Source organism: Trachemys scripta, chromosome 10, assembly GCF_013100865.1.
Source record: "Trachemys scripta elegans isolate TJP31775 chromosome 10, CAS_Tse_1.0, whole genome shotgun sequence".
Classification (NCBI taxonomy): Eukaryota; Metazoa; Chordata; order Testudines; family Emydidae; genus Trachemys; species Trachemys scripta.
Window position 1 is genome coordinate 73772051 of NC_048307.1, and position 72089 is coordinate 73844139.

General features: G+C 46.9%; 1 protein-coding gene across 1 annotated transcript; it reads right to left on the bottom strand.

The window, feature by feature from the left end:
- Window positions 1-13103: 13103 nt before the first annotated feature.
- FAM174B (family with sequence similarity 174 member B) lies at window positions 13104-36655 on the bottom strand. Its single transcript, XM_034783364.1, has 3 exons — window positions 36326-36655; window positions 23190-23321; window positions 13104-13762 (listed from the first exon to the last, which is right to left on the bottom strand). The coding sequence occupies exons 1-3, from the start codon at window positions 36619-36621 to the stop codon at window positions 13759-13761; spliced, it is 432 nt and encodes a 143-aa protein (XP_034639255.1). The 5' UTR covers window positions 36622-36655; the 3' UTR covers window positions 13104-13758.
- Window positions 36656-72089: the final 35434 nt, after the last annotated feature.

The window sequence follows — 72089 nt, forward strand, 5'->3', positions numbered from 1 at the left end:
CTAGAAATGAGAGGTAGAAGAGACCTCTTGTATCAGGTCATTCAGTCCATCCCCCTGCCAAGTCACTGTTATACTTTTAACTTTACTAATCCGGCTGAGCTACCAGTGTTCTAAGCAAATTAGGGTTTCCACTATTTTCCTTGGAAACAGTTTCACACTAATAGATCTCACGGTCAGGAATGAGTCAGATCTTCAATAGTCAACCCTTTTTAAGAAGGGCATCACAAACACTGCCATCCAAGTGTTGTACCTATTGCTGTTCCAAGGAATCGCTACCATCACCAGCACTGTACGAGAGAAACATTGTTGGTTTTTTTCAGTTTGTTCACTTTGCAGCTAAGTCAGCTTCGACCATGCAAGCCCTGTCCCAGGCACCGCACGAGTGTGGTGACAGCTCCTGCAGCAGAGCTGAAACGGACAGAGAGACATGCACACTGAGAACGGGAGAGGGGCCTAAGTGTGTTTGACTTTACCCTCAGCACCACACAAAAGCCTTCTAAACATCAGAGGAGAAAAGTTATTTTTAAAACATCTAAACAAAAAGGCAGGACAAGCTCCGTCAGAAAACTTAGTTTTTAATCATCAATCAAACAAATTGGTAATACCCGTTCGCATTTATCCCATTACTCCTACTTATACACCCTAAATAAGTCGAGCTGACTCCATGGTATTTGTAGAGTTCAGATATTTGTGGTGTTATGCCTGCCTTCCCTTCCCACCTACAGCCACAGCCTTGAGAGTCTCTTTGCCCAGCTATAGGTTTTAAGCTCTTAGTCTTTCCTCCCACACCACTTTCTCCAGGTCCATGATCATTTTAGCTTCTCTTCTCCAAGCTCCTTCCCATTTGTCCTCATCTTTCTAATGAGAAGTTGCCTGGAAATGAATTCAATATTCACAAGTCTATCCCGAACCAGTTATTAGCTGCCTGCTCTCATTACATGGTCCCTTCATGTCTGCAGCCCAAAACTAGGAGAGATCCTCCCAGCTCTGCACTGTGCTCTCCGAAAAGCTACAAACTGCATGAAAATATTCAAACAATTCTGTGTCTTGCTGCTTCTGGCACAAACCTCTAAGCTTCATGCCCTGCTCCACCAGAAGGAAGTTAAATACCTTAGGAAAAGTAAAACAAGATGGCCGTCACTTTGCTGGGGCTTCAAGTCCCCACAAAGAGCTGCACAACAGCTGATCTTTTGCAGTCGGTGCTGAAGCCTGATCCTATTTTAATAGGTTTATTATGAATCAGGATGTTTAAATTCACTTTGCAGGCAGCAGGACATGATTTAAGAGACACCAACTGGACAGCAGCTGCCCTTTGTCTGCAGCACAGAATTACCTTTAGACTATGACAGCAATTGTTATCAAGTGAGAAATGAAGATGTCAAGACTAAGACAATCCGGTGCAACAGGAAGAGGCAGCGAATTGGCTCATACAAGGGATGATGTATACAATAATTCTTTGGTTGGCAGGCTCTCTTCACCCTGCTCCAGGGTCTAGAAAGGTAAGACTGTACCTGAAATAGGAGTCGTATGAGAAGAGTATTGGCCCATGAAGAGCCTAGACAGACTATCGCCTCCATGATAGTAGCATTGATAGAAAACATATATCTGACATAAAACCCTTAAGCGGTCTTGAACCACAGCTTTGTTATCCAGCATAACAAGGATACTTTGCACTGCCAGTAGGGTGACCAGATAGTATGAAAAATGGGGATGGGGGGTAATAGGCACCTATATAAGACAAAGCCCCAAATAGCGGGACTGTCCCTATAAAACCGGGACATCTGGTCACCCTAACTGCCAGAGTGACTTGCACCTAAACGCCTGAGCACTTCACGAACACCCAACCCAGTCGTGTTACGTAGGCCAGATCCTGGCTTTTCATATGGGAAACCTGTGGCACAGACTTAAGAGACTACCCTGAAAGCTGCTGGTAATTAGGTTGGGCGGCCTCCCTCTCAGGGAAACCACAGGCTGCTGTGCTCCCAGTGGGTGCGGGGTAAAGGCCCAGCTCAAAGGCTTGGAAGCGTGGGGTAGCCAGGTATGCAGGTTCCATGGTTGCGAATGTGGGTTTAGTGAGCTGGAAAATGTTCATTGTATTGACTAGGAGCTGAAGAAAACTCAATGACTTTTGTCTGCATGATCCCAGGCTGTTGAGCTGAGTCGTGGTGAGGATCGAGCTGGATTGTGTTGATTCATTTTCCCCCCTGAGACAGCCGGTCACTGCACCATGATGCCTGCGTTGCCCTCCCTGGATCTCAGTCTATTTTGGACCCCCGGGACAAAGGGGCTTGCACATTAGATTCTGGCAGTCATTATTGGGGGACAAAGCAAGATTCCCCTTTATATTGACTGAACTTCACCAGTGACACCTTCTCTCTCAAGAACATAATAGTGGCCACACTGGGTCAGACCAAAGGTCCATGTAGCCCAGTATCATGTCTTCTGACACTGACCAATGTCAAGTGCCCCAGAGGGAATGAACAGAACAGGTAATCATCAAGTGATCCATTCTGTCACCCATTCCCAACTTCTGGCAAACAGAGGCTAGGGACACCATCCCTGCCCATCCTGGCTAAAAGCCATTGATGGACATATCCTCCATGAACTTATCTAGTTCTTTTTTGAACCCTGTTATAGTGTTGGCCTTCACATCCTCTGGCAAGGAGTTCCACAGGTTGACTGAGAGTTGTGTGAAAAAAAATATTCCTTTTGTTTATTTTAAACCTGCTGCCTATTAATTTCATTTGATGGCCCCTAGTTCTTGTGTTATGAGGAGTAAATAACACTTCCTTATTTACGTTCTCCACACCACTCATGATTTTATAGACCTCTATCATATCCCCCCTTAGTCATCTCTTTTTCAAGCTGAAAAGTCCCAGTCTTATTATTCTCTCCTCATACGGCAGCTGTTTCATACCCCTAATCATTTTTGTTGCCCTTTTCTGAACCTTTTCCAATTCCAATATATCTTTTTTGAGATGGGGCAACCACATCTGCATGCAGTATTCAAGATGTGGGTGAACCATGGATTTATACAGAGGCAATATATTTTCTGTTTTTTTATCTATCCCTTTCTCAATGATTCCCACCATTCTGTTCACTTTTTTGACTGCCGCTGCACATTGAGTGGATGTTTTCAGAGAAATATCCACAATGACTCCAAGATCTCTCTCTTGAGTGGTAACAGCTAATTTAGACCATCTTTTTACATGTATAGTTGGGATTATGTTTTCCAATGCACATTACTTTGCATTTATCAACGTTGAATTTCATCTGCTATTTTGTTACCCAGTTTTGAGAGAGCCTTTTGTAGCTCTTCAGTCTGCCTGGGACTTCTCTATCTTGAGTAGTTTTGTATCATCTGCAAATGTTGCCACCTCACTATTTACCCTTTTCCGCCAGATAATTTAAGAATGTTAAATAGGACTGGGCCCAGTACAGACTCTTGGGGGACACCACTATTTACCTCTCCTTTCTGAAAACCAACCTACCAATTCCTACCCTTTATTTCCTATCTTTTAACCAGTTACCAATCCATGAGAGGACCTTCCCTCTTATCCCATGACATCTTACTTTGTTTAAGAGCCTTTGATGAGGGACCTTGTCCAAGTCTTTCTAAAAATCTAGGTACACTATATCCACTGGATGCCCCTTATTCACATACTTGTTGACGCCCCTCAAAGAATTCTAGTAGATGGGAGAGACATGATTTCCCTTTACAAAAAACACATTGACTATTCCCCAACAAATTATGTTCATCTATGTGTCTGACAATTTTGTTCTTTACTATCATTTCAACCAGTCTGCCCGGTACTGAAGTCAGGCTTGCCTGTAATTGCCAGGATCACCTCTGGAGCCCTTTTTAAAAATTGTCGTCACATTAGCTATCCTCCAGTCATTTGGTACAGAAGCTGATAGGTTACAGACTACAGTTAGTAGTCCAGCAATTTCACATTTGAGTTCCTTCAGAACTCTTAGGTGAAAACCATCTGGTCCTGGTGACTTATTACTGTTTAGTTTATCAAGAAAGGCCTATCACCCCTTCCCCCTTCCCAAACAGAACTCTCGGGGGTAGATTTACAAGAACATGTTTAATGGCGACAGTTCCTATTGTAACATGAGATGTCCATCCAAACTTGCATTACCATTTTTTTTTTTAATGGACGCTTTTAGTCACAAGGGCAAATTCTAAATCAACATTTTCATCAATGGCCTGGTGACTGCACAAACAGGAATGCGTGGTTCTTACAAAATCACAAATGAAAACAGCAGAAGCAGAAACTGAAAAGAAAAATCTTAATTAAGTTCACAATGAAATTACATCATCAACAGTAATTTAGAGGGTACTTACAAAAGTGGCTATCCAAATACACCCCAGCTTGTGTGCTCATTTACTGACATTAAGTCAGTTTGTGCTTGGAATAAAGTCTGATGTATGCAACTTTGTTATAAACTAGAAAGGATTATAAAAAGGGTTTGCAATCATTTCAGCCGTTTGCTGAAAAAGTCACATCCAGTTCCAACTTACTCCTCCTGGTGAGACGGACCTCGTCCCCTGATCCGCTTGCTGAGAGGGCCATATAGGCATGTAATTCTACACAAGTGATTCCTCTCTCTCAGAAGAGCAGACATGGTAGACCCAGAGGGAGAAAAGAGCTGGGGATAGCCTTTGATCAGCTGAGCATTGTGGGTCCTCAAATGGAACCTCCCCAAAAAGAATTATGGTCAGCAGAGTAGAGAGACTGTACCTTGTCACAAGTAGGGTATTTCTCTGTGTTGTGGCATGTTCCAGTAAAAATGACTTTAAGTACCAGTTTAATCAAACCAATAGAGAGCAAGTAATCTAAAGTATTTTGCTGAGTAGTAAGTTAAATTTAACATGCATGTTATACTTTAGTGTTTCTCCATTTTCTATAAAATAAAAATGGGTCTTTAAAAACATTCTCTGCCAAAGCAAGTTTAAGATTATGCAACACAAAGAGCAGCAAACACTGAAACAGGTTACAATCGCAACCAGACTGGAACTCTACAGTGTAAGACACACAGAACATGTATTACTTCAATACAGTGGTTAATGGCTAGCCATTCTTCAACAGAAACCTAAAATTAGATATTCCAAAATCATTTAAGCTATGTTGTAACTAATTACCACCTATAAAAAAATACTCATATATACACTATAGAGATGAGTTACATCAAGTGCTCTTAAAGTCTTAACTGAAATAAACCTATAGAAATATTTAGCTAGACAAACATCTGAAATCACATATAGTGACCTTTAGAGAAGAGGTAAATATCGTCCCATGTTTACAATAGCAATTTAACATCAGGCAAGCATTTAGGTTCATTGATGACCTTGAATGACACTAGTAAAGGTGCCCTGATTTCCTTCATCAGGCACCCCATTTCTCCCCCCGGCCTCCAATACCATTTGTGTGCGCGCGCGCACACACACACACACACACACACACAGGTTTTACCAAAGGAGCCCAAGGGAGTTAGTTGCCCTAATTCCAAAGACAGTTGGGCATCTACATCCTTGGTGCCTTTTGGGGGGGGGGGGGGGGGGAGTAGGGGGAGAGAAAAATCACTCTGTTCCCCACCAAAAGGTTCACTGGAGGACTACAGAAACAATCTTGGTTGTTAGCAATAGGCACGTCAGGCAGACTGCCTCTGACCTACTTAAACTCAGCAGTGCTCATAGGGCCTGACAAATCCCAGAGACAGACTCCCACTGACTTCAGCAAGAGTTAGCTCAGACCCTCTGAAAGACCAGGTAAACTGAAACTGGCCTTTTATTTCCTCCTCTCTCTACATCTGCAGAACCTTGATCTGGTCTTCAGCAGTAAAAAGTGCCCTCGGTCCCAGAAAAGGTTCAGGATACTCCAGACAAGCCATGTCAGACCAAGGACATGTCCTCTGGAGCTCCAGCTGCTCTCCATAAATTCTCCTCTGAAAGGGATGTACAAACACAATGCCATGATGGCTCTTTCACTGAGACAGTAGCCATGCCACCCTCTTTCCCCCTTCAGCAACAAGGTAATCGATGCTTTAACCCATCCTTCTACCCAGTATTGCCATTTTTCACTGCAGGACTCAACCTGTCCAAGAACTTCCCATAACTCAGCTCTTCTTCGTAGTGCTTCACCAACTCCAAAGGGACATCACATTGCCTACTGAGAGCCAGCTAGTCCACTTCTGTAATATGCTGTCTTGAAAGTGTTCCCAAGCCATAGTGTGTCATCCTAGCCTATGGGCCTCTTGCAGTTCCTGCAATCCAGAACTCAGTGTGCTTGGACCTACCCTAATCAATTTCTCCACCTTTTACCTCTTAGCTGACACATTAAACATTGCTCAATAACCGCACCATGGCGTGACTTGAATTTACTCCATGATAAAAGGATAAAAACAGTATATTGATATTGCCTGGATGTCTAATATTAGTTCTGCCGTGGGAACTTTCCAACATGGGTCAGCTGTAAAGCCTTTGCTGAACACTCTCTTGGTAGAGTTCAGATGAAAGCACAATTGCACCAAAGAATTTTCCACCACCACCTTTTATTGACTTCCAATTGCCTTGGCTCCCTCTTTTAATGCACGATACTATTCGCCACATTGCTCCGTACAGCATGGGATTCTCTCCCAAAGTGCATTAACAGTCTGAAAAGTGACAGCAGAAATCCCATCAGGAGGTTCCTTTGCATTCTGGGTGTCTCCCAGAGCAAATTTGATCCAAGTCAACAGAGGCCAGTTTTGCTAACTGCCAGTGCTGGAAACTCCACCTGGGATCTGAAAACACAGCTGGGTTCTGCCCATCATGTTGTCACTAGCAATAACAATTCCACCCTTGGAACTCAAAAGTTTAGCCAAGGATTCATAAAGCAGAATGGAATCCAGTTCCCTCCTCCAGAGCTGTGTAAGCTCTGCATAGTCAATATGAATACAAATGCACAGCCAATAAAGCAAGCAGATATGAAATCAGACACACAGGAAGTAGATCTGTTGAGTATGAAGGTGAACATTTTACTCTGTCACTTTTCTGACCATTGCTACACTTTAAAGAGGAAACATGGAGTGGCAAAACACTCTGATTTAGCAGATGGTGAGGGGGAAGGAATTTAGAATGCTGGGGCTACATCAGTCAAGGACTCAGAGGGACACCACCAAACTGCACTGTATACTCGTCAGAAGACAGCAACAATTTTGCTTGTGTCAATGCAAGTGGCTATTGCAGAACACAGAGTCCTTCTTGTGAAGAGCCAAAGTGGAGTGAAGAGTGCAGCATCTATGCCAGGCTGTTTCAGGGTGCAAGCCGTGGGAGTGCTCCGAACAAGTGAGAGTAGTATAACCTACTGTCATGATAACAAATCGAGAACTTCAGAATGCATTATCATGGGCAGCCTTTGAGCAGTCATTACAGAGAGGCAGCTTTGCAACAGACTCTTAGCAGTCGCAACCCACCAAGCAAATGTTGGTACATTCCCAAAACAGGAGGTAATTTTAACATCATAAAGGCAAGAGAGGCTCCAGATGGGTTAAAATCCCAAAGTAAAAGGGTATTTGACATACATATTGGTAGAACGCACAATAAGAGAGTCAATATGTCAAGCAAAGCTCATCAGAACTGCAGCTGCTTTTCAGAAACACCATAAAACAGAGCAACTATGCTAATAACTTTGAACTCAACAGAGCTTTCAAAGAATGGCACCGAATTTATGCACAGAACTCATAGGCTATGGATCTTAATCAGCCTAGATTACAGATATTCTAGTTTTTTATAAATAGCCATCCCACAGCTCTACCCTCCACCATGTAAAGCACTGCAGATAGCAAGGGGAAAAACATATCTTAGGCCTTGTCTACACTACGAGAGTAGTTCGAATTTACTTGCATCGAATTTTTGGAATCGATATTGCAAAGTCGAACGTCTGTGTCCACACTAAGGACAGTAATTCGACTTTGTGAGTCCACACTAACGGTGAAAGCGTCGACATTCGAAGCAGTGCACTGTGGTCAGCTATCCCACAGTTCCCGCAGTCCCCTCTGCCCATTGGAATTCTGGGTGTAGCCGGCAATGCCTTCTGGGTAACAAAATGTGTCGAGGGTGCTTTTGGGTAACTGTCGTCATCCGTCCATCACTCCCGCCCTCCCTCCCTGAAAGCGCCGGCGGGAAATCAGTTCGCGCACTTTTCCAGTCATTGACAGCGCGGATGCCACAGCACTGCGAGCATGGAGCACGCTGCGACCATCGCTGCAGTTGTGGCCGCTCTCAACGCCTCGCAGCTTATCATACACCTTTCCCTGAGGCAGATGCAGAAAAGTCAGGCGAGGAGGCTACGGCACCGCGGTGATGTCCTGAAGTCTGAGAGTAGCACAGACCTCTCAGAAAGCAGGGGACCCAGCGCCGAGGACATCACGATGGCAATGGGTCATGTTGATGCCGTGGAACGGCGATTCTGGGCACGGGAAACAAGCACTGAGTGGTGGGACCGCATAGTGCTGCAGGTCTGGGATGAATCCCAGTGGCTGCGAAACTTTCGCATGCGGAAGGGAACTTTCCTGGAACTTTGTGAGTTGCTGTCCCCTGCCCTGAAGCGCAATGACACCCGGTTGCGAGCTGCACTGAGTGTACAGAAGCGAGTGGCCATAGCCCTCTGGAAGCTTGCAACGCCAGACAGCTACCGGTCAGTCGCGAACCAGTTCGGGGTGGGCAAATCTACCGTGGGGGTTGTTGTGATGCAAGTAGCCAAGGCAATCGTTGATGTACTGCTGCCAAAGGTAGTGACCCTGGGAAACGTGGAGGCGATCATAGATGGCTTCGCAGCGATGGGATTCCCAAACTGCGGTGGGGCCATAGATGGAACTCACATCCCTATTCTGGCACCGGACCACCAAGCCACCCAGTACATTAACCGAAAGGGCTATTTTTCCATGGTGCTGCAAGCACTGGTGGACCACAGGGGACGTTTTACCAACATCTACGTGGGATGGCCGGGCAAGGTTCATGACGCTCGTGTTTTCAGGAACTCTGGTCTGTTTAGACGGCTGCAACAAGGTATTTACTTCCCGGACCACAAAATAACTGTTGGGGATGTGGAGATGCCTATAGTCATCCTCGGGGACCCAGCCTACCCGCTAATGCCCTGGCTCATGAAGCCCTATACTGGCGCCCTGGACACTGAAAAAGAACTCTTCAACTACCGGCTGAGCAAGTGCAGAATGGTGGTGGAGTGTGCTTTTGGCCGTCTCAAGGGGAGATGGAGAAGCTTACTGACTCGCTGTGATCTCAGCGAAACCAATATCCCCATTGTTATAGCAGCTTGCTGTGTGCTCCACAATCTCTGTGAGAGCAAGGGGGAGACCTTTATGGCGGGGTGGGAGGTTGATGAAAATAGCCTGGCTGCTGATTACGCTCAGCCAGACAGCCGGGCGATTAGAAGAGACCTGCGGGAAGCGCTGTGCATCCGGGAGGCTTTGAAAGCAAAGTTCCTGAGTGAGCAGGGTAACCTGTGACTTTTAAGTTTGTGTACAGAGAAGCTGAACCTGCCCCCGTTTCTTTACCCAGTTAATGTTGACTATCCTACCCAGTTACATACCCCCTTCACCCCCTTCCAACACACGTTTCGAAATAAAAATAGTTCTACTTTGTTAATGCACACCGTTTTTTTTAATACTGTTTTCGCGGGAATTTTTTAAAACTGGGACGCAGACTGTGGTGCGGAGCGGGTGTAGTGTAGTGACGCGAATGAAGCTTCTAAACTCAAGGATTGACGGGCTCCGCTGCGGTGGGATGGTTGTTTCAACGGAGCCTGTCACCCCTCCTGATCGGGACTGTGTGTATGGGGGGGCTATGTGACTTTGTGGCAGGGGGAGGACGATTACAGATCCCCTGCTGCATGGCTCTGTGATCCTGCATAAGGACTGCCGCTTAAGATCTGTAACTGCCCTCCCCCGCCACAAAGTCACAGAGCAACCCACCCCCCACCACATAACATGAAAACAACCTCCCAGACTAACCAGGGTAACTAGTCACTGCATCACTGCACTGTGTATGTGCCCTGCTGCTGTGCCTGCCCCCGCCTATGTACCCTGCCAAAGGTGACTGTCCTGTCCAATTACCAACCCCCTTTCCCCTCCTCCTCCAAAAGAACATGATTGAAACAGTAGTTAACATGAACGTATTTTTTATTATCAACTACACATGGAACTGGGAGGTGAAACTTGGACGGGGGCTTGTGTCAGGCGGGAAGGAAAGAACTTTTCAAGTTTTGGGGAATGAGAGCCTTCTGCTACTAGAGCTCTCTGCAGGGGTGGAGTGAGAGTTAGCAGGGACTCTGCCGCCTCTCCTTCTTTGCACTTTGGGTGAGGTGGGTATGGGACTTGGTGGCGGGGGAGGGCGGTTAGAGATGGACTGCAGCGGGGCTCTGTCCTCCTGCCTCCGTTCCTGCAGAACATCCACAAGGCGCCGGAGCGTGTCTGTTTGCTCCCTCAGTAGTCCAAGCAGCGTTTGAGTCGCCTGCTGGTCTTCCTGCCGCCACCTCTCCTCCCGATCCATGTTTGCTTGCTGCATTTGGGTCAATTTCTCCCGCCACTGGGTCTGCTGTGCTGCCTGGGCTTGGGAACAGGCCATAAGTTCAGAGAACATGTCCTCCCGTGTCCTCTTCTTCCTATGCCTAATCTTCGCTAGCCTCTGGGAGTGTGATGCCAGGCTAGGTTGTGAGACAGTCGCAGATGGGGCTGTGGGAATGGGAAAAAGGGAGTGAATTCCTCAGAAAGATAAATGTAGTTGTGAACCAAGAACATAGTCTTTCTCTGTGAACAAGACCATGCACAGCACCTATCACATGCGCACTCAGCACAAGGTCGAATTCTCGGCCTTCGCATTCAGTGCCTGGGGTCTTCCACAGCACATTTGAGAAGCGGGGCAGCACAACGGAATTTCTGTTGCAGGCAGACATGGTAAGCCGTAGACTTGTGGCAGTTTAAAACTTTTATATTACCACTGGCCTCATTTCACATTTAAAGCAATGTCAGTACCTGCTGCCAGCAATCCGGCAAGCGGGAACTCTGCCCCTGTCCCACCCCCTCGCGGCTGTCCCCAGGAACGATCCCTTTCGGCAGCCCCTCTCCCGCCTCCACCGCGTGGCTGCAAACCAGCGGTTACAGTTCTGTAAAGGAACGAGCAAGCAGTCCCAACACTAACATTCCCCTACCTAATTCAAAGCAGGTCACCATGGGCGACATCACCCTGATGAGGATCTCTGACAGCGAGAGAGAGAGAATGCTCCGGGAAAGCCTCCAAAGACCAGGGCCGTATGCCGCCCTGCTGTGCAGAGCAATGATTCCCGAGTACTTGATAGTCTCGTGGCGCGGCAACGTGTCGTACTTCGGAGGACCCAATAAGGCCGCTCTCCCCAGGAACCTCATGCAACGGCTTTCCAATTACCTCCAGGAGAGCTTCATCGAGATGTCCCGGGAGGATTACTGCTCTATCCCTGCACATATAGACCGCATTTTACTCTAGCTGCAGTAGCAGGGACTAAACAGTAGAGCGGCTTGGGCAGGACAATCACGGAAAACCGGACATTGCTAGATTTTTTTTCAAAACTTGCACTGCCCATGACTGAACCGTTAAGTGCCTAGGGCAAAGTAATCATGAACAACCCATTCTTTTAATTGTTAATATTCCTGTTCTGTTAAAAATAAATGTTTAGATGTTTACAACACTTACTGGATGATCCTTCACCAGATTCTGTGTCCGGGGTAACGGCTGGGGAGGGTTGGTAGGGGATCTCTGTAAGGGTGATGAAGAGATCCTGGCTGTCGGGGAAATCAGCGTTGTGAGCGCTGCCGACTGCCTCGTCCTCCTTATCTCCTTCCTCATCTTCCCCGTCCGCTAACATGTCCGAGGAACCGGCCGTGGACAATATCCCATCCTCAGAGTCCACGGTCAGTGGTGGGGTAGTGGTGGCGGCCGCACCGAGGATGGAATGCAGTGCCTCATAGAAACGGGATGTCTGGGGATGGGATCCGGAGCGTCCGTTTGCCTCTTTGGTCTTCTGGTAGCCTTGTCTCAGCTCCTTGATTTTCACGCGGCACTGCGTTGCATCCCGGCTGTATCCTCTCTCTGACATGTCTTTTGAGATCTTCTCATAGATCTTTGCATTCCGTTTCTTGGAGCGCAGCTCAGAAAGCACGGACTCATCGCCCCACACAGCGATGAGATCCAATACTTCCCGATCAGTCCATGCTGGGGCCCTCTTTCTATTCACAGACTGCACGGCCATCACTGCTGGAGAGCTCTGCATCGTTGCCAGTGCTGCTGTGATCGCCACGATGTCCAGACAGGAAATGAGATTCAAACTGGCCAGACAGGAAAAGGAATTCAAATTCAAATTTTCCCGGGGCTTTTCCTGTGTGGCTGGTCAGAGCATCCGAGCTCGTACTGCTGTCCAGAGCGTCAACAGAGTGGTGCACTGTGGGATAGCTCCCGGAGCTATTAGCGTCGATTTCCATCCACACCTAGCCTAATTCGACATGGCCATGTCGAATTTAGCACTACTCCCCTCGTCGGGGAGGAGTACAGAAGTCGAATTAAAGAGACCTCTATGTCGAACTAAATAGCATCGCAGTGTGGACGGGTGCAGGGTTAATTCGATGTAATGGCGCTAACTTCGACATAAACGCCTAGTGTAGACCAGGCCTTAGTGTAATATAGGATTTGGCAGCCAGCCAGGGGTGGCGAGGGGGATTTCCAGTTTGGTGCAAATAGGATTCTTTGCATGAGTGCTTCCAAGCGGGGGCAGGGAGAACCAGTGTTCTCTTCCTGCAATATAACAATTGCATATCAGATCTTTTGTAAAAAGATTGATTAAAAATGTGATTAGCAGAAGAGTTACAGCAAGGAGAGGACACAAGATAGCAAAAAATGTAGTGTCTTACTTCCTATGAAGGGCGGGGAATTACAAAAATAGATATCTATTTCCTCTAATCTAAGATTCCTGTAGTACAGTATTTGCCTAGTTTTTCTGCTTCCCTATGGTCTCATGTTACTTAAGTAAGTCTGACCTGCGCTCTATTGGAAAAGGAGTACATCATTATACGAGGGTTTAGTGCAATTGTTAAAAATCAGTAGCAAGTCATTACAATTTTTTACAACAGTCACAAAATAAAAAAAAAAAAATAATAAAAAACCCACCACCACACACACTGTAACATTTCAGCACAGTTTCAGCCACCAGCCTTCATAGAGATGGGCAAGTATTTCTCTAGGCCCAGGATCATACAATTCCAAGTTTTTAAAACACGAGATCTGTTTAACAGAGACCAAAAGTATCGGATTCAGCTTTTAGAGAAGAAAGTCTTTTGGGGTCTGATTTGGGGGGGAGGGGGGTTCCCTCCTTTTACAAAATGTATTTGGACCAGTGAGTGCTGAAAGTCTATACACAGTGCTGTATTCACCCCATATGCTTTAGCAACCCCACAGCCTCTTCAAGCAACAGAGCAGAGTCTACGAGGAAGATCTCAGGTCATTCTACTGTGGAAGTGTGGAAACTAGGAGTTTAATAGTGATATTTTGGGCAGAGAATCAAACACCCCGCTGCTGTGTGCTGTATAAATCACATCACGGCGGAGGCAATGTTTGTTTTGGTTTCAATATTGCAGAGATGAAAGCTTCTCCTTCACAGTTAAGGCTTCAGCAGGGCTCTCGACAGCTGACTGACTTCTCACAGGGAACCAGCGATCCATGGAACAGCTTTACCTGGCAAGGAAGAGAGCCAGGGAAAAGAATCAGTACTGTCAGAGAAACTTTGTTATTAAATAGATCATATGCAACTATGGGGAATTTACATACAAGGGGGAAAACGAAAACCAACAATACTATCCACCACTGGGTTCCTCAAGCAGGGCTTGATTTCTGTGGTGATTTTGGTCACGGACTTGATTTTCTACATGTGGAAATTAGCCAGAGCAGTCTGAGCAACAGGCAAAGCTCAGGGATAAGAATTAAGTCAATCACAGCCACAGTCCAAAACAGAAAGGGCTGCTGTCCTGGAATGAGCACCCCTCCGAGAAAGGAAGTTTTCCCCAAGCAACCGGTTCACCTGGGGTCCTTCTGCATGCTACCCAGACCGTTTTCTTCTTGGAGCCCTCATTGCCCCTCCCTCCAGCACGCACTCATAAGGTAAAAAAAGGGAAGAGATGCAGCTGCCTCAGCAGGGTTGTTACAGCAGACAAGAGTCAGGAGAACTTTTAGGTACAACTGCAGCACTTATGCATATTGAGCCAAGGAGCCTCTGTGCTCAGCACTGATTTTTACAGCATATCTAGCCCAATGGGGAAAGAACACCGGCTTCAAAAATGCCTTTTGGCCCCTTGGCGCCGGCAATCCACAGCAGCACCTGGCCAGGAAACCCTTAAGAGCGGCACCAATGCTCCAGGCAATTTGTTGTATTTATAGTAAGCGACTGAAGGAGTTACTGTGATTTTCACCCCTTCCCATGAGAATAAATGATACCCTCCGTTTATACAGAACCTTTACCCACTTTGCCTCCTGGAAAAAAAAAACCCAACGACATTTAAACAGCCTAGCATTCACCTAGCATCATTCAAAAAAGGCCTCCGGCTTTCACTTGCAAGAAATCTGTTATGGCCACTCTCCGGAGACCAAACACCTTGCTGTAACAAGCACACAGTACAGCGCTCCAGTCTAGGCTGAACATGCAATTTAAGCTCTGGCAGGGATATATTCTGTGGAGAGCGATTAATAGCATATATTCTGCATTACTTACTAATAAGGCGGCCCCATACCTCTCAGCCACAGCAAGGCCTCTGGGCCCTAGAATTTTGATGATGTTTTAAATTGCCTCATGAAAGGAACATTTTGCAGAGGGTGGTAAGTCCAGGCTTCCTAATGTGGCACCAACCTTTTTAGCACCAAGTCCTACACGCTCCCCGAGACCAAGGTGCAGGTTGTACTAGACACCTTAACCTATGCTTCACCTATCCAGTAAAGCAGCCTGTGCTTACACTATTGCGCTCTGGTTGAAGCTAGTTATACTGACAGTTGAACAAAAGCCCCACTCGCTCACTGTAGCACCCCAGATATGTAACTGCAACATTATTACTAGGCAACACTTTGGAAGATACCACATTTCTAAAACGCCTCTCATTTTCACTGCTGCTGTTAAAAGGAAAAATGAGCATCTATACTGAAAAACTGAAGAATATCAGCTAATTTTAGGAGAGGGGTGGAGGGTTTGATCAGACCCAGGAAATGTTTGTAGTTTTAAGTATTTATTTTGGGGATCTCAGACACCTGGCTTCAAAATTCCATCTCTGGCTTTTGCATTCTGCCTCTTCAAGTCCCCTTCCATCCCTCCCATTATTCTACCCTGGGTTCTTATATGGCGCCCATCACTGTGGGATCCAAGCACCTTGCAGAGATGATAGTTCCAGCTGGACAAGTTTCACCAATGGAAGTAATGTATGGCTACAATGCTCTACCCTAGAAGCAGCTGCATTTCAACATGGACCGAAGAATTCACCAAACATCCCAGCTCTGAGGTGCTTTGGGATCCTTCAGAACATGAGGTGCAGTATTTGTTCAGTAATTTTTTAAGTGTTCTGGTGAAGCTGACATGAAACTTCCCCACTGGATTAGAGGACAATTAATGATTTTAATAACCCAACATTTTTAATTCCCTTTGCAGAAACAATTCTTTTTGTTAGTGTTTTAATTGACTTTTTCTCTAGTTACGCTGCTAGACAAGGAAAGGGAGCTCTGCGCTAGAGTCTGGAAGTGTTTGTACGTTGCCTATCATCTCTACTTCACTGCTCTACTCTTGGCTACGAGGAGTGCACAAAAGTTACTGAACAAAGGGTTTCACAAATGGGGGCCAAATCCTAGTGGAAGACTATGAAAGTATGAAAGTTTCCACTCCCTGTGTTGGTGGGAAGTGCTAAATTCGCAAACAAGAGTGGGAGGTTTAAATGAGAGTATAACTTTTTTTAAAAGGCAGAAAATAGATGGGTCCAGAAATGGTGGGAACCCAGTCTTCCACTCCCACCACTGCAAAGGTACACCTTAATGCAACCCCAACAATGCCACGGCCCGAGTTTCACTGGTATTACCTGTCCTGGTCACTTAATAGGTTTATCCATTAGTTTTATCATGGTGGCTTACGCACGCGCGCGCACACAAACACACACACACACACACACACACGACACCTGTCCACCAGGAAGCAAACCAACAAATTAATTCCACACAGGCCACAGAGCTATTAAATGGTGATAACTTGTGGTCATTAGCAGCATGGGCTGGATTTGAATCAGTGATCATGAAACAAAAGGCTCCATATTCATTATCCATCCTCTCAGACCTTCCAGCCAATTCTTGAATTTTTAGCGTAATTTTTTTTATTAAAAAAAATATACAAAAACACAATTTCAGAGTAGTAATTGTTTCCATGAGGCTTTCGAGCATGTGTTATTTCCCAAGTGGTTTTGCATCTCTGCTTTATGGCAGCCTGTGTGTTACACTTTTCAGACTATTGTCACACGGAAGCTGCGCTCTCTGGATTAGAGAAGATGTTTACAGAACCACTTCCCCGCTCCTGAGACTGCAGGAGAATCTAATCCAATAAATGTACGCTTCTGTCTTTGTCACAGGCAGCCAGTAGCTTTAGCAGCCACAGACAAGACAGCCACAGACCGGATTCGGTTTGGTTAAGGTTTTTAGTGGTCTAATTAGCCAGCTATGCAGCTGAAAGGTGGTTATTGTTCACTGTTGCATAGCCAGAGGGGGTGGATTTTACCAACACATCCGTTGTGGCAAGATGTTAAAGATGCAGGGGAATCCTAAAGTAACTTTCAGACAGCAACCCAATTTACACCATCTGCCACTTCTCAATGGCATGTGCAGGGCTAGAAACCACTGCACATGGGGACAAAGCATCAAACGAAGAAAATGAACCGCATGAAAACAATCCGACTTGTGTGCCACTTCTCCCCTGCTGCCATGCAGCAATTAGTTAGAATGCTGTTTGCATGGGGGGAGGGGAGAACAATCTCAATTATGCTCCAAAATATGGAAGCAAGTGAAGAAGAGATGTAAAAACAGATCTTGCCTACATGTTAAATACAGATTTAGTCTATGAACCCAAAATATGCGGCTAGTTATTTAGGGCTTCCGAACATCAAGTAAATCAGAAGAGTAATTTCATATTAACACAGCACGAATGCCATTATGATTGAAGAAGAGTGCCAGGACTCACTCAAAGATATTCCAAGCCAGTTGGAGAGATCTGCCCAGTTGCCATCTTAATGAGACCACCAGATATTTGAAAGTTATGGTCTTGCTTTGGCACATCCCAGTAACATGTAGGGATACCAGCAGTATACCTTGCTGGTACATACAAGCCAATATGCCATTCTGTATTACTGCCTGTTAAACAAGTTCTCTCTCTCCTTTTGCATTCCAACCCTTTGTGCAGGGATTTCTGTCTATGCGAAGTGCTTTGGACTCCTCCTCAATCAGGGGCGGCTCCAGGCACCAGCACACCAAGCGCGTGCCTGGGGGTGGGGAGCTGCAGGGGGCAACCTGCTGGTTGCCATGAGGGCGGCAGTCAGGCTGCCTTCGGCAGCATGCCTGCAGGAGGTCCGCTGGTCCCGTGGTTTCGGCGGCGGGTACGCTGAAGGCGCGGGACCGGCGAACCTGCCACAGGCATGTCGCCGAAGGCTGCCTGACTGCCGTGCTTGGGGCAGCAAAATACATAGAGCTGGCCCTGTCCTCAATGGACGTACTAAAGAAAAGCAAGGTCAAATGAATCAGACATTCCTCTCTCCTTTTCCAATGTACACTGTCAGGCCTCTGCAGTTCAACATCCTGGATGTAAGTGTGAATCGAGGAAGCTAAATAAATAAATAAATTCATGGAGATATCCTATCTCCTAGAACTGGAAGGGACCTTGAAAGGTCATCGAGTCCAGCCCCCTGCCTTCACTAGCAGGATCAAGTACTGATTTTGCCCCAGATCCCTAGGTGGCCCCCTCAAGGACTGAATTTACAACCCTGGGTTTAGCAGGCCAATGCTCAAGCCACTGAGCTATCCCTCCCCCCAGACAGATAATCTCATATGCTGCTTTGAAGCCAGAAGGGATTTTTGGAGGTTGTAGGTTTGTGGGCTACCTTTAGCTCAGTGGTTTGAGCATTGGCCTGCTAAACCCAGGGTTGTGAGTTCAATCCTTCGTGAGAAGGTTACTGGTGACCAGAGAACCTAGTTTTCCATGATAAAAAACCAAAATTCTCCAATGAAAAAACAAAAACAAAATTTCGTGTTTTTCCGCAATTAAAATGAAACGTTGAACTTTAGTTTCCCGAGGCACAATATATATAGGTATCAGGTGAACACAATGTTTTACTGATATACAGCAGAACTCCATTTATCCAAGCCTCCATTATCCAGTTCTCCGTATTAACCAAACCACCAGCTGCCCACCCAAGTCCCAGCCGCTGTCAGCCCCAGGCGGTGGTGGTTCGGTTAATATGGAGATCTGGATAATGGAGGCTCCTTGGATAAACAGGGGTCTACTGTATATGTTTATTTTTTTCACAAAATGTAAAAACTAAAGATTCTCTGTAAAAACACAAATTCTGTGTTTTTCCGTGGCAAATAGATTTCTAGGCTCCCTGGTGATGACAGAACATTACCGGGTTTCTCCTTCCCGCGTGGGATTTCACTATAGCAGAGGGTGACAATATGCCAAGGCCTGCATTAGAGAACCGAACCACTGGCAGTTCAACCAGTAGACCGGCATCAGTATAAATATCATCGTGCAGCAGGCACACATTAGCCACCTCTGTGCGCTAGAGACCAGTGCACGGCAGAGCAGTAAATAGCGTACCCTTTGCACCACTGAGGCAATTACAGCAGCGATTCCCATCAAGAATGGCACTGCCGCAGTTGAAGACCATATGGTGGCTAGTCTTGCTTGAAGCCATTCTAATCCAAATGGTGGCATGCTCGCCCATGCACTGTTGGGAGTGCTTGCGTCTGGATAGGTGGTGTGTCATAGGATGCAAGGGGAAGCCAACCAGTGATCAGTAGGCCAAGAGTCTTTACTGCAGACAAGGCCAACATATCCCCAGGTGCTAAAGACTGTTTGAGGAGGGAGGAAGCTGTCCAGAAAAAGAAATGCTTCATGATAAGACAATCAGAGACTAGTGGAGTAAAGCTGGAGCACTGCCATGGCTGATGCTAAAGGCACTCTCCCGTTAGCACTCAATTTATTTAAAAATATTAGAATAATAAAAAGGAGAGGAGCACGTATCTTCCTGCCCATGGAACGCACTTGTCATGTGACATTATCTGCCAGTCCTCAACCCCGCTCATGGTGGCTCATTATTTCTTGATTCCATTAGCTAATGAGCTGAAACAGCAGTCTCATCCCTTCCCTAGTTCATCAGCCCTGAAGACAAGGCTGCAACTTCACTTAACATGTCAGTGTTATAGCGTCGGCAAGATTTTTTTTGGAGGTGGGGAGAAAAATAAAGCCTTGCTAAAGCAGCAGTTAATGAAGCCTCGTTACACACCATACATTCTGGCTAAATATTCAGAACAGCCTCTTTATTTGTGTAACAATAGAAATACACAGGAAGCATCAAAGTATAGTTGTCCAATTTGTGCAAGATAAGTAAGTGTCAGATCTCCATTTCAGTCTGTTCCTGGCATGCACGTCAGTTATAGTCTGCACTTTAGGTAGCAAACAGCACAAGGCAACCGTTCACTGACGGAACAAGATGCTGGACATGGCACTTGGAATTCCAAGAGTAGCTGCAGTAGTGACATCTTCTAACTGGAATCACTGAGGTAGGGCACCCAGCCAGCTCTTTCTGGAGATCCATCCCCATTTCTCCTTCCTTTGCTAGTGAAGCATGGTTAACTGGGGAAAGGTTCTTTTCAGACAACGGATCCTGTTGAGGAATCCTTTCCCTTCACGGTGGGACAGGTGCTGAAACACCCAAGATAAACCCAGAGCTTCAAAAAGAAACCTCTTTGTGACTTTAGTGCTGGTGAAAAAGTAGAAACTGTTTTGAGAGGAGATACAATCTTTGATGAGGGTCTAACACAGATCAGAGCAGTCTGCTAGGCAGAGCACGATCTAAACACGTACAATTCCGAGACCTTGTTACTTTTTATAGTATTCAAATCCTCAGAGAGCCTCTCCCCATCTCAATTCTGCTAGGAGATTGATGTTAACTCCCCATAAGGTAGGGCTGTACTGCTGGAGAACAGGACCCACATCCCTGAAGTAGCAAAGCATTTTGAAAATGCAGAATTTGATATCTGTTGTACTAGGATTTCCACAAGACCAAAGAAAAAGAATGCTGAGGTACAGGATGGTGAACAAAATCTATGGTCGCTGTATCACGTAGGTGGTATTACCTTAAGTACCACACAAAGTGGAGGGGTGTGTGTATGTGTATATGTATTTGACTAGTGAAGGCCCATTTGCACTTGTAAGGGATCCCAAGAAGATTGAGTTCATTTCTGCGAAAGCAGCAGTACAACACGCTCTGGAGAAGAAAAATAATAGTAGAAAACATGGCTACGATTCGCAAGTCAGATTGTTTCCAATGGGCTTGCCTAATGTTTTATTACTGGATGCATTTTCCCACAGCACTACCATTTCCTGAGATTTTTCTCTTCACTGTACTAGGAAAAAATGTCTCTAACCTTGCCCCAAAATGCCTGCAAAGGAAGTTCTCCGGAACTCATCAAGGAGGGTGGAGAAGCAGTAGAAGCGGTCAGAGCAGAAGTAGGTCAAGTTCAGACAGTTCCACTTCCAATTCAGGCTCAGGCAATTCCAATGCATAATCCAACACTCAAGGCTGCCCAAGAGGCAGAGCAACATGCCGTCTATATTATTTATTAAGCACCAACGGCATGCTCAGTACTGCAGAATTCACTGGAAAGCTGCAAAAACAGCGCATCTCAGGGGAGATTTGAAGGGTGATGAGGTGGTTTGGCAGAATTACACCCAGGTGTAAAGCCTACCTGCTTACTGGAACAATGCCCTGCACTTCTAAGGCACCCTTTGGCTGATCATTTGAAGCCACTTTTCCAAGCAGTTTGCCTACCCTTCAAGGACATGTAGTGCTATCACCCCCATTTTACATGAAGGTAAATTGAGGCAGAGAGGCGCCCAGGATCACGCAGCAAGTTAGCAGCAGAGCCAGAAACAGAAGTCAAAATTTTCCCCGTGCAAAACTTCACCTAATTCTCTTATATACTAACATTACCCAGATGTCAATCTAAGGCCTGGATGGTACAAGAGGGGAAAAAAGGCATATCTTCCAGCCTTGAGTAACTCAAACTTGTACACTTATATTAAAGAAGTCCTGAATGCTGCTTTTTTACTTTAATCATCATGGCCTTGCTGTTACCTTGTGATTCCCTGTCTGTCTGTTGTATCCACCTATTGTCTTTCCTCAGATGGTTAGACTGTAGATTCTGGGGGAGGGACCATCTTTGAGGGATGTGCATTCGCACAGTACCTAGTACAACAGGACTTGATCTCCAACTGGGGTCTTCAGGCACAACTGCAATACAAACATTGTAACAGAGCTCTAACTCTAAGGCACTGGTTTTACCTCCAACAATACTGTATTTCTCATTTTAAGTATCCAAAAACCATTCTACTTCACTGACCCTGCATGCCCCTCAAAGGTTGTGTTAACAGCAAGCAGGTCATTGTTGTCCTGATCTAGTGTCTGTCTGTGCTACACCGCTTACAACTGCGTTGGTGAAAGCCCGGTAGGAGTAGCAACAGCAGCTCTCTCCAAGAGACCAGCCAATGATTAATCAGGGATGAGCACCAGTACAGATAGTCTGTATGGAGCTCCGACAGCTGGCCAAGAAAAGAGTCAGGGGAAGAAGAAACTATTCTGGTTTGGGGGCTATTTATTTACAAATCTCAAAACGACTGACTCACCATCATTCTTCGCCAGTTCCCTATCCCCAGCTAACTCTTAGGGAGAGATGTATTTCGTTATTTTGAAAATTACCAAAGCAAAACACAGCACCATATGCTTAAGTGCCCACTAAGTGCCCCTTGGAATGAACGCGCTGCTTCCCCCATCTCCAGAACTAGGAGTGTGTGGGTGGGCATTTGTGCACGGGGAGGACATGAGCAAGTCTTTGACAAGCTCCTAATTATGTGTTGCCTGGATTCAGATGCAGCCTTATCATTAGCAGAGCTTTTCCTAGCCGAAGCACCACGGATCTTGGGCTGTCTCTGTTTGGATAAGAAACATGACTCTTGTGCTGTCACCACTCTGAGGCAAATAAAAATAAGAGATTCAAATACACTGACGTCATAAATCAGAGAGCCCGCCTGCACTGAGAGGCTGCTATAAATTCTGCAACAGGACAGGCATTGAAAACTTTGGGCTGTCAAACACTTTAAAAAAAAAAATTGGTAATGATTTTATGCTACCGAGTGGGGCCTGATTGACAGTGCTGGCGACTGAAGCCCTCTGTTTATCACAGAACAGATACAGCAAAGGCATCTGCAAAGCAAGCTTCCCCAACACCAAGTCCCGCCAGCGTGCCTCAGACCCAGAGATGCCCAAATCAAGAGACCATTAGTGAAAGCTTGTCAACTTTCCACAGCCACGTGGGGGAAGAGAAGCAGCTCTAGATTGATAGGGCCTGACCCTACCCAGATAGTTTATGAAGAGCACCAGATGTGAGCTAAGCGCTTGTACACACAAATACGAGTACAGGAAGAATGCAACTTCCCCAATCAGCTACAACATACAGAGGAAGGATGAGGGATGGGATGCAACAAGCAGCAAAGGATTGAGCAGGGAAGTTCAGCCCATTAACCTTTGTCAGTTCTAGACAGTTTTTTGTTTGGACACATCTCTTCTGTTGGCACTTCACTGCAGGGAGGACTAGGGCTTTTAGGCTTGTTGGAAATTGCATGCTTTAAGGAGGAGCAGACTGGGTTTCAGGTGCAGGGACCATGGATAGAAGAGTGGTGGAGCTTTTGTGGATTGAAGGGAAGAACAGAAAAGGAGCTTAGCCTTGACAAGGCATTGTGAGCATGCAGGAAGAGCCGTCCACCCAGCTAACAGAACCCAGGAAGCAGCCTTTAACCAAGACCCACCCATGTCAGTACCTGTATTTCACATCAAACACTGTCGAGTCTTCATCATCATCCTCATCTTCGTTCAGAGGGGCCATTTCTACTCGCTCAGCCGGGGTTGTGATTATGTCGTACTTCCGTGTCTTCTTAATCCTCTTGCCAGACCTGAAACAAAGAAAAGGGGGGGTTCACTCTGAAAGTGTTCCCTAGAGGAACGGCTAGGTTGTTACACACCTGTTCTATATACAGCCCGGACTGCTGAGACCTACCCTGACGCAAAGTCTGTGGAGCCAGTCCCTCCTCCTCTCCACCACTTGTACCCATCACTGAAGAGCTCAATTTCCTGTCAGCTGTAATCCAGATCAGTGTCAGTCTTTTAGTTTCTGAGGCACAGCCACTGATCCTTGGGTGTGCAGGGCAAATCGCTGGCACAGCAGCTCAGAGCCCCCTCCTGCCATGCTCAATGAGTCAGACAGAGGCTTAATCAGAGGAGGCAGCCGACAAGTTAACTAACATCTTTAGATGAGAAAAATCACGGCAATCCGGTTGACTCAATGTCTACCAAGCTGACAGGGGTTCAGAGAAGAGTTACAAGAGGACTGGGCATCTGAGGTAATATTTACGAGTGGACAACCTCTTCTACCTTTTTTGGACACCAGAGTGAAGTTTCCAGACACTCCCCAATACAGCCAGTAGTTTCACTCGAGCAATTTTATACTCACTACTGTGCAAGCGTCATGAAAAATCACTGGCCATGGTTTAACATTTAGCTGTAGCCAATGTCCTTCCACTTAGCATAATACTCAATTTCTTTTGTAGCAAGGATGCTTATATACCTGTGCACCCTTTACTCTTGTTAGACTCATTTTCCAGAATCTACTTACATTAAAATAATTTTGACATAAAAAAACAAAATGATACAGAATATGGTACTTAACTTGACACTGTCTCTTTAACTCAAAGCACTTGTATTATACAGGCTCTTTTTATTCCACAGTTTAATATCCATTAACCCAAGGTCTCACATTGCTCAGACATAAGCCTGGGTTTGTGTTGGTTACACTGGTTTGTGCTTCACTTATATTGCATTTAAATAAAGAAGCTGCTTTTGGGGGATATGGGGAAGAAACGAAGAGCTTAGCATAATTGCTCGCACTCTGGAAATGGTTTATCCAACATAATGCAGACTATTTCCCCTGTAACCCTTTGTTTAAAAAAAAATAGACTGAAAATCTGCAAGATGATAAAGGACAGCCAAATGTCTGCAGAATTTCCAACTATCAGTCCAGGAACATTAACAGGTCATGAAAACATTCCTGCTGTCCAGAAGTCTCACCCTGACAAATCACACAAGATGAGTTGGGGTTGCCATCACTTGAAATCTTTAATCCAAGGCTGGGTATCTTTCTAAAAGATATGCTATAGCTCAAACAAGAGATATAGGCTTGGTGCAGGAATCATTGGGGAATATCCTTTGCCCTGTGTTATGCAGGTCAGATAAGATCATCATAGGGTCCCTTCTGGCCTTGAACTCTATACACGATCAAGAAATATCTGATGTAAAAGGCCTCTGAGGATAGCATCATTTTTGGGCATTGGTCCAGGACTAAGTAAAGCAAGCCCCAGACCTTGGGGTAATGCAATTTTCATTTCCTGAGCATTTTAAGGACTAATTTGCATCAAAAATGTCAAGAAACTCTCATGGTCCAAGCTACACTGTAACCATCTGTGCTGTATCACATCAAGCAGAGCACAGAGTGTTTTGTTCTATTATCCCATCTGTTAAAACAAGTCATTTCAGACCCCACCCAGTAGGGCCTTCCTAACCAAACACCTGATAATCCTCACAAAAACACCTGGCAGTCTCACTCCACTTTTCAGCTAATACCTAACAGCAAAGTGATGCAGTGAGAAAAGAGATGTGTTGAGATCTCATCTTACAAGGAAAGCTTTGCTTGTACAAGAGAACATTTACTCAGACAATATGAAGTGTCATCACCATTAAAACTAAACTGCACATTCCTCAAGGTGAATGAGGCACTTTCTACAATTGAATTAGTAAGTGAACAGCCATGACAAAACAATCTCCCATGTGTGCACATGAATTAGCAAGGCTACACTGGATTGCATGTTAAAGGAACAGGTCGTTTTTCTGTCTGCAATCAGACCTACTTTTGCTGCAAGACATCAATTCTCATCTCCTACAGAGGCAGATACCGCTTATTTCGGGCAACTACTGAAAGAACATTGTATTATTTAAAGACCGTTATTTGCCAGTAGCTGAGTCGTCCTACTTTTCTATTTCTCTATTTAGTTAGCATTTAAAGAGAACTTGCAAAGTCATCGTAACTAACGTGACAATAGTCACTTAACGGTAAAGCTGGATGGAAAATGGAAAACAAGTTTTGTAGAAATGTTCTGATTTAGCGGAGATGTAGGTGCAAATATCTTGTCATGGAGCAGGCAAAGGCTCTTTCATTCTCTCTTCTTTCAATTAATTCCTATTTATTTGGTTAACATCATTATTGTTAACCTGCAGTCCCAACAGCCAGTACACACACACTTGTTTATGAAACCTAGAGGATTTTTTTGTCTGGACAACAAAAAACATTGAGACAAACCATCTTTAAATGGAAACCTTTCAAGTTTCCCACCCACATACTAAATGATTTCTTCAGATGGATTTTTGCCCAATCTGTTTCCTATAGCACTGGACATACTTATCCCTGATAGTATCTCGTTAATCATCAGCAATAACGAGACAAAAGAAAAAACACAAACACTACACACTGGGTGGGACAAGATACCACATATCAACTGTATGTTGAAGCACAGTAGCACAAGACAGGAACTAGGGAATGTTAACATTTCACAACCTTTGGAGACCTGTTCCAAAGGGTCAGAACTTGTTAAAGGCTCATGGGTGAGAACAGGCCATGGCTTAGTTTAATAAAACAAATGTGTTTGGGGGACTAACAAGAAAGAATATTAGGGGCAGCAATTAGAGCAGTGGTTCTTAACCTGGGGTGCACGCATCCCCTGGGGGTACGAGATGCCCTTTCTGAGGGTGCGAGACATGCTAGATTTTTTTAGAAGGTAAATCATTGAAAACACAAATTAAGCACAGGCACGTAAGTACAACTACTTTGTTTCATCAAACCTATGTATTTTTTAACAAAAAAATGTATCTAGGTTTAAAGAACTGACCTACAACGATTTTTGATAAGGGGTGCAAGAATTTTTTTTTTTTTTTTTTTTTTTTTTTTTAATATGGAGATATACCAATCTCAGAGCTGGAAGGGACCTTGAAAGGTCATTGAGTCCAGTCCCCTGCCTTCACAGCAGGACCAAGTACTGTCCCTGACAGATTTTTGCCCCAGACTCCTAAATGGCCCCCTCAAGGATTGAGCTCACAACCCTGGGTTTAGCAGGCCAATGCTCAAACCACTGAGCTATCCCTCCCCTTTGAGAACCAAAGAGGTACAGGCTGCAGTAGAGGTTAAGAACCACTGAATTAGAGCATACTCCTTGCATACTGATAAAATCAAATACCCCTTGCATGAAAGACCCCATGGTAAAAGGTATTCATGCACAAGGCTTTCAGCACAGGAGATCTGACTTCCAATGAAAAGTTAAAAGTGACTAATGCTTTCATGCTTAGTCCCTACACCTCAAACTGCTACCCCTAAAGTTAGCAGGCCGGATCAGAAGATGCTCTGTTCGGGATGGAGATGCACTCACTACAGAGCTGAGCAGGTGCTGGGGGGCATACCCAGAGACAGCAGGTGTTCACCAGCAGAGCCAGGGGGATGTCCAAGGACTACAACAACAGAAGGTGCCACCGCAGATCTAGACTGAAATGCATTGACAGAGCTGTGGACGGGTGGGCAAAATTCATTGTCCTATGTTAGGAAGGAGGTCAGACTAGATGACCATAATGATCCTTTCTGGTCTTAACATTTACCAATCTATGAAGCTTGTGTAGCATCTTCACAAGCTTCAAACAGCTGTAGCCAGTGCCAGTACCCCCTCATTTTGGGCCCACTACTGATCCTGTTAAAGCCAACAAGAAACTCATTAGCTTTAACAAGAGCAGGATTAGGGGGCATGAAATGTATTTAAAACAAGGAGAATAATGGTGAGAGCAACTGGACCAACTCAGGAAGATCCAACTCCTAGAGCTCATAAGTTATTGAACCATATCAGTCCTATCCCCGTGCAATCATATTTCTTTACAAGTTAAACTCACAAGACATCACCCTCCATGACAGTGCTCTCGACTCCACAAGAACAAGGATGCACTGCCTGCACGTTTCAGTACAGCTCAGGGAAGGGGTGTTCAATATTGAAACATAGCAAATGAAAATTTGGCTGGGAGAGAGGGAGAAAGTTTATGACTCATGTCAGTCTTTTGACCAGGGGCTGTTTTGGTCAAACACTAGTCATGTGTAGCACTTCATGCTCCTTACTGAAGCATCATGTGGTGGGAGAAATGCATTAGTCAACTCACTAGTTCATTATATACTTTAAGCCTCCAATTTATTTTAGTCAACAACCCTGATGCTCAGAAATAACACTTCTCTTGACCCCACAGAGAACTGTCTCAGAGCTTTCAATCCAGCATTAACACTTCCTGAAGACAGACATGAGAAGGTAGGAGGGGGGATTAAATTATCCTTTCCTATACGCGTGTTTCTCATTTGTAATCCCACCAAAAACAATAGACTAAATCCATTCCTGTTGAAGCTCCAATTAAGTTTTACCAGGAATGAATTGGGCCCAACATAGTTAGCAATAATTGGCTCCCGCAACATTTACAAGATTCCAGATAATAAACCTAAAAGAACTCCAGACTCTTAACAAGTCACTGAATGAGAGCTTCATTAATACCGCTGACATTTTACCATTTTCTATCGAACCAGGCTTCTTTGCTCACATGATCATTTTAAACCCTGAAATTAAACCAGAAGCCATTAAGATGAATCCTCATGCATGCTTTCAGGCAGGCATTCATTTTCCTGTAATGAACTGACACGCCACATTTTTCTAACAACTAGCTTCTTGCGATGGAACATACTCATCCACAGAGAACAGAAGCTCTTGTTCAACTTAAATCTTGTTCAACTGCACTAACGATTAATAAGAGGTTTGGAGGCTGGGAAGAAGGTTCTGAAAAATTTCAGGAACATCTGAATGAGATCTTGCCATGATTCAATTAAAAGGTAGTACCTGAAAGTAATTAAAATAAGACTGAATTTGCATACTGTATATACTACTGGGACCAACATGCACTTCCAAATATAGTTGGTCTTATTTCTATTATTCCCATTTTACAGGCACTGAGGCTTGGAGAATTTAAGTGACTTACCTAAATTCATAAAGCAAGAGAGCAGGGAAGCCAGAAATAGGGCTCTCAGACTCCTGCTTTGACCAATAAAACACACACATCTGAAGAGGGGTTTCCGGTAGGGGTCATACTTGGCTTTTTTTTTTTTTTTTTTTTTCATATAATAGTCTATCAAACAGGGTGGACTGATTTTAAATCAAAGCTATTTAAGTCACCGATTTTCATCATGATTTAAACCAGCAAGCAGGAAGCCTTGATTTAAATTACTGATTTGAATTGTTTTTTGCATTTGTACATTATAGCTGTTTTCTTAAAGATAGGTTCATTCTCTCTGATTGCTAACCAGTAAAACATGTTGATCTGCAACTAAATATAGCCTTTACTCTAAGTTTGGGACTACTTCTTGCTAACCAAGAGGATACACCATATCTGTACACATTTAAACTTACATTTATTTAGATTTTTAATGTTTACATTTTTATTATGTTAGAAAATGGTACATTTCTTATTTGATTTTTTTTAAAAAACTTGTGATGTGCCAAGCTCTATTTGGATGGAAATTCAAATTCAGTTAAAAATGCACAAAAATGGCATTTTTAATCAGATTTTAAAAAGCCTTAAATGTGCTGCCTATGTAAGAAAAAGAGATCAAGATCAAAACATGTTTTGTATTTAGAACTAACTTATTTATTAAACAAAGGCAATATTCTCCATAGATAGTGAACTGAACTGATTGTTTCTGGTCACTATTCCCTTTACTGTTTTAGAACTAGTAGATCTCACCCTTTCACACCCAGTTTATATTTAGATTGGCAGAGGAAAAGAAGCTTTCCTGTTTTTTCAATTCCCAACTGGTTTCTTAACTTTGAACTAGTCATTAAACTGAACTGAAGTTGAATAAACTGAAATGAAGAACATATTTTCTCTGCAGAGGAGGCAACTGCTGTCAAAAGTTGGTCTAGCACTTTAAACTCTGGTACCAGGTGTTTAACCAGTGACTTTCACCATTTCAGTGGTCTGACTTTCTTCGAAGTTCAGCAGCAAATGTGTATGAATTTTACTTACTTAATTGAAATTATTTTAATAGATTATAATAAGTTTAGGCCTTAACATAGGTTGTCAATTTCAAATTGGGGGTTGGTTATTTTTGTGAAAGAATAAACATGTATTTAAATAAAAAAAATTTTTTTTTTAAATCCTTGATTTTTATCCGACCTGCTTTCAAAATGATCTATTTCCCTCCAGTAGCTGGCAGCTAGCTGCCCGTGGATTGAAGAAAGGGTTTTTTGGTATTGTACAGTAACCAGTTATAAAACAATTTACACTTAGTCAACTCAGCCTTCTAGTGTAGGTGAGCCTTAGGTGTACAGAGCACCACCCAACAAGGTAGGATAACCAGGTCCTGTAACCTATGACTAGATGATGAGTCAATGTACTTAAATCTCTCTCCTAAAGCACAGCAACGTAGCCAGTTTTGTAGCTATTAAAGAGGTAGGCCCGAGGGAAAGCTATCTAAAAAGAATGAGATTTGGTAGAGAAATCTGAGGCTCAGACAGCAGTGATGTGACCAGAGGTAATTTTGGTCAAAATATTATTGTTCTCTAAGTGGGTCGCGTGTCTCTCAACAGGCAGACCTGCACCTTGTAAACAGTGCTCACATCCAGCTTGAGTCTTACTCATTTCCACACTTTACAGAAGTTCACTGCAAACACTACTGACCGTGGCTGATAACGCCTATTGCCCCATGGTGACACTGCAGTTGCCGTTTGCTAATTAAAAAAAATAATACTTGATAGATTTATCTAATGTCCCAGTGGCTTCCGCATCAAGCAACATAGATAACCGAGTTTCTGACCCCTCATTTCCTTTTTGAGTGTGGTTAACTCTGACAGTTTGCTTAGTAAGCGAGGGGCCTAATTCACCTCTGGAGTAACTGCACTGACATCAATGGAGAGGAGGGAGAGAGTTTTAAAATATGGATTCAAAAAGGCAGAATCAAAACATGGACAGAAGCACTCGCTGAAGTAGCAAGTTGTGGAGGATATTTTGGCTTAAGGGTGGGAGAGAAGGAGGTACTCAGCACACACGTGATGCAGAGAAAATACTCCATTCCCCCTGCCATTGGAATTGGTTGAGTATCCTTTCCAGGCGCATCTCTGAGTCAGCCAGAAAAGGCTGCTATTGCAAACTAGGTGTTGCCTCCTGCTACCGTGGACCATGCTACTTTCACAGCCTGCACAGTCTTGAGCAGTTCAGGGGAGAGGGAGCTGGAATTCAGATCCCTTATGGCAGTGCCAAGCTCTACTCCACTGGGCCCCGCCAAGTTCACTCAGATCAGAACACTTGTAAGGAGGAAGAAAAACAGGTCATCTTTGAAAGCACCCATAAAAGAAAACAGTGTGTTGGAAAGAAAGCAAGGATGTATCACAAGCCAGTGCCTGTGATAAAATATCTGCCCGCTAACTCACGTCATCGCAACAATCTGTATCTAAAGGGATAATTTACTTGCAGCAAACCAGTGTAATTTCATAGTGACAGTTTAATAAAATATTGGATTTCAACAAATTCTGCTTAACAGCAATCTACAATACTGGTCTCTGCAAGGTTCTTTGTTTTGGGGTTTTTTTTAGAAAATAGACATGAACAAAGCTCTTATTTTGATCAAGAAAGGCTTTTCATTTGAGTAAATGTGATCTCTCTTCTGCAACAGAAATGAGAACTCCTCTCCAAACTATTTTGCCAGCTGCAAGCTGGAAATGGTACAAACATGCTTGTTGATTTGCTTGTCTTATTTTGTAACTCAGATCAATCTTTGCTTACACACTAGAGGCTGTGTCAGATAAACAACTGCATGGAGAAGTTGAAAGCTCCATTTTCGACGGGAGCCACTGTGTTTATTAAAAGAACAGCAGGAATCTCTCACATACATGAAACGTGCTTTAACTATAAGCAGTCGTGTACAGATGAAATGAGTTTGGCATGGAAGATCTCAGCAGTGCTTGCCAGTAAAGGTGACTGCAAAGAATTTTCTAAAATAACTGGGCTTGTGTCCCCTTTGGCTTCTGTAGGATGTAGAGCAGGGGTGGGCAAACTGCAGCCCTCCAGACATTTTAATATGGCCCTCGAGCTCCCGCCAGGGAACGGGATCGGGGGCTTGCCCCGCTCAGCTCCCAGAAGCAGTGGCATGTCCCCACTCTGGCTCCTACGCGTAGGGGCAGCCAAGGGGCTCCACACGCTGCCCCGCCCCAAGTGCCACCCCCACAACTCCCATTGTCTGGGAACCGCGGCCAATGGGAGCTGCAGGGGCGGCACCTGCAGACAGAGCAGTGCAGAATCACCTGGCTGTGCCTCTGCGTAGGAGCTGGAGCGGGGACATGCGGCTACTTCTGGGAGCTGCTTGAGGTCTGCACCGCCCAGAGCCTGCACCCCAACCCCCTTCCCCAGCTCTGATCCCCCCAATCTCAGCCCAGAGCACCCTCCTGCACCCCCAACCCCTCATCCCCAGTTCCACCCCAGAACCAGAACCCAGCAGCCAGAGCCCTCACCCCCTCCCTGCACCAGCCCGGAGACCCCTCCTGCATCCTGAACTCATTTCTAGCCCCACCCCAGAGCCTGCACTTCCAGCTGGAGCCCTCACCCCTTCCCTCACGCCAACCCCCAATTTCATGAGCATTCATGGCCCACCATACAATTTCCATACCCAGCTGTGGCCCTTGGGCCAAAAAGTTTGCCCACCCCTGATGTAGAGAGAAGACTCAAAAGGCTGGGTTTTCTGCTGCTTTGTTTTTTATCTTGGAAAATATCAAGAATGTCAACCCTGCTTTCTCTTTTTACATATGGAGAAACTGAGGCAGGGAGGCTGAACTTGCCCAAGGCCAGTTAGTGAAAGAGCTAGATATAGAATTTAGATCACCTTATACTGATTTTATTAGTAGACTATGTTGCCTTTAGTCTGACCCACCCAAGTGCCTAAAATCCGTTCTGATGTATAATCCCACAATAATTTTGCAAGCCTGGATGAGCAGATGATAGTGATGAGAAGAATGATTTTAAAAAGCAATGTTTTATTTGCTTGCCCCTAAACCAAATTACTTGCCATGGTAAGTTGAATCTTGCTACACTGTGCTAGACACTAACACGCATTGACAAATCTTTTGCAGTTTGTTCACTGGGACAGACTTGTGAGATGTCTCAATTTCGAAGGGTTCTCTTATAGAAGGGAACCCTTTAAGAACAGTACTCATGTAGACTCTACTCATCGGCATTAATAAATTAATATTAAGACCTCAGAAACAGGGAAGAACTATAACAGTTAGCTGGAACAGCCACGTAACTGCAGAAGAGCTGTTTGTGAGTAGGTGAAGGAAGAATTCACAAAATACACCTGTTCAACTAACTCCGTTGCCCAACTTCTTCCTTCTACAAGCAACAACCAACCACAGCTTTCCAGAGAGCAAGTTATATGACTCAACCCTGCAGGTTGTTTTCTTTTGCACATACCTGTAAGAAAGAATTCCTGTTAACTATTGAAGGTTTTGTAGTTTTCCACCATGAAGTCAGAAGTGAACAAACCAGAGCTAAACACTCTTAGATGAGACTAGAACTTTTCGTTTACTGTATGTACAAAGAGTGCCTAGCACAAATGGACCTATAGCTGCTACCACCACAGAAACAGTAATTTATTAACATTAATATGAAAGGCTCAGTTTGACACTGGTAAGTTTATTTTCTCCTTCCTCAGCAACAAGCCAAGAGAGAGACCAGCTTTCTAATCAAAGATTTCAAGTATTACAATGTTACTCAGCACATCCTGGTTCCAACCCACTTTCTACAGGAGAGGACAAGGTTGAATGCAATGTATTTGCTGGAATTACGCTGCAGAGAGAAACAATATGCCAGGATCCCACCAGGCAGATGCAGACTTCTTGCACATTGCAGAGCTGTGTTCTGCCAAGGCTTCCATCAACCCAACATGCTGTGGATTTGGGGGGGGAGGAAAAGGGCTGGATCCACTAACCAATCCTCCATTCCCTCCAGTCCATCCAACCACACTGTGTAGCAGCGAAGGCTAATGTAGCACCCCAGCTGCACAACCGGCCACAGAGTGGTTCCACGGCCCGGAACTCCATTTAATCCTAATTCTTGGGGACAAAGACCAAATCCAGCCCATTTATTTGGGCTTTATCCTAGGGCTGAACTCTGGCCTCAGTATTAAGCAAAGCTTTATCTCATTTGTACACTCCAGTTGGGTATCTGCACACACATGCAAAAGAGACACCCTTTGAAAACTTGACAGAGTGAGCCTACTCCCTGCTGCACCAGAGGAAACCTACGCCCAACCTAAATTACTGCCCTGTAATGTTTGCACCCCATTTTTCTGCTGAGTTTGTTTTAAAATGGGGGTGAAAAACACACTCAGGGAAGTTTGGGGTTTTTTAATGACCCCTCCAGTATCTCTTTCAAAGTTATAGCAGTTTCCTAACAATACAAATGGATAAAAAAAAAAATGTTTTATCCAAAGTACGGTGTTCACGAAGGGATGTCAACAGAGTCAAATGTGAGCGATCAAGTCCGATAAGGGCTGGAGTTTCAAAACCTACAGACAAGAGTCTCCCGTCACTTCTCTGATCATTAAAACTGGACAACATACACACAAATAGGCAGACATGCTATCAATGAAGGGGTTTTATTCCTGATGAACACTGGATGAAATAAGTTACCTCCAGTTATACAATTGCATACCCTTATCTGCTTCCCTGCATTTCCTTCACTCTAGTACTTACAATGACATAACCCTGTGATGTTCAAACAGTCTAACAAAATCACAAAGGAAATCAGGGTGCCAGATATATACCAGGCAGTGGAAGGCAGGGAGTTTTGCCTGACGTACTGTACCTGGCCCATAAGGCAGCAGTTGACACTTAGAGGTTATTGAGGACTATTGGGAAATCTATTTTCAAGTCAGAACTCGAGTCTTTGCTCCGCCCGCCTGGACACTATGCTTTACAGCACATGAACACTCATATTATGGCAATTACACCTCTACCCCGATATAACATGAATTCAGATATAACGCGGTAAAGCAGCGCTCCCGGGGGGGGGGGGGGCTGCGCACTCCGATGGATCAAAGCAAGTTCGATATAATGCGGTTTCACCTATAACGCAGTAAGATTTTTTTGGCTCCCAAGGACAACGTTATACCGGGGTAGAGGTGTATTTCAAGAGCGCTTATTCATGTTTTAACTAATGAAACAGAACAATACTTCTTCTTTGAGAACTAATATATAGTGCTCTTCAAAGAGCTGGGAACAAACAATTCAAAGGTATAAGCATTCTATTTTCCATTTTAACAACCCCTTTCTGGCCAGCGGATCTAGGACATTTTATAAACTACATACAGTAGGCCGGGCTGGCCAAAACTTGCCTTCTCACCCACTTCCATCCCCTCTGTGCTGGGTGCCTTTACTCCAGAGGAAGATGCACTTCAGCTTTTCTGGCTTTAGGCTATGTCTACATTACCACCTACATTGGCAAAACTTATGATGCTCAGGGGTGTGACTATTCCACCCCTGAGCAAAATAAGTTACGCCGGTATAAGTGCTCATGGGCACAGCGCTACGGCAGCAGGAGAGCTTCTCCCGCCAACATAGTTTTGCTGTTCACGCGGGTTGGGTTTTTTATGCCAACAGGAGAGCTCTCTCCCAACAGAGTGTCTTCACCAGATGTGATGCAGCGACGGAGCTATATTGGTACAGCTGCGCCGCTGTACGGGTAGTCATGGCCTAAGGGTACATCTACACTACAGCGGGGAGTCGATTTAAGATACGCAAATTCAGCTACGTGAATAGCGTAGCTGAATTCGACGTATTGCAGCCGACTTACCCCGTTGTGAGGACGGAGGCAAAATCGACTTCTGCCGCTTTTTGTCGGCGGCGCTTACTACCACCTCTGCTGGTGGAGTTAGAGCGCCGATTTGGGGATCGATTGTCGCGTCCCGACGGGACGCGATAAATCGATCCCCGAGAGGTCGATTTCTACCCGCCGATTCAGGTGGGTAGTATAGACCAGACCTAAGAGAAAAGGCCATGGGAGCTTTAACTTCTCCATGGACTGGTCAGGGACTCACTTTTTCAGGTCACATCCCAGAGATCCTCACCCACAATCGAGAAAGGTGACAGTGCTACTGTGATCAAGGACCTCCAGGGCATATGCCAGCCCAGCACTGACTCACCTTACTAGTCACGTGCATATAAGGTCCAGGAAACCTCTGGAAACCATCAGCAGAGAGACACTCTGTTAGCGCTACTGGGGACAGAGAGGAGCCCCCCCACCGGGGGTGTACAGAAAGAAGTGCCCCCCCTCAGGCTCCATGGGGGGAGAGCCCCCCCTATCTGGGGGGGTACAGAGGGCAGTGCCCCCCTCAGGCTCCATGGGGGGAGAGGCCCCCCCCACCTGGGGGGTACAAAGGGCAGTGCTCCCCTCGGTCTCCATGGGGGGAGAGCCCCCCCACCTGGGGGTAAGGAGAGCAGTGTCCCCCTCAGGCTCCATGGGGAGAGAGCCCCCGCACCTGGGGGGTACAGAGGGCAGTGCCCCCCTCAGGCTCCATGGGGGGAGAGCCCCTCTACCTGGGGGGGTACAGAGGGCAGTGCCCCCCTCGGTCTCCATGGGGGGAGAGCCCCCCCACCTGGGGGGTACAGAGGGCAGTGCCCCCCTCGGTCTCCATGGGGGGAGAGCCCCCCACCTGGGGGTACAGCAGGCAGCGGCCCCCCCCCGGCGAGGATCCCCCCCCGCCCGGGTAGCGCCCGCCCCCGCCGGCCGGTACCTGCAGACCCGCAGCAGCAGGCAGCCGATGAGGCCGGCGCTGAGGACACACGCCCCGATCACCGCGGCCTTGAGCGCGGACAGGTCCCGGAGCAGCGCGGGCAGGAGGCTGACCTGGGCGCCGCTGTGGTTCCCGGGGGCGCCCAGAGGCTCCGGCGGCGGCCGGCTGGCGTTGGCGGGGCCCTGCGCGGCCAATGGCGGCCCCGGCGCGGGGGGCTCCCGGCGGCCCCGGACGGGGAGCGCGGCCAGCAGCAGCAGCAGGGCCGGCAGCAGGAGCGGCGGGGCGGCGAGGCGCATCCTGCCCGGGCTCCGGGCTCTACTCCGCCTGCGACACCGCGCCCGGCCCCAGGCTCAAGGAGCAGCTCCCCGGCGCGGCGCCGCCTCCCGGCCGAGCCCGCCCACGTGGGACCCGGCCCCACCCCCGCCCTGAGCCGCGCGGCCCCCCCTGCACGGCCAGCCCCAGCCCTGCCTCCTCCCGCCGGTCCTGCCGGGAAAGGGGTCGCGCTATACAGCCCATGGGGTGGGGGAGAACCAGCCTTCCGGGGGACCCCCGTGCGGGCCTACTCCCCCCCCCCCAAAGACACAGCCCTGGGGGGGACCCCCGACCCCCCCCCCCCAGTTCCACAGCTCCCAGCCAAACTGCAGACTGACCCCTCAAACCCACCCCCATGAGCTGTAGCGTGCCCTCAACCCCCAGAGCTGCAGGGAGCCCCACGCTCGGGCCTGCCCCACCACCAGGCTCCATGGGCATTTGGTATAAAGTTAGGGGTGCCAGTTTTGGTTGGATGTATTCCTGGAGGTTTCATGACATGACATGACATAATCTTCCATTAAAGATTAATCTTTAATTCCTGGAGAGTCCAGCACAATCCTGGAAGGTTGGCAACCCTAAATAATGTGCTTGTGTTATCCCAGCACCTTCCAAAGTACTTGAGCCAAAGTACTCAAGAAGAACAAGAGTACTTGTGGCACCTTAGAGACTAACAAATTTATTAGAGCATAAGCTTTCGTGGGCTACAACCCACTTCTTCGGATGCATAGTCTCTAAGGTGCCACAAGTACTCCTGTTCTTTTTGAGGATACAGACTAACAGGGCTGCTACCCTGAAATAGATACAAGGGCTCCTGATAGAACAAGGAGTAATGGTCTCAAGTTGCAGGAGGTTTAGGTTGGATAGTAGGAAAAACTTTTTCACTAAGAGGGGGTGAAGCACTGGAATGGGTTACTAGGGAAGTGGTGGAATCTCCTTCCTTACAGGTTTTTAAGGTCAGGCTTGGCAAAGCCCTGGCTGGGATGATTTAGTTGGAGTTGGTCCTGCTTTGAGAAGGAGGTTGGACTAGATGACCTCCTGAGGTCCCTTCCAACCCTGATATTCTCTGATTCCATGATTCTAAATCAGGCCCCTACTGAGTAACACCTATCACATAGAAGGCAGACTTTCCCTTCTCTCCCAGGGAAAGAGTTTTCCTCTTATTGATGCTGGGTCAGCTCCTGGCATCCTGCCACATGCCAATAGTAACACATCCCAGAGACAGCCACTTTTTTCTAACACTGAACAAGGAATTTAGAGTTAAGAATAGAATTATCCTTAAATTACCCAGCCTTTGCAGAGCTGCTTAGAGTCTTCCCCCAGCCCACTTGCTTGGCCTCCTGGTACAGTTTTAAAGAAATAGTACACACTGCCACACAGATCTTTCCTGTCCTGTACACCCCATGCCCCTTTGAGCTCTCTTGTGTACCTCCTTAGCCCCCAAATACCTTTGTCCTCTTGCTGGACCCCCTCCCCTTCCAGGTTCTCCTTTTCATAGCCTCAATTCCAAGGTTGGCAGGGGGTTCACAAGATATTGTTGCAGAAGCCGCTGGACTGGCTGAGACTCCCTCCCATTTTCTCCTTCCCAGTTGCTCTTCCAATTCCCGCTCTGTCTCTCTCAAAGGGAGAAAAGACTAATGAAGTATAGTTACAGGTGCCGGAATTATGCTGCAGCACCCCCTGACATCAAGTGATTTCCATTTTATACAGGATTTACAGTTTGGTTCAGTGGCTCTCAGCACCCCCACTATAAAAATTGTTCCAGCATCCCTGCGTATAGTTGGGGGAAGATACTGTGGGAGTCTGCCCTGTCTACTTGCTTACACCCCTAACAGCCATGGAGAGGAGAACAGCTGCTTGCAGGAAGGAGGTGAAAATGAAAAGGATAATAATTCTAATGGCCTGCCAAGAAAAGTGAGAGGTGCCTGCTAGGAGCCCAGCAGATGGGCTGGAACCCACCTCAGCAGCCCTTTGACTGATTTCCCTCACCTGAGCTGGCCTATTGAACCATCTGGACCTGCTTCTGAGAGTAAAGTTACTCACGTGCTTAATTGTTTAGAGAGTGCCAAAAGCACTTCCTGCCTGGCAAGGTTTAGTGGGTTAAAGGCTGTGATAGTGAGTAATGACTAGTACAAATACATACCTGGGACCCATTACTTGCTAAGTGTGGAGTTCAGAATGCTTGTACTTCCTCAGCAACATCTGCAGTTCATGCCATTGCAAGTAAATGAGGGAGAAGATGATTTTCAAACATCTACCGGTATATGCATGTGTAGGGTTTTTTAAAGTCACATCTTCTCATTCGGAATCATGGGGCTCGATCCTGCAAACGGTTCTGTGCAGGCAGACCACAGCACCCGTGTACTTCATGGGGCTCTATGTGGGTGCTGGAGCTAGCCCTTGAAATTGTTTCTGTTATCGTTATTATTTCAAATGTTTTGTGATTCACCATTCACAGCAGCTGGGCAGATTTCCTAAAAGCTTGGGCCGTATCGAAAAACATCCTGTTTAGAAACCATTCTTCATTTTCTGTACATGTCATATGTTTGGGGGGCGGGGCGGTCAATTATCTTGTTTTGCTTTGTTTTCCCTTAGAGTCACTGTCCTGAAAACAGATTGGACTAACTTTATCCCTATTATGCCCATTTATTCACAAAGTAAAACAGGATCCGTGTGGCTCATTGTGTTACTTAAAACTCATCTACCCCTTATTTCTCTATTACTTTCTGACAAACAATTGTTTTTAAATACAGCATGCAACAGCTGTCCAAATATAAGATGAGGTACCCAATTTAAATGGGCATTATCATGGTATAAACTTTAATATATACTTTAAAATCTTGTGTTATTAGTATCAACACTTTAGCTCATTAAAACTGGAAGAATTTTAGACCTATACATTTGCTTTTCATTAACCACGCTGTTGTTTACTTAGGGCTTGAACAATTACAATGGGCAGTTGCAGGGAAGAAGAAGAAGAATCCGAAGAAGTGAGGTTCCGAAGAAGTGAGGTTTTTACCCACGAAAACTTATGCCCAAATAAATCTGTTAGTCTTTAAGGTGCCACCAGACTCCTTGTTGTTTTTGTAGATACAGACTAACATGGCAACCCCCTGATAATGGGCAGTTGGTTTCACTTTGGTTTATAGTTAGTTTCGAGCATTACTGTTTGTTAAGCACTGACATCTATAGATCCAGAGAGTTCCTGCTCCGAGGAACTTACAGTCTGAGGCCCCGATTCTACAAATAATTGCACATGTGCTTAATTTCAAGCATGTGAGTAGTCCCATTGACTAAACCAGACAGAATAAACAGGATGAACTGAGCAGCTCACAGGCGGGAATGCCTGAGATGTGACTAGTCAATTTCACTTTCTGGTTCCTAGATTATAAAATCAAAAGGGACAATTGTGATCATCTAGGCCAGTGGTTCCCAAACTTGTTCCGCCGCTTGTGCAGGGAAAGCCCCTGGCAGGCCGAGCCAGTTTGTTTACCTGCCGGGTCTGCAGGTCCGGCCGATCGCGGCTCCCACTGGCAGCGATTTGCTGCTCCAGGCCAATGGGAGCTGCTGGAAGCGGCGCGGGCGGAGGGACATACTGTCCGCCACTTCCAGCAGCTCCCATTGGCCTGGAGCAGCGAACCGCAGCCACTAGGAGCTGCGATCGGCGGAACCTGCGGGACGTGGCAGGTAAACAAACCGGCCTGGCCCGCCAGGGGCTTTCCCTGCACAAGCGGCGGAACAAGTTTGGGAACCACTGGTCTAGGCTGAGCCCCTGCATAACACATGGCATAGTACTTCCCTGAATTAATTCCTGTACCCAACAGACTAACAATTATATTAGCCAAAACAAAAGATACATCAACTCTCCCTCTTCTTATTTAAGCACAAACTGGCAATCAGGTAGTGTTGGGGGGAAGGGGAGAATTCCTCATATTAATGGTACAATATTGCACACTTGGCGAGGGCTTTATGGGGGGCTTTCACCTTCCTCTAATTGTCCTGCACTAGTGTGGGGTTGTTTGGGTTTTTATCCCTGGAGGGTAGTGCCTATATTTGGGAAGGAGGGAGGGAGCTGTCATTGAAATGAAGAAAAGAGACTTTTCCTATTAGACTTTATGATGCCGTGACAACTTTCTAAGGTTAGTGTGTCAGGGTAGTATTTAAAAGTGGGTGTCACAGCACTGTGCCAAACAGAGATACTGATTTTTAGCCCTCTGCAGTATCCCACAGGGGAGAAGCTGAGACACAGCAGTGAAATAATGCCTGTTTTTATAGACCTTTCCAGCCAATCAGGATGCTGTATCAAATGCCACCCACTCCATAATAAAGCCACATTGTGTTTTTATGGGAATTTCTGCAGGATGAGGAAGTACTGACGTATGTAATGGGCAAAAGGCCCCTGAATTGTCTGAAATGGTCATTGTTCCATCTGCTTCTCGCTAGTTGCCTTTGTAACAATTTCTCAGTTTCTGATGTGGGGCCCCAGTTTGTCTCTATGTAGCACAAAAAAAACCCCAAACAGCTGGACAGGAGGTCAAAATGGTGATGCAGACTTTTCCGAAATGTTTGTATGAGCAGCCTTTGCATGATTTATTGTTTGTAAACAGTGACCCCAGGGCTGGCCCCAGCCTGCTCTGTGAAAGCGTGCCAGCTGCTGCCCCACCTCAGATTTCCCTTTGTCTGACACTGTTGTTTTTCATGAAATGCAGTGTTCCTCCATAAGCAGGAGTAAGGGATGTGGGGGTTTCCAGTGTGACAGCCTCTAGTTTGTGTCACAGGATGCGGAGCACCAAACTGTATCTAATAAAAAAGAAGTGACCCTATGCCCTACTACGTTAGCTGGGTTTTGTCAGAGCAAACTGCCCCATGACATTGTTACATTAAAGTTTCAATGCTGTTCACTTAAACTGTCCAGCCACACACCCTGTTCTTTATGCAACAGCTGCCGCTCTACGCCTGGGTTCTGAAAGTACCATGCTCATCTATAGGGACAGGAGTATGTCATGTTGTTCTCCTTCAGCTGACTCTTCCTGGTGGACTCTTCAAGAAGCTGTATCCAATGGTTCTCAGCAGAGGGTGGGTCACTGCCATCCTGGGCTTTTGGGGAAGGACAAAGAGGTAAGAGGGGGACTGTCACCATCACAAACAACAGCATCGTTCAGTAAAACAAGCCAATAAAAGCATTACCCAGGGGTTAGGTAGTAAAGGCCTTTTAAAAAATCGTTGTTGACTATTTTTATATTATTCATTATATAGCTGAGATCAGAGGCCAGGAGTGCTGGGCACTGGACATATACACAGTAAGAGACCGGCCCTGTCCTGAAGAATCCAAGCTAATAGACCTTGTTTATTCACCGCCCAAAATTGTGCTAGGTGTTTTACAAACCTAATTTGACGAGTTCCTGCTCGTAAGTGCTCATAAACTCAGGCCTTGATCCTGTAATGATTCCATAGACGTGGATCCCTGTGCCCAGGCCGAGTCAGGGGCAGGATTGGGGCCTAAGCACACAACACTCAGACAAAGGAGTGGGAGAAATGATGGGACCAGTGGATGCGTCACGCTGAACTTATCCCCATTATTTCGGGCTTATGTGAATAGCTTTAAAGGGAAAGGTAGTCAGTCAGTCAGTCCTGCTTTTAGGTGGAGTAAGGCAAGGTGGGCCAGGGAAACATCTCTAGACCACAGGGACAGGGTAGCATTGTACATAAATCCTTATACTCCATTTCAGTCTTCTATTGATACGCTATCCTGGTGCAGGACTTTAAAGGGGCACTGTCCGCGGCAATTTAGGTTTTGTAAAAACAAATTTAATAGAAAACCTAAGATTAAAGAATATAAAAAGTTACAAAATTGCTTACAAACCAATTGCAATTGAAGCAGGTTTATTCCTGAAATATTCTTCTGCAGATTTGCTACAGGATTTGTGCTAGGGCAGCGATCTAGTTTCCTCTGTATCATCCAGTCTTGTGCTGTCACCTCCTGTTTTCTGCTCTCTGAGAACGATAAAGCAGCCAGCTGGAGATCCAGGATCTGTCCCGTGATATTGACAGTGCCTCTGTCACCTGTTCCCCTGTTTGTTTTTTGTTGCTATTGTTTAATTTTCATTTCTTTTACTGTTCCTCTGCCAGCTGTTTCCATTTCCTAAAACCTGAGGTTCAAAGCCAGTAGGGCGGATTAACACACAATGTAACCCTTAGTTCCTCTGTTAGGAGGAACTAACTACATTTAATGTGTGCAGTGTTAAATGTATTGCAGGCAGCATGGAAATGATGTAGCTTGAGATTCTCCTTGTTTGCTTTTTGTAGTTTTTATGAAGTAATTTCTTGTTGTTGGGACGTGCTGACGTGATTGATGTGGGACTGTGTTGTAGAATGAAGACAATGAAGTTTTTATCCATTTGCGGAATGTAGTTAACTCCGTTTTACCTTTGTCCTTCCAATGATCTCTTTCATGTCCCCCTAATAATCAGCTTCCATATCTAGCTGGGACTCACTGGCCTCCATTTCCAATGCTCATTTCGCAGTTGGCTGGTTCCTTGTGATTTGTTGTATATTCTTTCCTTGCACTCAGTGAAGCTCTGGTCCAGTCCTGCCTGGAAAGCCACATCACCACAGAGGGAATTGAGTCTGGAAATGGGTCCTGGTAGAGGAGAGGTAATTTGAGGGAGGGATAGCTCAGTGATTTGAGCATTGGCCTACTAAACCCAGGGTTGTGAGCTCAATTCTTGAGGGGGCTATTTAGGATCTGGGGCAAAAATCTGTCTGGGAATTGGTCCTGCTTTGAGCAGGGGGTTGGACTAGATGACTTCCTGAGGTCCCTTCCAACCCTGACATTCTAGGATATTCTAATTCATTTGTCCAAGCAGCTCAGCCCCACAAACCACAAGGAATACATAGGCCAGACTCTAGCTCAGGGGTCCACAACGTTCGGCATGCGGCTCACCAGGGTAAGCACCCTGGCGGGCCGGGCCAGTTTATTTACCTGCTGACGCGGCAGGTTCGGCCGATCGCGGCCCACACTGGCCGCGGTTCGCTGTCCTGGGCCAATGGGGGCAGCGGGAAGCCGCGGCCAGCACATCCCTCAGCCCGCACCACTTCTCGCTGCCCCCATTGGCCTGGGATGGAAAACTGCGGCCAGTGGGGGCCGCGATCGGCGGAACCTGCCGCGTCAGCAGGTAAATAAAACTGGCCCGGCCCGCCAGGGTGCTTACCCTGGCGAGCTGCGTGCCGAACGTTGCCGACCCCTGCTCTAGCTTTTGGAATGAGCACTGGGAGGTGGGCAGACATGCAGAGCTGGGCCAGAGCAGAAAGCTTTGGAGTGCTGTGCAGGAATAGGGCTTAGCGCCTGATCCAAAGGCCACTGAAGTCAACGGGAATCTTTCCACAGACGTCAATGGGTGCTGGATCAGGCCCTTCATGTTGCCATAAGGAAATCGGTATGCATTTTCTTTTGCCTGCTGCCAGACACTAGCAGCATGCAGATGGGGCAGGACTCCAACCCAGCACTCCATGACTGCACACCCTTTGGATGGATAATATGGGGTTGAATTTCTCACTCGGTAATTCCGCTAGTTGTTTTGACAAAGTAGATAGAAGAGAATCATCTCCCGCTGTGGCCGCCTTTAAGCATGTCATTTGGTGCCTGGAGGCCCCATGTTTATTCTCCAGGGTCTCCAGTCTGCAAAGCAGTAGGACATTATTCTGTGCCAGCATATTGGATAATGCAAAGGAACTATTCCAATTCCAATTGAATTTGATCTTATTCCTTCATTAGGACAGGTTGGGTTGTTTCCTCCTCTGTTCCACAGAAATCTCAAGTGACTGAATCTTAGGAGAAATAATATCTAAACTCTGCTCCACTTTTGTTATGAGCTGACACAAGGTATTTAATGCAACATCTTGCTCACTGGATGGCTAAAAAGCCAAACCAATAAGCCTGTAGAGAAGTGCTATCCTCGTTTTACAGCTGGGGAACTAAGAGATGAAGTAATTTTGCTAGGTCACACAGGCAGTCTGTGGTGAGTTAGGGAATTAAATCTGGGCCTTCTGGTCTGGTACCCTAACTATTGGGCTATCCTTCCAACTCTGGGTTGTGTGTGAAATGAGCTGATGGTCCCTTGCTGGGAAAGCACTTGCCTTTTTATACTCTTTCCCTTTCCCCTCCTACAGATCAGCAACTGGGGGGAAAGTGCTTTTATTTCAAAAGGCCTTTTATTGATTATTTCAAGTTCTGAATGTAATAACTCTTTTAAAACTGTATTGTATTATAAACTGCCTAGCAAATCTTTATAGATTGGTGCCATATAAACAAACTGAAAACACGGTACCGGAATTTTGAATTGGTTCTGCAATCCTAGCTCTTTATTTGCAGGATGCTGGGAAATTTGGGGGTAAGTGCATTTAAAATGAAGAATCATTAATACAGGACAGCTCTGGAAAGCTCCCTCATTTATTTTATGCGGTTTCCAAGGTTTTTTTTCTCATGGCTGATTTGCTGCTATTTCAAATACCATTCGCCTAATTTGGAAAGTGTTCCTGGTTCCTGTTCTGGAATTTGTGATTTCGCAATTTCCATCAGTGACGTCACATGGTCTGTTCTGAGGGGAACAGAAATAAATAAGAGCCAGTGGGAGTCTGAGCCCTTCTGACATAAACATCTGGTCTGAAGAATCTGTCTCCAGTAGTGCTTCTGGGCTCAGCTCATCAAAGAGGAGAATGGGCAAATTGTTTCTTCTTTTGAATTTTAACTAATACATGGCTTTCCCTGTTCTAACAGGGCACAGGGCCCCTACCTTGTCTTCAGTGAACAAGGGGTTAATCCCAGTTTAATTTCCCCCTTACAGGTGCTGAGGGGAAGGGTTATAAACTGGCTGCTTTGGAGACAGAAGGGGAAACTGCTATTAGGAAGGGAGGTCTCTATACTCATCAGACCATATGGAAAGTTCCTGGTTTCCTTTCTGAGAATAGCTTACTTTACTTTCTTGTTATAAACACTAACCTGTGAGGAAAAGGCCTTGCTGATTATAGGGTTTTTTTCCCCTCCCTGCTGAGCTGTTCTACCAGCTTACACCTGTTCGGCATCATTTAAAAACCTAGCTCTCATGCCTTCTGTAAAGCACCCCACACACTCTGAGGCTAGTGAAAGAAGTTAAATAATGATAACATCATTACATATGGGATCACTTCTGAGAACGGGAGATTTCCATATTGATGGAAGGTTGGCACATCCTGTACAGAAAAAGCAATGCTGTTTGAGATACACAGAACTAATCCTGCCCATGGCTCTAGGCCCTCCGATGGCTCCCTGGCAGCACCACGGCGACAATGCTGCTGCCCAGAGGGGGCGGGATTTGGAGCGGGCTCTGTAGAGAAGAGAGAGAGGATCCACAACTGGCTGAATCCCAGAGTCATGGCAGGGTGGATCCCCACAGTGCTACTTCAGCCGTGGAGCACCATGTTCTGTGGGTAGACTTCTCCCTCTCAGCCCTCCTCCTGCACACCAGCCCAGTGCCCGGAACAGCTAGTGGAGATGGAGGCTGGTTGGAGGATTTGGTTCTTGTGGGGTGGAAGCACTTTTTATGTTCAAAAGGCTTTGCAGACCTTAACTAATCAATCCTCAGAAGCCCATTGTGAACTAGGGCATCATTATCATCCCCCTTCTCAAAGTGGGGAAAACAAGTCCACTGTTGTTCAACGAGTACTTATTTCTGTGCAGCAAACGGAAATCAATGCAGAAGTGCAGTGAAGCCCTTACAAAAGAAGACATCTGTTCAAAGACCGGTCTTCCAGTGCACCAGGCAGTAAAATGCAATAGAGCTATGGGAAGACTAGCTTTGTTAAATGAGGACCTGATCAAACTCCACATTGCTAGCAGAGGTACCAATCCAAGGAATGAGCATATCAAAGATGGTAAAATTGTCAGGACACTGAGGTCACAGGCCAGATCAGAGACCATATTGCAAATGTAGAGATTAATCCTCTTTCCAAGTACATACAGCACGATCTTCAACTAAGAGTCAAGTAGGAGTCCAACCAGCCAAAGTGACTGATAGCTTAGATGTGACCTGAGGTCCATTGTGAGATCTTGTTGCTAACCTGGAGTGAATGGCCCAGATCCTCAAAGGTATTTAGACTCCTAACTTCCTAACTGGAATGTAAGGTAGGAGCCTAGATACCTTTGAGGATCTAGGCCAATGTCCTTGGCAATGAAATAGTGCAATCTGCAACTCCAGCTAGCTTTGGAAGAGTTTGATCTTTCATACATTCCAAGTTAACATAGTATTTTGTTATTATGGTTTTTATATAACCCCATAAGCGTGCCTGGCTCTTTACAGCCAGTGTTGCAGGCCCCAAAAGTCTTGCAACCTAAGTCTATAATAAAATAGAATGGCAGGTTTCTCTTAAATAAAGGTCAGGAGGAGCATTAAAAATTAGGTGCAAAGAGATTCTCTCTTTGACAGGTTCCTACAATATTGCTCTGTGGAGACAACGTCACAGTGTAATAGTCAAGGATAAAATGCTGGCAAAGGAGGACACCAATAAAAGCACAAATCTTTGTTTAGTCTGGATAACAATAATCTAAGAACACAAAAGCCGATTATGACTTTCCTTCTCACTGCTTCTCTGGCTATTCATGCAGTAAGTACAGTCTGGCCTGGTTAAGTGCCACCTGACTGAAACTGACAAATAATTCATGTCATGTTTTAGATAATTTGCAGATCGTGTCCTTAGACTGTTTTTCTTCATCTCAGCTGCATAGAATAAACTCACCGGCACCGTAGCTGCTAATCTTGCATTCTCAGATGGCTTGAGGGCTTATTGATGATGGTATAGTGACTGCCAAGTAGCAGGACTCTATCCAGAATTACGAGTGACCTGGATATAAAGAACAGAATTGCATTTTAACCCTTTTTTTTGTACTGACTCTTGGATTAGCTGAACTGGTTATACTTGATCTGCTGCCATGTCATCTTGTTCTGCCGTCCCATGAGCTAAACAAGGTCAGGGCAAAGCAGTGTTTTGAACAGGAACATAGTGGAACAGCTATGCGCTGCAGGCAGTGGTGCTTCTGACACAATAGGTGGCGCTCTTCCCTCTGAGACTGTACCTGTTTTTTTGTATGAGAATTATCAGACACCCAGATAAACATGATATGCTAAGGAAGTGTCAACACGGCTTTTGTAAGCAAAAACCATGCCTCATGAATCCACTAGAATTATTTGAGGGAGTCAACAAACATGTCAACAAGGGTGATCCTCTGGATATAGTGTACTTGGACTTTCAGAAAGCCTTTGACAAGGTCCCACACCAAAGCCTCTTAAGCAAAGTAAGCTGTCATGGGATAAGAGGGAAGGTCCTCTCATGGTTATACAATTGGCTAAAACAGTGTTTCCCAAACTTGGGATGCTGCTTGTTTAGGGAAAGCCCCTGGCAGGCCAGGCTGGTTTGTTTACCTGCCGCATCCGCAGGTCCGGCTGATCGCAGCTCCCAGTTGCCGTGGTTCGCCAATCCAGGCCAATGGGAGCTGCTGGAAGCGGCGCAGGCCGAGGCATAGGAAAGATAGGCTAAAAGATAGGAAAGGGTAGAAATAAACGGTCCGTTTTCATGGTTGAGAGAAGTAAATAGCGGGATTCCCCCACGGATTTCTACTTAGACTAGTGCTGTTCTACATATTCATAAATGGTTTAGAAAAAGGGGTAAACAGTGAGGTGGCAAAATTTTCAGACGATACAAAATTACTCAAGATAGTTTAGTCCAAAGCTAATGCCACTATATAAATGTATGGTACACCCACACTTTGAATACTGCATGCAATTCTGGTTGCCCCATCTCAAAAGGGATAGAATTGGAAAAAGTACAGAGAAGGGCAACAAAAATAATTAGGAATATGGAACAGCTTTCATATGAGGAGAGATTAAAAAGACTGGGATTGTTCAGCTTGGAAAAGAGACAACTAAGAAGGCATATGATAGAGGTCTATAAAATCATGAATGGTGTGGAGAAAGTGACTAATGAAGTGTTATTTACCCTTTCACATGAACCGTGGGTCACCCAATTAAATTAACAGGCAGCAGGTTTAAAATAAACCTAAGGAAGCACCTCTTCATACAATGCACAGTCGACCTGTGGAATTCATTGTCAGGGGATGTTGTGAAGGCCAAAGGTATAACTGGGTTCATAAAATCATTAGATACGTTCAAAGAAGTTAGGTCCATCAGTGGCTATAAACTAAGATGGTCAGGGACACAACCCCATGATCTGAGTGCCCCCACACCTCTGGCTGCTAGAAATTGGGACTGGATGATAGGGGATGGCTCACTTGATAAATTGCCCTGTTCTGTTCACTCTCTGAAGCATGTGGCACCAGCCCACTGTTGGAAGACAGATACTGGGCTAGAAGGACTATTGGTCTGATCCAGTATGGCAATTCTTATGTTCTTAAGTGCTATGTACGAGGTAGGTATTATTATGATAAACGGGAACCTGCCAGCACCTCATCCCACACAGCTAGCAGGACCCCCAGTACCAGACTAACTGGTGAGACAGGGAGACCTGTGACAGGCACAGGGCCATCAGGGTTCTCCCCTTTAACTATTTAACCCTTTATTAATTGAACAATATGTACAGATGCCACACAAGCAATGACATTGGCATCACTATGATGTGCTGACATTTCACTGGAGTGGCAGGGCCCCTAAACCACCTGGCACAGCACTCCAGGTGCATTTCCCCCCACCCCATTCAGGACCTGGTGACACTTAGGAGCTTAAACTCTTAAGCTAATGGGCTCTGAGGACTTGTCTACAGATTTGTCCCAATATCAGCCATTGCTGGATAGACACCAGCATAGTTGCACAAGTGCCCACTCCTAAGATAGTGCTATGAGCCACAATTTGCACCTGTGTCCAGCCACCAATAGCTGAAATCCCCAGTGTGGACAAGGCCTAATATTACCTCATCGCTGCAAAGAGAGGCCTGCACTGTGGTTTGTTGTTGATTTTTTGTTTTAAAGTGGGGAGAGGGATTTGTCTGCTTTGATATTAGAAATATCAAGTCTTGCTCAATCTGCTTACTGCTGGACATCTCTATGGATCAATGGAGATCTAGTGGTATTATGACATCACCAGAATCAAGGAAATAAAAAGTGAGCCACTGGGAAAGGATTTTTAGTTAGACTGCTTAAAACTCATTGTTAGCTTCTATTTAACTCAAACAACTGGCAAGTGCTTGGGAGAAAAACTTGCTTTGTGAAAGATTCAAGTCTTCCACCAACCCTCACTTACGCTCTAAGAAAGCTTTCACTTCCATTCTAAAGCTTTGCAGCAAAAATAAGGAAAACAAGTCTTGATAGTCCTAATATAATAGACAGACTTTCTTTCTTTTCTTACTAAACTTTCAGGCTTCCTTTAACCACTATAAAAATGAGGGGCACAAACATGTCTTTCTACTCTGTAGGTCACCTTTAAATCAGCTACATAAATGTAGCTTTTCACTACACAAATTGCCACTTACGCCATCCTCTGGTAGCTGCAGTTTCTGCCTACCCCTTATTTTTGTTGTCTGAAATGCCATTTAAAATATTTTCAACATCAAACCCAATACAGCCGACAATTTCCAGAAGGCAGCACGTCAAATAAGGTTTGTTCTAAAGAGCTTGCCTGCCTGGCGCTAAACACCTGCTGTCACCGCAGCTCGCATCCCACAGGTGCTGCACTGATAACAGATTTATTGCAGCCAGAGCATTTGAGATGAAAGACGTCTAGTCCATAAGACTTTACTGGTCTTTTCCCTTCTTCCCTCCAAAATATGTTTGAGGGTGATTTTAATGCTCATGAAAGCAAAGAACTAATGGTTCTTCTTAGAGCCAAGCATAAAGCAAGCTTCCTCCCCACAGCTTTGCTACTACACCTTAGGCCTGGTCTACACTACGGGTTTAGGTCGACTTTAGCAGCGTTAAACCGAATTAAGCCTGGACACGTCCACACAACGAGGCCCTTTCTTTCGACTTAAAGGGCCCTTTAAACCGGTTTCTTTACACCACCTCCGACGAGGGGATTAGCGATAAAACCGGCCTTTGCGGGTCGGAATTGGGGTAGTGTGGACGGAATTCGATGTTATTGGCCTCCGGGAGCTATCCCACAGTGCTTCATTGTGACCGCTCTGGACAGCGCTCTCAACTCAGATGCACTGACCAGGTAGACAGGAAAAGACCCGCGAAGGTTTGAATTTCATTTCCTGTTTGCCCAGCGTGGAGAGCACAGGTGACCACGCAGAGCTCATCAGCACAGGTAACCGTCATGGAGTCCTCCCAGGATCGCAAAAGAGCTCCAGCATGGACCGAACGGGAGGTACGAGATCTGCTCGCCATATGGGGAGATGAAGCAGTGATAGCTGAACTCCGTAGCAGTAAAAGAAATGGAAAAGTATTAGAAAAGATCTCCAAGGCCATGAAGGACCGAGGCCATAACAGGGACACACAGCAGTGCCGCGTGAAAATTAAGGAGCTAAGGCAAGCCTACCACAAAGCCAGAGAAGCAAACGGAAGGTCCGGGGCAGAGCCGCAAACTTGCCGCTACTACGCGGAGCTGCATGCGATCCTAGGGGGTGCAGCCACCACTACCCCAACCGTGTGCTATGACTCTCTCACTGGAGAAACACACAGGGAAGACGGTTCGGGGAACGAGGAAGATGACGATGGAGGTACTGTAGGTAGCTCACAGCAGCAAGGAAGCGGAGAAACCGGTTTCCCCAACAGCCAGGATATGTTTGTGACACTGGACCTGGAACCAGTAACCCCCGAACTCACCCAAGACCCTCAGGGCACACAGGAGACCTCTGGTGAGTGTAACTTTGTAAATATTTGTAAACATTACAAAAAAAAGCAAGCAAGTCTGTTAACGTGTATGGGGATGGAGCGGAAATCCTCCAGGGACATCTCCAGAAAGCTCTCCTGGTTGAAATGGGGTGATTTTATTAAGGGGGACATTCAGAGGCGCCCGTTCCTGCTATTCGGACCAGAAATGTTCCCCGCTGTTAACCACGCGGTGGGGGGGAGGGGTGAAGTGATCATCCCAGAGAATCGTGTGTGTGTGTGGGGGGGGGTGGTTTACTTGTGTTTGTGCCGCATGTTAACCGGGAAACCGCAGCCCCCTCCTTTTACATTGAAACCCCATTTTAAATGGACAACCCAATTCATCCTTGAGATGGGAAATGCGCTGCTGTTTGCAACCTTTCCCGCATGTTAAGAAGGTTAAATAAGCCAAAACACTGTGGCCTACGATGGCTGCCTGCAAGCCGAAATATGCGACCTTGTAATGAAAGAGTGTACCCATTGTTCCCTAAAATGTGTCTTTTTTAACCACCTCTCCCTTCTCCTCCACCAGCTGCAAATGTTTCTCCTTCGCAGAGGCTCGTGAACATTAGAAAGAGAAAACGTAAGACGAGGGACGAGATGTTCACGGAGCTGCAGATGTCCTCCCACGCTGATAGAGCACAGCAGAATGCGTGGAGGCAGTCAATGTCGGAGATGAGAAAAGTCCAACATGAACGAGAGGAGAGGTGGCGGGCTGAAGACGATAGGTGGCGTCAGCTTGCAGACAGACGGCAAGAGGCAATGCTCCGTCTGCTGGAGCATCAAAGTGATATGCTCGAGCGTATGGTTGAGTTGCAGGAAAGGCAGCAGGAGCAGAGACCGCCGCTACAGCCCCTGTGTAACCAACAGCCCTCCTCCCCAAGTTCCATAGCCTCGTCACCCAGACGCCCAAGAACACGGTGGGGGGGCCTCCGTCCACCCAGTCACTCCACCCCAGATGATCGCCCAAGCATCAGAAGGCTGGGCTTCAATAAGAGTTAAAGTTTTAAAATGCAGTGTGTCCTTTTCCATCCCTCCTCCCCCACCCATCCCTGCTACCTTGGCAATTATCCCCCTACCTCTGTAAGGAACTAATAAAGAATGCATGAATGTGAAAAAACAATGACTTTATTGCCTCTGCAAGCGGGAGGGGAGGGGAGGGTGGGGTGGGGTGGTTGGTTTACAGGGAAGTAGAGTGAACCGGGTCGGGGGGGGGGTTGGAGGGTTCATCAAGGAGAAACAAACAGAAGTTTCACACAGTAGCCTGGCCAGTCACAAAACTCGTTTTCAAAGCTTCTCTGATGCGCACCGCGCCCTGCTGTGCTCCTCTAACCGCCCTGGTGTCTGGCTGCGCGTAATCAGCGGCCAGGCGAGTTGCCTCAACCTCCCACCCCGCCATAAATGTCTCCCCCTTACTCTCACAGATATTGTGGAGCGCACAGCAAGCAGCAATAACAATGGGGATATTCTTTTCGCTGAGGTCTGAGCGAGTCAGTAAGCTGCGCCAGCGCGCTTTTAAACGTCCAAATGCACATTCCACCACCATTCGGCACTTGCTCAGCCTGTAGTTGAACAGGTCCTGACTCCTGTCCAGGCTGCCTGTGTATGGCTTCATGAGCCATGGCATTAAGGGGTAGGCTGGGTCCCCAAGGATCACGATAGGCATTTCAACATCCCCAATGGTCACTTTCTGGTCCGGGAAGAAAGTCCCTTCCTCCAGCTTTCGAAACAGAGCAGAGTTCCTGAAGACGCGAGCATCATGTACCTTTCCCGGCCATCCCACGTTGATGTTGGTGAAACGTCCCTTGTGATCCACCAGGGCTTGCAGCAGCATTGAAAAGTACCCCTTGCGGTTTATGTAGTCGGTGGCTTGGTGCTCCGGTGACAAGATAGGGATATGGGTTCCGTCTATGGCCCCGCCACAGTTTGGGAATCCCATTTCAGCAAAACCATCCACTATTGACTGCACGTTGCCCAGAGTCACTACCCTTGCTATCACCAGGTCTTTCATTGCCCTGGCAAATTGGATCACAGCAGCCCCCACAGTAGATTTGCCCACTCCAAATTGATTCCCGACTGACCGGTAGCTGTCTGGCGTTGCAAGCTTCCACAGGGCTATTGCCACTCGCTTCTCAACTGTGAGGGCTGCTCTCATCTTGGTATCCTGGCGTTTCAGGGCAGGGGAAAGCAAGTCACAAAGTTCCATGAAAGTGCCCTTACGCATGCGAAAGTTTCGCAGCCACTGGGAATCGTCCCATACCTGCAGCACGATGCGGTCCCACCAGTCTGTGCTTGTTTCCCGGGCCCAGAATCGGCGTTCCACGGTATCAACCTGCCCCAGTAACACCATGATTTCCACATTGCTGGGGCCTGTGCCTTGTGAGAGGTCTATGGCCATGTCAATTTCCTCATCACTCTCGTCGCCGCGCTGCAATCGCCTCCTCGCCTGGTCCGGGTTTCGCCTTGGCATGTTCTGGCTCTGCATGTACTCCAGGACAATGCGCGTGGTGTTCATAGTGCTCATAATTGCCGCGGTGATCTGAGCGGGCTCCATGATCCCAGTGCTAGCTATGGCGCCTGGTCAGAAAAAAGGCGCGAAAGTAGTATCTGATGGACCAGGAGAAGGAGGGCGGGAGGGAGGGAGGGCCGAGTGACGACATGGCGTACAGGTACAGGAACAGGGAGAAACACAAACAACTGTCACACAGAATGGTCCCCCCAAAGATTAAACTGGAAACCCTGGGCTTAGCAGGCCGTTGATTTCACGGAGGAAGGGGAAGCAAATGAACACAGAACAAATCTATTTTTTACATCTTAAGGTGGCAGCCGACGCTGCAGCATGAGTGACAGCCATACCAGTATGACGATGACGGGTACCAATCATAATATGCCATCATCTGCCAAAAGGCAAGGGGCTGCTGCTGTGTAGCAATGCAGCCCCACGTCTGCCAGCCCCACGTCCGCCAGCACCCAGCATCGCCCTCGGCCTCTTCTGGGTGCTTAGCAGACAATATTGGGCAATTGGCAGAAAATAGTATATTATGACTGGTAACCGTCATCATCGAAACAGTAGCATGTCTGCCCAGGTGGCCATGATTGACAGCCATACCAGTACGACGACGACGGGTACCAGTCATAATATACCATCGCCTGCAAGGGGCTGGTGCAATGCAGCACTACGGCTGCCAGCCCCACGGCTATCACTCATGCTACACCGTCTACCGCCAAAAGGCAGTTAGCAGCTGCTGCTGTGTAGCAATGCAGTCCCACGTCTGCCGGCACCCAGAGGACATATGGTGACGGTGAGCTCAGCTGAGCTGAGCGGGCTCCATGCTTGCCGTGGTATGTTGTCTGCACAGGTAACCCAGGTAAAAAGGCGCGAATCTATTGTCTGCCGTTGCTGTGACGAGGGGGGAGGGGCCTGACGACATGTACCCAGAACCGCCCGCGACACTGTTTTGCATCATCCGGGCATTGGGATCTCAACCCAGAATTCAAAGAAAAGGCGCGAACCGCTTCTCGGCTCGAGCTGTGGCGCAAACGTAGTATCTGACGGCCTAGGGGAAGGAGGGAGGGGGGCCGAGTGACGACATGGCGTACAGGCACAGGGAATTAAAATAAAGAACGGTGGCTGTGCATCAGGGAGAGACACAAACAACTGTCACAGACTGGTCCCCCCCAAAGATTAAACTGAAAACCCTGTTGACGGAGGGAGGGGGAAGCAAATGAATACAGAGAAAATCTATTTTTTACATCTTAAGACGACGGTGCAGCGTGACTGATAGCCCTCGGCATCTTTCTGGGTGCTTGGCAGCAAATACTGGGCGGTGTATGACGATGGTCTTCAGGCCTATTGCACGAGCTGCTGCTCAGGGAAGACTCTGCTAACGTGCGATGACCCGACTTGTAATAGGCCGGCTAACAGTCATAATACACCATTTACTGCCAAAAGGCAAGCCCCACGGCTGCCAGCACCCAGATCGCCGATGAAGGCTACCAGTCTACTGCACCGTCTACCGCCAAAAGGCAGTTAGCAGCTGCTGCTGTGTAGCAATGCAGTCCCACGTCTGCCGGCACCCAGAGGACATATGGTGATGGTGAGCTCAGCTGTGCTGAGCGGGCTCCATGTTGTCTGCACAGGTAACCCAGGTAACCCAGATAAAAAGGCGCGAATCTATTGTCTGCCGTTGCTGTGACGGGGGAGGGAGGGGCCTGACGACATGTACCCAGAACCGCCCGCGACACTGTTTTGCATCATCCGGGCATTGGGATCTCAACCCAGAATTCCAAGGGGCGGCAGAGACTGCGGGAACTGTGGGATAGCTGTGGGATAGCTACCCATAGTGCAATGCTCCGGAAGTCGACGCTAGCCTCGTACTGTGGACGCGGTCTGCCGACTAGAGCACCTAGAGCATTTTATTGTGTGGACATACACAATCGGCTGTATACAACCGATTTCAATAAAACCGGCTTCTATAAATTCGAACTAATTTCGTAGTGTAGACATACCCTTAGTCCCAACCTTTAGCATCCTGCCCAGATCTGCCCATACTTCTGAGTCCTGACCTTCAGTATCCCTTGCTGTTCCTATCCTGAGCCCCTCAGACGATTAAGCAATATTCCTCAAACCTGATCCCTTAATATCCTGTTCCGAGTTCAGCACGCAGCTTTGTCCAGTACACCTCAATTCCGTCGGCATCCCTTGCTATTCAAGTCACTCAGCATTAACCCACTCCCCTGTAGCTGTCTCTGGAGTGGCAAGCACCGGCTCCAGAGGAAATCTATCCAACATTCCATCTCCTCTGAATTCAGCTCAGACTGTTTTGCACTTTATGTGTAGCACCTGGGGAACTCAAAGCTCTTTACTGGCCTCAGTGGAGTAAGCCATGGCATAGCCCCCAAAGATGATTAACAATAATACTGAGCACTGCACTGCGACATCACAGTGCTTCTTAAAAACAATCACTCTCTGATTAAAACCATAATCAGTCCCATTTGATGGAAGGGAAAATCCCCTGATAGGGAGTAAAGTGGCCCCGGCTGAGTCAGGTGCAATGGGTGGAGGAGTTTTGCTTAGAGATCTGTGTGGGATTAGCAGACTGAGAGGTAAATCTGAAAGGAAATTAAGCAGGAAATAAACAGCCCCCAGGCGAAAGAACCAGGTGGACTCTATTCACAGTACAGGGGGGCTGCAGTGTGACTATCCTGTAAGCCCAGACTGTGCCCCTTGCAGGTGTCCTGGGAAGAAGAAACTGCACTTTTTCCCCAAAGCTATCCACATGTGCGAGGTTGTGCTATCATGGAAGGTGCCACCCTTTGCTCCTGCTCTGCATGAATCTCTGGAGATTCCCTGAGAAGCCGTCACGAGCAACTCCTCTGCACCGGCTCACAGGCCTCCTGCCCCCACCGCCATCCACCTGCTCCATTGTACCATTCTCCCAGGGCTTCCTTCACTGGTGGCTGCCCTTGATCCACCCAGGAAGGGAGTTTCACAGCACGGAGGGAAGGACAGCATGGAATGAAACGGATACTCAGACTGTATCAACTTTTCCAAGTATTCCCCATGGGGCTTGGCGGGGGATGATGAATGTCCAGCAGGCTCTGCACCAAGACCTCCCCCTTCTGCCCTAGCTCACCCTCTCACTAGCAGCAGAATGCTGCTGTCAGTAGGACTTGGGCAGAGGGGTGCAAGTTGGGGAGGGGGTGGGTTTTGTACTTGACCCCCTTTGAGGAAGACTCAGGAAGCTTTCTAGATACAACAGCGGTGTTTCAGAAGCCACTGACCTACACAGCTCTGGAAGCAAAGGGTGAAATTGCACAGTCAAGTGCAGGGTTTCTCAAACAGGGGTCGCCACTGTCACAGGGAAAGCCCCTGGTGGGCCGGGCAGGTTTGTTTACCTGCCCCGTCCGCAGGTCCGGCCAATCGCGGCTCCCACTGGCCGCGGATCGCTGCTCCGGGCCAATGGGAGCTGCTGGAAGTGGCGGCCAGTAAGTCCCTCGGCCTGTGCTGCTTCCAGCAGCTCCCATTGGCCCGGAGCAGCGATCCGCAGCCAGTGGGAGCCGCGATCGGCCGAATCTGCGGACGCGGCAGGTAAACAAACCGGCCCAGCCCGCCGGGGGCTTTCCCTGCACAAGCGGCATCCCCTGTTGAGAAACCCTGGTCAAGTGGATCTGTAGGTTGAAATCCAGCCCCAAGTGTTTAAAAAAGGCAGCCAGCATTCCCTTGTTAATTTCTTCCACCACCAGAGGGAGCCTGTGCAGACTTCAGAGAAGTGATGTTTATTGAGCTATATACAGTACTTCCTTCCTTCAATAACCTGCTCATATTAACAGAGGAGGCTAATGAGAGCTCTGCAGGGGCCATCAGATGGAGATTAACTCAGTGAAGAGCCAGAGCACTGTGTAGGTTGCAGAAGTGACACTAGCTTGGCGAATGTAAATGATACACAGTGTTTTATAATGCCAGATTCTCAGTTAGATGTGGGGTTTGTTTGTTTATGTATTTATTTATATACTTATTAGCTGGATGGCCCAGCCCAAGTGCTACTATTCTATTCTTTCTGGATGGCTATAGTACATATCTCTTCTAGTTCAGAATGAGCACCTACCTATGCACCCCGCTTTCTGAGGATTATCCCCCACCCTCGGGTTCGTGACCAGCATCACATTCAAAGCCTATCAGCAGCGGGGGATACGGGACTTTCCATCTGCCTTTTTCTGAGATGAATCTCATTGAGTTATTTTCGGCCTATGCTTCCGGTCGACTTAGGTTCCTTTGTATTATCTTCTGTTCTCCCTGGTGTTTGCAATTCCTTTCAATTTAGTGTCACCGTTGTGAGTGTTGTCAACCCTTCTTTAGAGTCATTAATAAAAATGTTAATCAAGATCAGATCTAATCCAGATCCCTGCAATTCCCGCTACTAGACACTCCCTGAAACTCAGTACTTAACTGTTTAGCATTGTTTTTTGTTTGCAGTCCTTCAGCTATGTTTCAAAGTCCCTGTGACTATCATATCCAGGTCATCTGGAGAGCTAGATTTCGGGACATTGTATCAAATGCTTTACCATAACCCAAATATGTCCATAGATTTTTTAAAATCAGAAGGGACTGCTAGATCATCTAGTCTGATGCTTCTATAACACAGGCTATAGAATTTCCTCCAGTTACTTTGTACTGGGTCCAATAACTTGTGTTTGGCTAAAGCAAATCTTCCAGAAAGGCATCCAGTCTTGACTCGAAGACCTCCAGAGATGGAGAATACACCACTTCCCTTGGTAGTTTGTTTCAATGGTTAATCACCCTCACTGTTAAAAAAATTGTGCCTTGTTTCTAATTTGAATCTGTCTGGTTTTAACTTCCACCCCTTGGTTTTTTATGTGCCTTTCTTTGCTAGATTAAAGAGTCCTTTAGTATCCAGTATTTTCTCTCTATAAAGGTCCTTATACACTTGAATATGTTCCATCTAGTGTTTTCCCCTACCCCACACTGCCTTAGCCCTGCTACAGCCATGTGCACACTTCAGTGTATGGACAGAGATTTACTTACCGGGAGCAGCTTGTAGCATCAGGACCTAGTGTTATCATTCTATCCAAAACCGGCAGTCAGGTTTGTCTGGTGAGATTCATTCCCTCCAAACCACGGATGTGCCTACGGTTCACAGATTCCCAGACACTTGGTGATTTTTGATCTCTTCATGTTTGGTCCGTTATTGATCAGTTAACGGCTCGGTATTGTTTTCACACCAATAGGCGTGATTCTTTACTCACTACACACTGGAGCGTAAATCCAGAGTAATCCTGCTGCAGTCAATGGAGATACACAGATGGAAAATGGGTATAAGCAACAGGGGAATTGGGCCCAATCTCTTTTTAATATCTCTTGAGCAGGTCAGGCAAAAATAGCATCACAAGCAATATCTATAATCAGCTGTTTGTCATGTGCCCCCAGTCATTCCCTACTGATCCCATCTCCCAGCTGACAAGAAACCCAACTAATCCAAAAAAATGCCATTACCTAATTCTGTTCTCCACTACGTGAGGCCCAGAATAAATGACAAATGACCTGCTAGAGCAGCATTGAAACTGAAGATGCTGATTGGCTAACAGCTCTTAGTTTACTACATCTAATGTCCAATTGCAGAGGATGAGCCAAACACTCAGGTCCCTGCTCAAAACATTCCCAATAATACCAACAGGAATTTTCATGAGTAGAAAACATCTCTGGATTTGGCAATAAAGGCCAGATCCAGTGACTCGACAGTGCTTCATCGAGCTACACTGTACTTCCTCACCCATAGATTGCCTTACATCTCCAGTCATGACCAGGACATTCTAGGCTGGTATAGCCCTTAAATTCCAATCAGCAAGAGCTGTGCTCTTGTAAACTATATTAAGCTTGTAAATCTCACACACACCCTGAGAAGGAAACCCAAGTAACCAAGCAAGTTCTATGAGACCAGGCTTCATTATATGGCCCGCTTGGAGTTGGAGTAACTTCCACTTGGAGCTTTTTGAGCCTGGATCCTGCAGAACAAAGAGAAACCAAAGAGCCAGTGTCACAAGAAATGGGTTCCTAAATGCCCACATCACAAGAAGGACAATCAGTAGATCTAACACCAATTCTCGTCCCAGGTTACAGAACTAGATGAATATGTCTAGCAGCTCCCCGTGACACTGTGTAATGCAGAGGATACATCTGGTCTCCTGGCATCAAGGTTGCCAAGGAATCAGAGCCACAGGATCTCCTCAATCACTGCCTAGATTGTTTCATAATGCATCCAATACGTCAACTGTACTCCTCCCTTGGGGCCTTGAACCAGCCGCTTTCTGTGCCTGTGTTTGTCTCGCTTGGTGGAGACGTGTCTGGCGTAAGTTAAACGAATGATTATAAAAGCAGAGAAGACTGAAAGCACTTTGATGAAAGCTCAATGTCAGAGCTAGGAGAAATCATTTTGCCTTGGGTTTCAGGCTCCACAAGGGCCCACACTTGCAGACTTAGGTGTCTGAAGTTAAGCATCTGAATCTGTATTCCAGTGTTTCATGTCCGACACCCTTGCTTGACCATTCCTGCCACAGTGTGTTGTTTGCTGGTAACTGTGTCAGCCTGTCTGATGGGTTGTGTCTCACAGTATAAATGCCAGTGTGATGGGGTGTATGGGAACTTGCCAGGATTTGGCAGGCAGAAGGTTAAGCTGAGACAGGTGTCTGGTCCACATTGCAGAGGCTGGAAACACAGGACCTCCCCATGGGAAATGGAGCTGTTTATCTGCACATACAGAGACAGAGATGAAAGGAAAGCAGCTACTAACAGCACAGGGAGCGGAGTGCGGAATGGAGCGGATGAGTCAAGCAGGAGCGCTGATGTGAGCCCGGCACTGGGCAGCTGCTGTTCAGTGCCATGGTGGGGGCCTTAGAGGAAGTCCTAGCCTAAGCTGCCACTAACCAAGTAGCTTCCATCATGGCTGGGGAGTGATTTGTATAGTAAATGTGCTATAATGGTGGCGAGAGAGTTGCTAGAGAATTCTCTACCATACTCCTCCTCTCCCCCTCTCTGCAGGACACAAGGCCCAAAGTCCACTCTCCAAAGGGCCGCAGGCTTCATTCAGGGTAGCTGCCTCCTCCCCATGGCGGGGGTGGGGTAGGGTTGGTGGGGGTTGGTCTCCAGCACTCTGCAGAGGGCTAGCTCCTGTGGAAGGATGAATGGTTCCAGAGAGCTAACCTGCCTGCCTGGGTGAGGATGATGATGTTAGGTGGTAGGACAAGATGGCCACCCTGTGATGATCCCTTGCTGGACAGCTGGGAGTTTCAGGCAGCTCCAGCATAGTTCCCTTCTTGGGAGGCTGAGTTTCAGAGTGCTTTGCTATCACTATCTGGACTAGCCAACACAAAACCACAGGCTGAAACCAGGGGAGCCCCATACTGGTCTGATGGATCATCCTGGGCAGATGTGTGCCCCCATCCCACAGCTAGAGCAGGGGTGGATGGCGCCAAACTGCAGTGACTTTGTGACTCTGGAGTGCAGCTACACCACTGGGACTAAATAATGAAACTCCTGGCAGGTAAAGGTGAGGGATTTTCCTTGTTTCCTGGTGCAGGTTGTCCATGCTGGAAGCTGCTGTTTGCAATAAAATGGACCCTCCATGGGCAATAGCTGTGGGTAGGAACATTAGAGAATTCTGCACGAGGACTTGGTAAGGTGTTCAGGGTTGCCAGGTGTCCAGTTTTCGACCAGAATGCCCGGTTGAAAAGGAACTCTGGTGGCTCTGATCAGCACTGCTGACCAGGCCGTTAAAAGTCTGGTCGGCGGCGCAGTGGGGCTAAGGCAGGCTCCCTGCCTGCCGTTGCTCCGCACGGCTTCCGGAAGCAGTGGCATGTGCCCCCTTCTTCTCCTATGCGTAGGGGCAGCCTGGGGGCTATACACACTGCCTCCGCCCCAAGTGCAGGCTCCGCAGCTCCCATTGTCTGGGAACCATGGCCAATCAGAGCTGCGGGGGCTGCGCCTGCGGATGGGGGCAGTGTGCAGAGCCGCCTGGCCGTGCCTCCGCATAGGATCTGGAAGGGGCATGCTGCTGCTTCTGGGAGCTGTTTGAGGTAAGCGCCACCCAGTCTGCACCCCTGAGCCCCTCCCGTGCCCCAGTCCCCTGCCTCAGCCCTGATCCACCTCCCACCCTCTCAAACCCTCGGTCCCAGCCTAGAGCACCCCCCTACACCCCAAATCCCTCATCCCCAGCCCCACACCAGAGTCTGCACCCCCAACCGGAGCCCTCACACCCCAACCCCGTACCCCAGCTGTCACATTTCACTTCAGAGGGGGATGCATTGAAGTGACAGGTAAAATGAACTCTGTATATCACGAGCTTGTATATCAGTGTGTTACGTTGATAAAGTGCTTTGGAGCATCCTTCAGGATGAAAGGCCCTATATAAATTTAAGTTATTAATATAAAATGGGGTCATAACAATGCCACTCTCTTCTGCTATGGCACTGTAGAAATCCAAAAACCCCAGTGTGCTTTACACGCATGTATTGAGTCCCTGTAACGTAAGTAAATATTACCCACCTTTTATGGATGGGCAAACTGAGACCGAGATGGATTCTGATTTTGGCCACGGAGTCAAAAGCGGAACTAAGTGTTGTGACTCCCAGTCCCCTGTGCTAATCACTAGTCCACGGTGCTCAGCTGGACACAAAATGAGGTTCTCTAATGCAACATGCATAGGAAAGTTGTGGGGGGCGAGAAAGCCAAGGAACTGGATGGGGATTTTTTTAAAGTCCAGAGCTTCTTCCTGTGCCAATTAAATAAAGAGCCAAAGAAAATTTCCCACATACACAAATGTAGGAGGCTGCTGCCCTACACAAGGCTGCTGGGAAGTTGTTTGTGGCTCAATAGGCCTTTTCCCCTTCCTGACTTCACAGGCAGCTTTGCTTGCATATGCACATTGACCCTAGGGCTTTGTTGAGATTCCTCCTCGTCAGCAGGCCGTCAATTTCCTCCCAGTGCTTCAGTTTAGGAGAAAACTGGCCATGACCTGCGTTGCGGGAAGGGGTCAGAGCCGGGAGATCTGGGTCCTTCCAGTTGTTTCTTTCAGCTGCTTTCAGGCCCCCAACGCCTTGACTGTATCTTTAGTCGTGTCTACTCAGCCGTCGGGAGGTGTGATTACAGCACGTGTAGCTTTGATCCAGGACGTGCCGCAACGACGCCTCCTGATTACAGAGCAGACATACCTGCGTGCTACTTTCAACATTACGTTTCTCAGCGCCGGCTGATAAAAAAGCCAGTGTCTTTGTCTGCTCCAGCTGGTAAATGTGTCCATTGCTGTCTCAGGACTTCCCTAGGTGCAGTAGGTCCAAAGGAGAATACTATTGGGGAAGATGGGCTTTGCTGTATTAGCCGAACTATAACCATGCGGTCCCCAAACCTCCCCCCTCTCATGGGGTCACTGCCAACAGGAGAGCAGACTGCTCCCATTGATTCACCTCCCACGCTCTCCTTCCTCTGCAAAGTGACTCTTTAGTGCCGGGGAAGGTGCCAGGCTGAGCAAAGCCCTGTCCACAGCACAATCCTCCCAACACCCCCTGTGAAGTGTGTAAATATTATTACTCTTGTTTTAAAGATGGGGAAGTACAGGCAGAGAGATCCAGTGACTTCATCAAGCAACTTAGTGGCTGAGCCAGGAGTCAAACTCCGGAGTCCGGAGTGGACTGTTGGTGACTGTAATTATCTGTACTGTAATGGACTTGTCCGTATAGTGCCCTCTGCTGGAGGGGTTAACAGTACAGTCCTGGAGCTATACAGTATTTCACTTGTCCTGCCCGTGATGTCCTGTGATGCAGGATGAATTACGGTGACTAATGCTGAGTTTCTGTAAAAAGGACAGCTCCAGGACTGTAGGGTTGGGCAAACTAGATCCAATAAAACAGGAAGCCCCCCTGCACTCCCCAAACCTTTAGCCAAAGCTTGAATCTTTAGAGGTTAATTTGCTTGCCTGCTCTGGTGTGTTTCCGCGTTCCAGGTGTCTCTAGGCGGTAGTGAAATATTGTGAGAGCGCTGAAAATTCCATTAACCCCCATGGAGGTTAACCCCTCTGGCCGCAGCCTGTTCGTTAGGCAGACACATCCCAAACCAGCTGCCCATAAGGTTCTGCAAGAGATCCAACTCCTCATCCCAACTGTGCCACACACAGCTCAGGAAAACGGCAGACTTCAGGGAGTCTGGTCCATCAATATTTCATCCTGTGCCTGCACTATAATGGAGGTTGGTGTGGGGTGTTTTTCTGTCACTCTTGTGCTTCTCAAACTTATCTTCCGGACAGCTCTTTAGTTTAAACAAAGGTTGTTTGGAGCTAGAGTTGTTAAAAACCAGCTGCTCCAGAAAGAAGCTTTCCTGTTAAAATATGTTGGCTCAGCAGCACCATCTTCTGTTCCCCCCTTTTAACAGCCTTCGATGACAATCTTTTTGAAAAAAAAATGTGTGTGTGTTTGTCTTGGTTAGCTTAAGGCAATGTTTCCCAAACTTGGGACACCGCTTGTGTAGGGAAAGCTCCCGGCGGGCCAGGCCGGTTTGTTTACCTGCCGCGTCCGCAGGTTCAACCAATCGCAGCTCCCACAGGCCGCGGTTTGCTGCTCCAGGCCAATGGGAGCTGCTGGAAGCAGCGTGGGCCGAGGGACGTACTGGCTGCCGCTTCCAGCAGCTCCCACTGGCCTGGGGCAGCGAACCGCAGCCAGTGGGAGCCGCGATCGGCCGGACCTGCGGACAGAGCAGGTAAACAAACCGGCCCGGCCCGCCAGGAGCTTTCTCTACACAAGTGGCGTCCCAAATTTGGGAAACACTGGCTTAGGACAAGGGAACATTTTGAATAAGATTGAGAGCAATGTTATCCAGGCTGAGAATCTGAGCCATAAAATAGATAAAGCACAACAGAGGAGAACTGTGAACACGGCTAGATAAACCAGAGGGACTGTGAATGGTAAAAGCAGATACTGAGGAGGTTGGGTTCCTAGGTTCTATTCCTCTCTCTACCAGCAGTTCACTGGGTGACCTTGGCCAAGCCACTCAAACCCAAAGCCTCTCATTGTATATGCCTTTCTCTTTGGCTGCTCTTCTTTGCTTGCCTTGGGGCCTGGGCACCCACAAGCTCCCATAGGCTTCAAGTGGAATTGCAGGAGCTCAGCACCTCCGGAAGCCAGGCCCCTGGGTAAAAATCAGAAGCTGCTTTGGCAAATCTGCTCCTCGCCCACTCAGTGCCTAGGGTGACCAGATGTCCTGATTTTATAGGGACAGTCCTGATTTTGGGGTCTTTTTCTTATATAGGCTCCTATTACCCCCCACCCTCTGTCCCAGTTTTTTCATATTTGCTGTCTGGTCACCCTATCTGTGCCTCACTTCCCCATCTTGCAGGGGGTTCGGGAGGATAAATTCATTGGCATTTGTACAGCTCTCTGAGAGTCTCTGAGGGCAGGTGCTACATAAGTCCAAAGTATAATTATTTCCAGCCTGAACCAACAGAGCAATCCAGGCAACGTGGCCAGAGAAGTTCTGGAAATAATGGAAAGGCAACAGGCAACGAACACCAGAGCTGAGGGGGAAAGGGAGACAGCTGTCCTTAGGAGCGCTGTCTATGGACTTGGAGTGTCCAAAACAGACCACTGGGGCCCTGAACCTCCCAATACAATAAACACCAGTAATAAGTCGTGAGAAATGTACTAGACTAGAGAGTTATTAGGAATTGAAGGAACCAGTAATAGATCTAGCTCCCCACAGCACATGGGAATTAGTACAGGGCTTTGCATTATTTATTTGTATTACTGTAGTGCCTAGGACCCCTGGTCATTGACCAGGACCCCATTGTTCTAGGTGCTGTACACACACAGAACAAAAAGCTCCTCCCCCCAGGAGCTTGCAATCTAAGGCTAGGTCTACACTACCCGCCTGAATGGGCGGGTAGAAATCGATCTCTCGGGGATCGAATTATTGCGTCTCGTCGGGATGCGACAATCGATCCCTGAATCGACGCTCTTACTCCACCAGCGGAGGTGGGAGTAAGCGCCGTCGACGGGGAGCCGCGGAGGTCGATTTTGCCGCCGTCCTCATGGCGGGGTAAGTCGGCTCCGACAGGTCGAATTCAGCTACGCTATTCGCGTAGCTGAATTTGCGTATCTTAAATCGACCCCCCCCCCCCCGTAGTGAAGACCTGCCCTAAGTGTCTCTTGCCTGCATGTTTACGGTGCACTCGCATGTATGTAATTGTATGTAACTAGCTTTAGTGCATTTGGAGATAGCTTTGGAATGAAATTCACTATACATGGCCCAATCCTGCAATCATTTCCTCCAGGGGAACTTAATGAAGCCATTCGGGGCACCAGCCACACGGATCCATCCAGCATCCATAGGGAACCCCGTTGGCTTCCCCTTTGTGGATCTATTTGCCGGAGCCAGCCTAAAGTTGTACTGTATAATTGGTGTGCCTGTAACTCTGTATGCCTTTCATTATCTTTGTGTGTGTGGTTGCTATATTTATCCCTTACCTTACTTCTTTGGGGGTGTTGTGAGGCTTAATTAAGTACTCTGGGGAAAGCATTCAGATCCTTGCATGACAAGTGCTACATGCGGGCAAAGTGTTCTTACGAAGAAAGCAATAAAGCCTCTAAACCAAAAAAAGGCAGCTGTCTAGCAAGAGACACTCCGTGGCAAGGTTCCTGTATCAAGGCAATCAGCTTCTTTTCAATACACATCCCAGGGGAGCGCAAGAAATACTTGGAAACCAGCCACAGCTTTCACACCCGCTGCTGATGAATCTTTTGCCAGGCTCAAGTTCATTTCAGTTATGGGATGGAGAGTGATAACCTGATTTGCTGTGGGAGGATCTTAGCAGTGCAGGGGGCCCCGGGAGTGTAGGTAGCAATAATTAATTAATTAATGCATAGCATTTACAAATAGTCCAGCATTTTACATTTTCAAAGCACTGTACAGCCATTGCCTAGATGAGTGTTTAAGTGCAGATTTTTTCCTCTCTCGTGTTTTGATATGTATATGTGGATTTTTATAAGGTCCACATAAACCCCAATTTAATGTACAGGGTATTCAGATGAACTGATGGGGCTAAATAAAATAGATGCAGCCCAGTAAATGAATCTTTGTTTCTGCTGCACTGATCACATCACACCACTAGAGGGCTTAACACTGTACCTTTTGGTGCTTCTCCAGCTGTGGTCTTCTAAGATCCTTATATAATTAAATGCATCTAATTAATGCCTTGCACTGGTGTAAGTGACGACACTGTGCCCTGTATTACGTGTCGCCATTTACACCCATGCAAATTAGGTGCAAGCTGCCCAGTCAGAATGGCAGTGTTTCACGTCCACTTTGCATGGGCATAAATGGACTGCGAGAGGTGCAGGGCAACGGAGAATCTGGCCCAAGAAAAAAACAGGGGAAAGCACTGGACCTTCCTCAAAGCTTTGTGAGAAAGAAATGGGTTTGCAAGCTGATTTAGAAGAGCAGAAGGAGGGATGCCCACAAGTGACATTGGAGACGCACAGACACAAACGGTCCCCTTTTCTTCTGCCTCTGCAAACCCCACGCCCCAAAGGTCCTTTTTAGACCGTGAGATGGGGGGTGGGGCACAGGCAGTCAGAGCACGACAGGGGCTGCAGTGAAACAGAGGAGGATGTTCTCAGGGTCTCTTTGGGTTTTAAATGTGCAGTGGAGCTCAGCACCCAGGTCCTCCAATGGTATTTAGGTGCCTAACTCCCACGGATTGCCATGGGAATTAGGCACCTAAATACTGTTGAGGATCTGGGCCCAGGAGCTTATTGTTCTTGGTGCTCCTCTCCCAGCCCAGGTAAGGCTAAGTGTGTCCTCAGCCTCAGAACCGAGCCCCTGGGGTTCAAAAGGCTTAGTAATCAAAGTATCTTCTCTTCTGTCACATCTTCTGTCTGAGGATTGCAAAGCTCTTTACAAAGAGCAATAAAGAGAGCCTGAGAGGCAGGGAAGCATCCGCACCCCCTTTTTACAGATGGGGAAACTGAGGCACAAAACAGGGCAGAGATGTGCCCAAGATCACATGATGAAGTCCTAGCTAAACATTTATGGCAAAACTGTGCATGGGGCTTTAGAGAAAGTAACCACAACCACCAGACTGGACTCCCCTCTCGTTCTAGTGCTGGTCCCTCCAAGCCAGGTCCTTTGCCAAGGCACCTTCACCAGGGGAAGCTTTAACGGCAGCTGTCCGTGTTCTGAGGATACAATAAGCATTTTGCTTTCCAGGTGTAATCATCTGGATCATCACCAAAAACAGAAGATGTGGGAGTCATCGCAACCCACAATATTAGTGCAGGTAACAGACTCACCCTCAACCCAGGCCTTTGCCCTCTGCAGCATATTGATCTTGCCCACGCCTGTGTGTATCTGTCTAACTCCCATGTGGCACGCACTCTGTATACGGGTTTAGTTCTCATTTGTCTCCTTTCTTTCCGTGCCCATCACCATCAGAACCAGACTCGGAGGAGTCTCTAATACTTAAATGTCACAGACCCGCTAATGACTTTCTGAGCGTGGGAGAGACAATTGCTTGTCATGTCCGATCAACACGGAGAAACCATCAAGGAAAGTGGACTGTGGCTAAAAAGGAAAGACAATAAAAGAGACCAGATGATTCCTTCAAGCGGAAGGAAAGCATTGCAGGGTGAGAACAGCTAGCGAGGGTCCTGGCAGCTGTGGGAAGTGACTGTATTGAGAAGGTGTGGCACCTCATCAGCGGACAGATAACAAACCAGGGAGTGGCATTTTATAATTATCACACAGGTGAGGGCTGATATGACTGTCCTTTTCTTTTAAAAACACTTCGAAAAAAATGACTAATACCAATTTTTAAGAAGGGGCTGAACAAGCAGCCTTTTCACACTTTCAGAGCTGCTGCCATGACAGCTTCCTGGAAGAGATCTATTTTGGCCACCTGAAAGTGCCATGTCCTGAGAGGACTGTAAATATCAAACCCAGAAGCCAACACACAACTTCAGGAGGGACTAAAGCAGGGGTTCTTGAACTGGGGGTTGGGACTCTTCAGGGGGTAGCAAGGTTATTACATGGGTCACGAGCTGTCAGCCTCCACTTCAAACCCCTCTTTGCCTCCTGCATTTATAATGGTGTTAAATATATTTAAAAGTGTTTTTAATTTATAAGGGGGGGTCGCACTCAGGCTTGCTATGTGAAAGGGGTCACCAGTACAAAAGTTTGAGAACCACGGGACTAAAGGAAACAAATCAGAGCTGAAGTGCAGATGGCAAAGTGGGCATGAGCATCAGGAGAGAGCCAGTGGTCATATCACAGGATGATGAACCAGCACTCCTGAGTTAGAATCATAGAATATCATGGTTGGAAGGGACCTCAGGAGGTCATCTAGTCCAACCCCCTGCTCAAAGCAGGACCAATCCCCAGACAGATTTTTGCCCCAGATCCCTAAATGGCCCCCTCAAGGATTGAACTCACAACACTGGGTTTAGCAGGCCAATGCTCAAACCACTGAGCTATTCCTCCCCACAGAGTTCCATTTCCGGCTCTGCTCCTGACTTGCTGAATGATGCTAGGGACACGTCACCTCTGCCCCAATTTACCCATCTGTAAAATGGCTATAATAATGCAACAGCATGGGTTCACCCCAGCATGTAATCAGCCCATGGGGCTCATGGGCTCATGAGGAAGATGCTGTAGGCCTATTGGGAGTGCTGCCTTTTGGATGAACTCTAAAGCTAAGATCCTGACCACTTGCAGTCTGAGATCCCCTGGCACTTTTTTTCAAGGGATATCAGCCCCAGTATCCTGGGGGTATCTGGGTAATTATATCCAGATCTAGCTATCTATCAGTGGCACTTATATGGCCGCCTTATGGCAGAACCTCTCAGCATTCAGTGCATGACACAAGCCATCAACATGCATGACAAAGGCTGAAATGGGGACACCATGATTCACCATAACTGAAACCAGAATGGTTGTTAACTATAGAACCTGAGTGAAAGCTGTTTCTTCACTAAGTGAAACAGGTAATCCAGTTTTGCAACCTGTTACAGATAGCTGTGGGTGGGAAGGTTCTACCAAGAATACTGGGAAGCAGGGGGCTTGAAGAGAAGGACCTAGGCTTCTCATTGGGTTTTGGGGGAACAGATAGAGGGGGAGGGGTGGTCCCTGCCCAGCTGAATTGAGGTTGCTCCTACCCCATTTTGGCCCTACTTTTCTGCAGGGCTCCATTGCTTCCTTGAAAGAGCTGCTCCCAACTAACTCCACCAGTAGCTCTGGGCCCCTGCTTCCCTCTAAGGAGCAGAGAGAAGGAGCCCACCAGCAGCAGCTGGAGGCCTGCCTCTCCTTTTCCTCCTCTCTCCCTCCAATGAATAATGGAGCAGCCCAACCTGCTCACTGCTTAATCGGGCCTCCCCTATCCTAAGACTGTGCTCAGCCCCTTGAGTCCCTCTCCTTAGGGACACAAGGGTCCAGGGTTGCAGTGCCCGGTCTTCTCCTCCTCCTTCTTTCATCCCCACCAATCAGCTGCAGCTCCTGACTTAGGTAAATAGTGTTCCGCCCACAGCTAATGCAGTGAGAGCTCCTCCTTCTGTGTCAATCTAATTAACCCATTCATATGGCAGGAGACTGCATCTGAAGTACAGGTGCTCAGACCTTCGAGGATCATGCCCACTTCAGCATGAAAAGTGCTATAAATATAGAATTATAAATGAAAATAAATATAAAGCCCCACTGTTTTACTTACATTTAGTTACAGAGGTTTCCCAAAAACACAATGGCCTATTTTTTTTTGTTATGGGGCAGCAGGATTTTCCTTTGGCACCGGTAACGATCAACTGTCCAGTATGCAAATAACTAATCTGAGTGGCTGTACCTGCATTAAAAATGCTAGAATAATTTTACTGTCAGGTAAGAGAGAATGGCGATCTCTCTGCCGGTTTTTAATAGTGTGACATCCACTTGTCTGTCAGACAGATATTCTTGTGTTAGGCTGAAGGCTTTATGCTTGAATCATGAATTACAATTGACTATAGAAATACTTAATCATTAAAGGAAGACTGGCACATCAAATATGACACCCAATTTTGATTTTGTAAAAACAGTCTAACATAAGTAAGCTAAGCTAACTGTGTGTGTGTGTGTGTGTGTGTGTGTGTGTGTGTGTGTGTGTGTGTGTGTGTGAAATTGTAATTATTTGAGAAGTAGTATCTGATCCTACAGTTAAGGATTATATCCTTTGCATACTCACAAAGTAAAGCAGAGTAAAGATTGCACATGAAACTTTAACTGTGACTTTTCATACTTTTGAATACTTCATTCAAAAGTATTCCCTTTCTCTTAATACAGCTTTTTATATGGAATTTACTAGGTGTAGATTAAAAAAAATGTTGAGGCATGAAACATAAAAAGAAGGAAATCCATTCTCCACAATTTAAAATTGGCTTGCAAAAGCTTGATAATGTGCATACGTTTCATTCTCTGGAGCTATTTGGCTAGATATAAGCCTAATACTCTATTTCAGTGTTTCCCAAACTTGGGACGCTGCTTGTGTAGGGAAAGCCCCTGGCGGCCGAACCAGTTTGTTTACCTGCCACGTCCGCAGGTTCGGCCAATCGCGGCTCCCAGTGGCCGCGGTTCGCTGCTCCAGGTCAATGGGAGCTACTGGAAGTGGTGCGGGCCGAGGGACGTACTGGCCGCCGCTTCCTGGAGCAGCGAATCGCCACCGTTGGGAGCCATGATCGGCCGGACCTGCGGATGCGGCAGGTAAACAAACCAGCCCGGCCCGCCTGGGGCTTTCCCTACACTGCTCTATTTCATCCACCATAGGAAATCTGTAGAAGAGAACCCATTCCCCATACACTTTAAGAAGTTTGCAGGATGTTTAGTGGCTTCCCAGGGCCATCAGAGCCTGAAATCCACCTAAAAAAAGATGATCAGTTTAAACAAAATATGTTGGGCCAAATCTTACAGTCCTTACTCAAGCACAATTACCATTGACTTATCTGGGAATTTTACACAAATAAAGCTTAAGTACTTCAGAATTTGGACCACCGATAATTAAGAATTTGCAAAGAGATACTAGAGTCTGATCT

Coding starts and splice junctions, on each gene's coding strand:
- FAM174B (XM_034783364.1), bottom strand. CDS start 36,621: ATGCGCCTCGCCGCCCCGCCGCTCCTGCTGCCGGCCCTGCTGCTGCTG. Junction 23,322..36,325: donor CTGCTGCTGCGGGTCTGCAG/GTACCGGCCGGC, acceptor TCTTTGTTTCAG/GTCTGGCAAGAGGATTAAGA.